Source organism: Pyxicephalus adspersus, chromosome 5 (assembly GCF_032062135.1).
Source record: "Pyxicephalus adspersus chromosome 5, UCB_Pads_2.0, whole genome shotgun sequence".
NCBI classification, from domain to species: Eukaryota; Metazoa; Chordata; class Amphibia; order Anura; family Pyxicephalidae; genus Pyxicephalus; species Pyxicephalus adspersus.
This window is the reverse complement of record NC_092862.1, coordinates 53,233,419-53,303,973: the sequence shown is the minus strand read 5'-3', so window position 1 is coordinate 53,303,973 and position 70,555 is coordinate 53,233,419. Positions and strand designations below refer to the sequence as shown.

At 36.5% G+C, this 70,555-nt stretch overlaps 1 protein-coding gene across 1 annotated transcript; it reads left to right on the top strand.

Moving 5' to 3' along the window:
• Positions 1 to 17,248: 17,248 nt before the first annotated feature.
• DIPK1C (divergent protein kinase domain 1C) lies at positions 17,249 to 58,435 on the top strand. The gene is made up of 4 exons (XM_072411516.1): positions 17,249 to 17,621; positions 34,602 to 35,279; positions 51,340 to 51,504; positions 58,048 to 58,435. The coding sequence occupies exons 1-4, from the start codon at positions 17,448 to 17,450 to the stop codon at positions 58,240 to 58,242; spliced, it is 1,212 nt and encodes a 403-aa protein (XP_072267617.1). The 5' UTR covers positions 17,249 to 17,447; the 3' UTR covers positions 58,243 to 58,435.
• The last annotated feature ends 12,120 nt before the right edge of the window (positions 58,436 to 70,555 follow it).

Here is a 70,555-nt window from a genome sequence, read left to right as displayed (position 1 = left end):
ACACACAAATAAAAAAGACATTTTATAGTTCAAGCAAACAGTTTAAAAAAGAAAACAACGTGATTAGGTGTTAATTCACAAATTATTTTTGTGAATATGTATAAATATGTATTCCTTAAAACACCCAGTGTAAGTGGTCTAGGACTAAAACCATTTGCCAACTAATAGCAAATGATTTTAAGAAATCCATTTCAGTTTTGCTGGATCACTCAGGTTCTCTCATGATAGTCTATCTTCCCTAGTGGATAACCTCAATAAATCATTTTCTTTTTACTAAACCATTAAAACACAAGGCAGACTGTGCACTTATGCAGCAAACCATACAACCAGCCAGGTGACCTGCCTTTTCTCTGTTATAATTAAGCATCACAACTAGGGATAAGCGGGTTTTATAAACTCAATCTCGTGGCAAATTCAGCCTTTCTCGCTTACCGAAATTGTAAGCGAGAATGGCCAGTGTGAAATTCGCAGATCGAGCTCGAATTTAAAAAAAAAAGATTGCAGGCTGTGCTGATTGATGAATGCAGCGCCGGCTGCATTCATAGATCAGCTCACTATGCGATCCCCGGCACTAGAGGTTAAATCAGGACAAGTCCCCCGATTCAAAACCTCTAGTGCTCCCTGATTGGCTGAGGAAAGCAGTGTACATACCATATGATATTTACATTTAAAAATTTGGTTAAAATGTTTTAACCTGCTTTTATAATAAATAGTGGTCCCAGAGTACTATACAGGTATTCCTCCTTCGACAACTGACCTGTTTACCAACCGCCCTCACTTACAAAACTGTACAGTGTACATCCACACAGCATCTCCTCTTCTGGGCTCCCTCTGTCTTCCTCCTTTGTGATGCTCCATGATCCCTGGTCTGCAGGCGGTTAGGGAGATGGTCGCCCTGCTGACTGGGTTATTCCTATGCTTCTTGCTTACTAACTAATTCACTTAGCGAGCAGGTTGCAGAAACTGAACCTGGTCATTAAGGAAGAACCATCTGTACCTGGCCTTTGATTTCACACAAAATTAATATGTTTTTGTATTTGTGCGATTACAGTTATCCTTTCTGTAACTTAGAAGGAGTTATCACTGAGCATAGAATGTATTTCACTTGCTGCTGGAAGGTTGGCATGAAGGAGAAGTTACCTAGTCAAAGTGCTACAGAATTGGTAAATATTTGAGACACTCCCTGTTCTACCTTTTACCTGATGTGCTTTTGCCCTGTGAGGATGTCGCTGTCAATTGTGTGTTCTCTTATCCAAGGGCCTTGGGCTTTTAGTTGGAAGGAAGCAGAGGATTCTGCCACTGGGAGCTATGTCTGTATATGCTGGCTGCTGGGGTCTAAAGTGCACTGGCCTAAAGGAAGTAACTGTCTCCAACAAAAGGTGTGATGAGTGACTGATAAAGTAAGGAGTATACCTAGCAATCCTTTCAGCTGTCCATTTACAAACCATGTTTAGAATACCACCAGAAATCCAATACTCAAGAAGCTAAAAGCCTGTGGGTATTCATGTTGTGGTTGTGTATAGTCCATGTTTAGATCGAGAGTCTTGGTAAGAAGTGAGAAACGTAGGATAGGATTACAGAGCAGAACCCCTCTGAAGCAATGTCCCAGATAGACCTGTAAAGGACAAAACTGCTATAAATACTTTTTTCTTCAGTATTTATAACCAACTCCTAAGTATGAATCAGGAACAAAAACTGTATATGCATGAACTACCTTCTGTTTCATGTGTAAGTCATTTTATGCACTGTTAGAGATAAGCACATATAAAACATACCTGCCTCTGACTCACAGTTGAAGTATTGGGAAGTACTTATTATCTCAGTTAGTTTTACTTGGTCTGTTTCAGTGGCTCAAACATTTTAGCCAGAAAATCAGCATGGGAGTCAGGCAACATTTGCAGAATTGGAAGTCAGCTATAGCAACCTTCTGTCCTTTTTTAAAATAAAGGTACTTTTGGAATATAATGTTCCATATGCCTCCTTCCCCCACCAGCTAACAAATCTCTTGGTCAAGGTATGAGCAGTATTGCAAATACTGGCACCCAGGATAAAAAAAGTCCTACCTAGCTGTGGGAAGGATGGGCACTATATATAAAAGTATTTATGTTTCAAATTTAGGAGTGCATGGAGTTTTACATCGTAGTAATTAGTTATCATTTATTATAACAATACTAGCCAAAGTCAGTCACACAGCACTGTACAGATCTTCTGCATAGAGCACTGGAAAGCAACTGGAGCTTGCAATTCCCTTTTGATGTACCACACCTTAACACTTTTTATGTTGGCATACGACATGTAATATCACTGTTGTTTGTAAACAGATTAAGACATTGCATACACATGTCAGAATATTCTAGTCCCAGATAAACAGCTGTGCTTGTCTATGGTGAAAATCTAGCATGTGTACAGCGGTACGTGATGTTGTTCTTTAATCTGCCAAGGCACAGTCAGGAATGAATGCTGTGCTTTCCTAAAGGGAACAACATAGCTTGTCCTCCTCCCTTCACTCTCCATAGAACAGAATGGTGCTTTGTGTACAATGCTTGTTAGTTTTTCTAAGATTGTTTCCTGCAATAGTAATCTGACGTTTATCTGACGTATGCATGGGGTTTAAACTTCCAATTCACAGTGCATTTGAATTATATTACAATTGTGGGATACAATGACCAATAGCACACAGCAACCCAGTAGACAGTTGTCAGCATCGGGTAGAGCAGCTGATAAAAATAAAGATTACCTCTCCTATGCATTGTAAACAACTTAATGTATTTGCAGTGGGTTAAACTACATTGGGCCTAATAATGGTGCTATGGTCTGATGTAGTCTTTATCAACATTTTTTAACAGAGAATCCTGGAAACTTTCAGATCTTTTGGAAGCCCTGCAGATACATGTTATATCTACAGGTACAGATTGATTTTTACATTGTTGGCCAGTAAAAGTATGCCACAATTAAAGATAGCTAAGTAGAACAGTTGGATAACTCATCTGAGAGTCATAAATTGGTAATTGTTAAGGAAACCTTATGAAGTTCCAGAGGAACCCCGATGCTCCATGGAACCCTTGTTAAGAAAGCTTAGTATATTGACTGCCAGGTTGGCTGGTATATTGACTTACCACTGCCAATCATTTTCTGTAATAGATCTCCCTTGATATGGCCACTCATAGTTTGTTGGACATAAAGGAGCAAGAAAGTTTTCTCTCTTTGGAGAAGAACTCAATCAATGTAAATTGTTTTATTTCATAAAATGGTTGTTTAATCACAGATTGCTTGTCATACATTCATTAGTTCTAATGATTAAACAATTTAATGGAATGGAACAATGCCCAGCCTATTGCTAATTGTACTTTTAAAAACTGGCACAATGGCTTTAAAGTAATCATTAAAAAAAGCTTTGCAAAGTTACAGTAACATATATTTTTAATTGCATCAACAAGGAGACAAACCTTCATGTCACAAATTATGAATTTAAATCTAACCTGTCATCTTTTATTTCACTTGCACAAAAAGTGTTTATTTTCTATGCTTGTCTTTTTCTTTGCTTGTTCCTAGAAAAGTCAGTCATGTGCAGACATGAAAACATTTTCTGGATTATACAACATTTGATCTGGTGTGCTTTAACAAGAGTAAGTAAGGAAAAAGCTATTTTTATTATGCCAAAACAATCCCCAAAAAAGAGCAAAACACAATCTGAATGAAGTTCAAATCATAAAAACAGACTACAACCTTTCTAATTAAACTTTCTAAGACTGAACAACAGAAGTGTATACATTGCTGGTATAACCATTCAGAAAGTTTTCCTGTTCTACTGCCAAACATATCGACTCACTAGGATTCATTTGATGGTCCAGCAACGCTGAAGTATGTCGTTTACTGGATTTCCTAAAAGATGCAATTATGTTATGAGTTCAAAACCAATTTGTCTTGTCTAGCAATCCCATTTCCAAGCTTGCATCTTATGGTCTTTTGGTCTTGTCTGTTAAAATAGTTTGATTGGTGGAAATAAATAATGTTTTAAAGTAATGTATTGTAGTTGTTTTTATATTGTTATGTTTTTGTATTTATTACAGGAAACTATATATTTAAAAAAAAACAGTTTTTTTTATACTGTACATGGATGCTGTACATTCATATTTATTTATTTTATAGTGTCCTCTTTTCCTTTTTTTTTCTGACAGATAACCTTTGCTGTATATATTTTATTTTAAAATATGTTACAGGTGGACATCTCAGGAGCCCTTCAATGTATTGACATATGTTGTACAAGCACTGCAATGTGTTGTAAAAAAATAAATTGTAGGGTTGCTTCCCTTCCCCTTTTCTTCTTTAAAAATATAAAATGTTCCTAATAAATGAATAGACAATGTATTTTTTCATTCTTCACTCACCCTCTTTCTAAGTGAAGTCTCCATTAGGTCCTGGGTCCACAGGATTTTGCTTGCATGGAAAGTTTATCCTTATGCACTGTAGCAACCTGCAATATGCTATAGCATGTCCAAGCTTGAAGCGCAACAATGCACATGTTTTTTTTTACCATAATCCACACAGCATATGGTGGTAAATGAAGCAATGGGACATAAGGCATTTTGTTTTGTTCTTCCATTAGAAATGTTCTAGGCAACACTACTGGTGTGACTTGGCCAAAAGAAATTGTCAATGCCAGTTTTTATTCCATTGCAGAGCTATTTTTAGAGCAGCATAGACAGAAAATGTAATTTAGCTGGCTATGTACAATGAATCTGCCTTAAATTTGCCTCACATCTTCATTAGAATTGCCTAGGTGTGTAACAAAATTGATAAATGTCCCCTTTTGGCAACGCAGTAACTGGGCCCAGATTACAGTTTGTTTAAAACCAGGTTTGCTTAACATTTTTTTTTTTAATTGAATCAACATTTCTTTGAGCCTTGAAATACTGTTTTAATAACTCTTTAATTGTATAGTTGTATTGCATAGTTGTATTAATGGTATTCATTTATTTTTGTAGATATTTTTTTCTATGTATATATTGAAGATGTGCATTATTGTCTTGTTCCTTCAAAATGGTACATAGGGACTAGAATATTATATACAGTAGATTCAAGGCACCAAAGGTGGAATGATGTAATGAGATTACCAGTAGGGAAATTTGCCAGAGCCCAGATCTAAAACCCACAATTTGCAGAGTGAAACCATGTGTATTGATCCATCATGTTAAACTAATTTTAAATATGCTCATTGCCTAGTAACTTGTGGTCCCCTTATCTAAACAATGAATTTAATGGTATCTCTACTGTTGGATATACTCATTTCAATATTACAATCTCTTCTATACAAGCTTAGCTATAGGCTGTTCTACTATAAAAGGAAGTGCCTTTGACATCCATAACAGCTGTCAGATTCCAGTTGACTTCAAAGACTTACAGTATTGTCTGTATTTGTATCATGGAATCTTTAAAATGAAACTGTGGGGGGAAAAAATACATATATAACGGAGTCTCACAATTACCACAGTTCCCCACGCAATACTGATTTATTGCCTGTTGATCTTAACAGCGGAAGCTTTTTTTTTTCCTCACTTCCTTAAAACCAAATTACATTTTGTTATACAAGAATAAAAACTTGGCACCTAACACATATTAGATAATATAGTTATCCCATAAAACATCTCAAAATAGAAAAATAATAGATAATGACAAATGATAAAGGAAGAGAAGATGACCCTGCCCAATAAAGCTTACAGTCTAAGGGGTGGGGAAAGTAGTATACAATAGGAGGGGGTATGGAATGATGGTTAATTAGTGATGGGTTAAGAAACAGATGAAGATGGGTTGGCAAGTTTGAAAAAGTGGGTTTTAAGGGCTTTTGCAAAAGTATGGAAGGTAGGAGCTAGCCTAATAGGACTAGAAAAGGAGTTCCTTAGAGTTGAGGCAGCTCTGGAGAAGTCTTGGAGTTATGCATATTAAGGAGTTATGAGTAGGGATGAGTGGGAATGCCTCTGACATTCTCACAAAAATTTCCTCGAACTTCCGATGGGTCCGCAAAATTTCAGCGAACCAATTTTGCGGGCCCATCGGAAGATTGAGGAAATCATTACAGTAATACTGTGTGGGAATCCTCCTGTGTGTGATCCCCGGGCACTAGAGTTTAAATGAGCTCCACTCCTGATTGCTCTTGCAGGTCCCAAAATTTCGACCCTGACGGCCGAATTTACACAGGCCGTTCATGCTTCCATGTTAAGTAAGAACCACGGTAAGTGAGAACCGCTCGATTTTCCACGAGATTGAATTTTAAAATTTCGCTTGCTCATTTCTAGGTATAAGCATGGTCAAGGGGGGAGCACTGAGAGCAGCAAGGGGTACATTTGTGCATCAGGTCAGAAATGCAGGTGAAACGGGAGCTGTGAAGTGATTTAAAAGCAAAGCATAGTAGCTTGAATTTGAAGCCAGTGTAGAAATCTGTAAGGAGAGATGCTAGATGAGGAGAAAAGAGAAGGATAGATGAATCTTACTGCAGTATTTGTGATGGAGTTAAGAGGTGAGCATCTAATTAGTCCAGGTGAGAGATGATGGGCCCTGTATCAGGAGTTTGGTGGTCTTTGGGGACAGGAAATTGTATATTTTGGAGATGTTGCACAAGTGGAACGAGTGCCCATGGAGGGGGAATACCCATTAAGAGTTTAGAATTGGTCAGGGGGAAATTGGAAGGTAAAGGGGGAAGATGATGAGTTTTATCCAGGTTGAGTTTCAAAAATCTGTCAGCCATCTTATCATGAATGGCAGCATGAAATTGTACCCAGGTCAAAGGGAGACCAGTTAGGGGTGGACAGATTTGTGTGTCAACTGCATACAGATGGTACTGTAAGCCAAAAGAGGATATGAGTTTGCCAAGTCAGGAGGTGTACTGAAAAAAAGAGAAAAGGTCCAAGGAAGAGACAGAGGGAAGAGTTACCATTGAATGAAACTGTTTTTTTTTGTTTGTTTTTTTTTTTTTTTAAACCTGGGATTATGCTCCTTTTTTCTGACTGATTTGATACAGGGATATCAGACATGTTCCTTGAGCCTACACCTACAACTAGTATTTTGCAGCCACTGGATGGGCTCTTTCTGTGCTGCAGTGAGTGCTGGGGGTGGGTTAAAAACCATTCCAGTTTTGTTGCTCCAAAGCCACATGGTTCAGGGGGAAGAACAAATGCCTACTCTTATAGTCATTTGTAGGTAGTATATTTTAATCACTTAACTACTTTCCCAATTTATTTTTATAAACAAAATTAAAATTTTCCTTAGGAATTGTACTTTAATGTTTACACAAGAACATGACAGTAAATAGATGTAGCAAGCTTGTTTTTACAGTAATAAAATAAAAAAATTTAAGAACCTTGGCATTACCTTTTGGCATACAGGGTTCATGCCCCCACTAAGATAAAGGTCAAGAGTCACAGGTTTTATAAAAGAAACTTGCTGAATCTGCACACTATACTCCCATGGAACAAGATTATTATAGCAGACCAAATACATTCATTTTATAAATGTCACTTCAGGGAATAGTAAGAAAAGTGGTATTCTTCCAACTAACATTCTTCTCTCATCCTCAAATAACCTATTGAAATAAATGAAATCATCATCAGCTTCATACAAATGATAGCTGATAGAATTTCCCAACATTATTTACACAAACATGTATTTTTGTTGGGATCAAAAGAATATGTACATAATATATCTAAGTTACTCCTAAAATGACCCATAACAGTGGTGTATTCTTTAATAAATACTTTTTACTGAGAATCGCATACATTTACTAACTTACTTTAAGCAGCTTTTTGGTATCCATCACACATTACACAAGCCAGTAAAACTGATGTATTTCCAGGTTTCTGTTATATGCTTCAGGGAATGAAAATAACGAAGTATGCAGAACATGCAGCCCAACATATTCCAAGATAATTAAGAACAGCATATGCTAACTGAAGATGTCCTTCTGAGGTCAATGGATGGCTTGTATTTTATGTCTAGTTCACACCTATACACATGGAAAGTGGTATTTTTTTTTTCAACACTCTAAAATTGTCAACAACTGTAAGCATTGCATCTACATATGGAACACAGACTCTCACTGCGGTGCAAATCAGTACATCATATATCATCTGGGTAGCTACTTACTGATTACATGGTATATAACAAGTAAGTTATCCACAGATTATAATTAAAATGGCCTATTATTGTCTAATTGTCTTGTGTATAGACATCTTAAAGCCTAACTCCACCTAAACCATATTATCGTTTTTATCGTATTATCGTTTTTACCGTATTATCGAGTTGAGAAAGGTTAAAATCTTTGATAGTTTTTTTTTAAATTGATGGTTGCATCCCCGCTAGGGAGAGGTCCTCTCCATTACTGTTAAAGTAGTCCTAAAAAGTTTTTCTAATGGGAAAATAGGTAAAAACAAAGGGGAATAATCTCACCAATGCAGTCACTGATAAAAAAAAAACTACAGAAATAAAAACTCCTTTACACTATTCACAAAAAAAAAAACAAAAAAAAAATGTGTGTGAAATCAGGTTTACAGGTTCTTTCAGTTCAAATCTCCTGTTTACACCCTTTTGTACTTTGTATGTTGTATAATGTAGATTCTGTCACCTTTCTCACGTAGAGCCACTTTAGTCGCTAGCATAACAGATTCTTCTTCAGAACAGGAGGTATGCTGAAGGTGGAGTCTGTAGACTAAGTGAACATGCTCTCTTGCAAATTTATTGGAATTTATTTCTTCACTATTACAAGGCTTTATTTCAGTATTGAGGTTTTTTATACGTTTCTAATGATTACATCCTATAGTTATGGATAACTTTTTCAAGTACGAGCAGTAGGCAATAGTAGGGTAAATTACAAGTGTCAGTGTGCTCTTAGGGATAAAGCCAACAACTCATCCTGAGGATAGTGATGGAATGTAATCCTTGCATTCATTTTGCTGTAAATGTAATAAAAAAAATTGTTATTTGAGTAATAACTGTTAGGGCCGGTTGCATGAGAAGTATTTATTTAACATTATCATGTTGGCTAATATAGAAGTTTTTTTTAAACATGTAAAGTGAGTCTTTATGTTCCCCAAATGTAAAATACATGCATTTATACTTGCAGTCAGGACTGCATTTATCCTTTTTTCCTTTTGGCTGGCTACCTTGCCATTTTCCTTGCCCAACAATAGTGACAATAAAGCATTATAGTTGCAGGCCAGTAAGCAATTCATTCTTTTATGCCCTGCAGAGCATATATGTTGGATCTGCATGGCTCTAGGGTATTGAAATGCCATTCAAAGTGACTGGCACTACAACACAGTAATGTACATGGTGGCACATGGGCTTCTGTATGCATTTTTATCCCCAATAATTACTTTTGTAATATATATATATATATATATATATATATATATATATATATATATAGAGTCACAACAGCAGTAAATGTAAATCTAAAAGCCCAAATTAACCAGCTTTACACTAACCCGTTGCCAGGCTAAACAGAATTATGCCCTGCCCCATCTAGTGGTGCAATGTACTTTTCTGATATTGTTTGCCTCTGCCAGGACACTGGAGTGTACAGGTAGTGCAGGCAGTATTAGTTGTGGTGCCCTAATACTGATGTAAAAGCTTTGATCTTGTTCAGGGAGTCTAGGTCACACTTTCAATACAGTACATAGAAACTATTAGTACATTTATTTCATACACTTTGGTGGATGTGTCAGGTTCACAGATAAAAAAAAAAGTATAAAGAAAATAGGGAAATTTTGTTAATGTATTACAGAAAAGATAGCTTACTAAGGAACGAAAAATAATGGGTTACTGTTCACTGCACTTCATCTTTCCTTCATTACTACAGAAGAGCAGCGCTTGGATTTTGAGTATAAATATGATGGTCTAATGGCTTAGATGAGGATGAAAGCTAAGTGCCTGTCTTTAGTGCTGCTCTTATAGTGCTCCTAAGTACATATAACTACTCTCTATGCACACTCTTCAAAAATTAGATGTTTTCAAATGCCAAGGTAAATTTTCCTATATACCTTTTAATTACAAGAGATGGATTCCTAACATTTACATTACATTAAAGCTTGGCATTCTACATTATTTCAAATTGTATTTTGTCTGTCTATGTATTAGATACAATTGCCTACAGCTTTTGTGTGTGTGTAATATTGATTATTACTTAATGTTACATAATGCAAAATATTTGTGTATATATTCTGCCATAAAAGTAATAGAAACATTGTAATTTATAAAAGGTTATTAGTTATCACTAATTTTAAAAATGAGCCTTTAAAGGAAAAGTATAGTATATTTTTACGAAGTGCAATTTTAAAGTTTTTAATAAATTTGTTATCAAATTATTTACTTTAATTTTTTCTGACTTGTATTTTACCATGTGTGATCTAGTTTTTTAAATGAAGATATTTGAAGATTAGACACTAAAGGGAGAAGATACTCAATTTGAATGTTAAATCACCCCCACAGGTAGGGCATTATCTTCAGCCCCTTGCAAGCACAAGAGAGGAAGTAAATCCTGTGTATGTAGGTATCAGGTATAACTGCACCTATTTGAGTGTATAATTTCTAACTTTGTTTAGAATGCAGGTTATAAAAATATTACCATGGATGCTGAAAAGATTAATTTTAAAATAATCTAATTTACATGCAATGCTAAGAAAACATTCAAAAGATTAAGTAGTCCATTTTTAACAATACAATTACATTTTCACTGAAACATTTTTGTCTAGCTAAGGTTATGTTGCACGTTGGCTATTTTTTGCTTTACATACACTTCTACATCACATTTACAACATGGCAAACATAAATCTGGTAAATGGCCTGCCAATGTCGTTCAGTTAGTAAACTGAAAAAGCTACTATAAAATACAATAGAAAATATGATGCAGGAACTCTCCAAAGTGCTGAAATAATAATTTTTCACAGTTTCTTGCAAACTGTTAGACCAGGGAGCACTAATTAAGTTCCCTATACACTAGGAAAATCCTGGCCCAAGGGTGGATAAAACAGTTAGGGAAAATCTGTTCTTGTAGGATCTTGTGACAGTGGTCCTTGGCATTTGTACTGTAGCATGCACCTTGTGAGTGGATAACTTTTTATATGAATTAGGAATACTGCACAGTGGCAGTGCACTTGGTTTGTCATTTAAGTATTGTAGTTCCATGAGTGCTCCATTAAGTTTTATGGCATCAATAATAATAAACTCTTCTGCTGGATATTGAAATTAGTTATGTAAATATGAGAATGGCACAATTTTAATGAATTTTATTTGTTAGTGATAAATATGATAATATTAATGAACGTTCATGACTTTTAGGTTGCTTTACTTTAAAACGCTCGGCCATGTCTTTCCATGCTGTCCCCTGCTATTTCCTCCTACCTCACTACTTATGTAACTAGCTGTATTGGAAGCCAAGCTCAGTGTACGATGCCGGATATCCCAGCATACCCCTGGCTGCTGAGAATGAATAAACTTCTGTGTGCATGCATGAGAGCTATGTCATTCCAGCCTGCCAATCAAGATAGCTGGGGATCCAGAACCTGGAAAAGAACAGGGTGAAGATGGCAGTGTCTGCAATGGAGCGAGGATAGGTGAGTGTAAATAAAAACTTGTGATCAGCCAGGTACATTTATTTTATTGCAGAAGGAACATTACCTGTTCTTTTGGCAAAAAAAACCCTGCTTATTTGCAATATTTACTAGTTTAGTTCTGTTGTAGGGTGTGACTATTATGGCTAAGAAAAAATAGATAGATAGATAGATAGATAGACCATAAATCATAACATATTATTGGTGGTATGTTGCCTAATTCCTGTCATTGAACCACTTGGGGTGGAAAAGGGTTCCTTCTGGTTTTCTTCAATATATATATGCAAGGCCAGATGTTTGTTTTCCCACATGTGTCTGTTAATGCCACCAGTGGAGTCTCTACCTGTGTTACATACCTTTACTAATCATACTACATAGCCATATCTGTACTGTACCTGTATCTGTACACATCTGTACTCTGTACCATATGCTGCACCATACATAGCTTTAATTTTTGTACATTACATACTTGTGGCAGCTGAACTCTGTACGTTGGGCTGTATGTAACATACTCCTAACCACTACTCCCTATATGTTGGACTGTATGGGACAAACTCCTGGCCTTTGCACTCTGATGGACTGTGTATGATACACTCCTAACTACTGAGCTGTGTATTCCATATATTCCTGCACTATTTCTGCTACTTAAATGCTAATAACAAAAGTGTTCATTCCCTCAACAGTTTTACATATTTGCCCCTATTTTAGTGTTCATATTTTGTGTTCAGAAACCATACAGAAACGTTTCGGTATTAAAAACTGATTGTGATAAAGTTATGTGTCTGTGGGACTAATTTGTGGCACAATAATTAAAACATATGTTGTGGGGTTTTAATTTAGGTATAAGGGCTGTGGTATAAGTGTGTTTTACATACAGCAAGTATGCTCAGGTCTTGTCAACCTCTGCTTCCTTAGGTCTAGCTGGTTGATGCATTGTTGCCACCTCCGCCATTTGCCCTTAGAGGGGTCACAATCCTGGCAACATCCTGGTTTTACATAGTAGAGCTAAACTAACAGTAAACTGGACCATCATCTGAAAAGGCTCAAAAATATGTTGCAAGTGATCCAAGTAACCATACTGGCACTCCTGGAAGTGTTGATTTTGCTGAAAAAATAAAATACAGATATTTCTGCTAATCAGAAAAAAAAACTGGCAGATACCCTGCCTACCTTTAGTTAAGAAATACTGGGCAGTGACAGGGTCTCTATAAAAAAGCTAATGTAGCTTTGTGAATAATCTCTATGGTGCAATAGAATTAGGCAAATACATCCCCTGCTAGCATGAGAAGATCTTTAGTTTCAGCTAAATTGTATTATCTCTGATAGCTCCATCACCAAACTCTAAATGGTCAATTTATAAAACAGTGAATCCAACACTCACTAAGACATTCCCTGGTGGAGAATCAATTACTGCCATTGAAACACATAAACCTGAAAGATTCTCAGTGAATGTTGGATTCACTGCTTTAAAAATAGAACCCTAACAGAGTAATGTGACACAAAGGCATAATTTTCTAAATCATACATAATATATATTCCTGGTGTGAGCAGTTTTTTTTGGCTATTTATTGGTATGGAACACCTTTCCTAATATACAGTATAGGCTCTCAAGCACGTCCTTCCTATTGAAGACATAAAGAAGAAGAAAATCAAAAGGCTGCAAAAATCCAAATAAACAGAGCTAAGGCAGAAGCACAGCCCTCAATTTTTAAAGTGATCTAAGTCAGCATGTATTGATATTGTGAATATAGATCACAAAGGGGCCCGCGTGTGTAATTGGAGCCAATTCCTACAAAGCAAATCTCTGCATGTGTGCTTCATTTTCCTAACACTCCGCATTGGCACTGTCAGGGTTAAACATATGATTTATTTATGCCCTTCACCAACTCCAATGAGCTATTTGGCTTTCTAGAATCTACTGGGGCGCAATATATAGGCAATTCTTGTACAAATATAGTTTTTACAAATTAAAAATTTTAGATGTTTCTTCTAGATTAATTGCTCTCCAGTTTGCACTAATGAGTGAAGTGAATAATCAAAGCTGTTCATTAGCATCCCTGCTAACTAATAATATTAAAAGGATTTGTTATGCAAAGGGAAATTAATTGAGCAATGTTTATTACAAAGATGGGTTTATTAACCCCTTCAGAGTCTCAAGGTTTCTTACATAGGACCAGTTTTTTTCTTATACGAAAAAATATTTCTTTTTCTAGAGCTCCTTTTGTAGTACGTTTTGTGTGTTTTACAATGTACCTGTGTCTAGAATATTGACATGAAATTATTTATATATTCTAAAATCTGATCTCTAGTCAAGAACAAAATCAATTAAATGCTGACATTAAAGAATCCTATTTAAATGCACTTTTTACTAATTGAAATTGCATTTCAATATTTTTATTTTTTTGAACATATTTACATTGAGAACAAAAAGTATAAAACGGTTGCACCATAGCTGCATACTTTAAAGTCACTGACTTCTTGTGTGGACATTTCCGATTGGCTGTCCAGCAGTGGGGTCCTGTAAGGATCCAGAAGAGAACATGGAAGAAGTGGGAGGAAGGAAAGCACAAGGGGTACATGTTCCAAGGAGATGAGCTTTATTAAGCATTAAACAAGCTTTAAACAAACTCCCACTGACCTCTCTAGCTGAGTATACTGTGAACTATTAAAAATGTATTATTCATCAGAAGCTCCTGAACTTTTTTTTATGACACTGTGTACTTTTGAATGTGATGGTTTTGTGTTTATTGAAGTTAATACTGTAAATTAATGTTAGGTGTTTCTGTTCTCTATAGAAAGCCACAGAAAAGAAATTAAGATTTTCCTTTGTAAACTTTGACCATGAATTTCTTCACAAAGCTATCACTACAGAGGTCAATGAGGGTTGTTTTAAAAGTTAATATATTGTCCTAAATATGATAGTATTTTAGTGCATAGTCTGGGCTCAGGCTCATGTGAATACATTAACTAACTTCTTTTTGAAAATGCATATTGCCTGGCTTTCTCTGATTTTGGTACTTTCTGAATCATTGGCTCAGAACACGTATCCAACCAAGAAATGAAAAGCTCCTTTGCTGCATACTTGTCAGTGACTTAGAGCTCATTGACACTGTGCGCAGTAAAGTGCGGTATACTTTTCCTCACACACTGCCTGATTTATAGGAACATCAAGCGCAGAAGGTCATGTCTGACATTCTCACTATATATGTTGCAGTGCAGTAAGTTGCTATTATGCACTGCTGTGCTCATTTCTCATTGTAATGAATAGGGTCAGCGTCCAACAGACAACAGCACAACTAGCTGTGAGTGGATGTGTGTTGCGGCATAACACACAGCAACCACAACCATTACAATCAGAACACTTTTAGGTAACATAACCCCCAGACAAGCAGAGTATTCACAAGAGGTGCAAAATGAATCAGTGGGCAGCCTACTTATTTCTCTGTGCAAGGTCCTCTTGCTTAGAAAGACATTTCAGTGCTTTATTTTTAATTAACAGGTTTTGATTCGGATGATAGGATTTTTTTTTCATTTCAAATGTATTCTTTCCCAACATATATATAGTTATTATTTTTGTTAATGTTATTATTTTTATAGGTTACAAATTACATGGCTATCCCTCCTATAGAGTAAGCTACCCAAGCTGCATGCAGTTACTTTTATCAGCAATTTCAGTGAATCAGTCCTGCAAGAAGAATCAACAATACATACTGTTACACAAGCGGTTAATTTTCTACCAGCAAAAGTTTAGTGGCCCCGAATATATCTTTGCAGTGTATTATTAGAATGGATGGGCTGTGCACACACCATAATATGTTCAGAATTGCACATGACCGTCTCTTTATAGCACAAAGCATGCAGCACAATACATTGCAATGCCTTAACCTGATGGTGCATTTAAAATAAATCACAATGCAAACAGCAAGGAATATAATGCATGTTACTACTCATTGTGCTGACACACAAGAGGCTGGATTCACACCGCGGCAGATTATGATGCATGAAAATAACATACATCAATACATATGATGGTGCAAATCAATGCATCACAATGTGTATTAGGATGCAAAAAGGTGTTAAAATGTCATCAGTCCCTATGCATCAGAAGGATTAACAACAGCCCATGTTCATCAGAAAGATGACCATCAGTCCCTATTCTTTAGAAGGATGACCATCAGTCCCTACATATCAGAAGGATGACCATTACCCCCTATATATGAGAAAGATGGTCATAAGTCCCTTATATATCAGGAGGATGACCACCAGTCCCTATATATCAGGAGGATGACTATCAGTCCCTATATATCAGTGGGGTGACCACCAGTCCCTATATATCAGGGGGATGACCATCAGTCCCTATATATCAGGAGGATGACCATCAGTCCCTACATATCAGAAGGATGACTATTAGCCCCTATATATGAGAAAGATGGTCATAAGTGCCTATATATCAGGAGGATGACTATCAGTCCCTATATATCAGTGGGGTGACCACCAGTCCCTATATATCAGGAGGATGACTATCAGTCCCCATATATCAGGAGAATGACCATCAGTCCCTTTATATCTGGGGTATGACCATCAGTCTCTATATAAGAGAAAGATGCCCATCAGTCCCTATATATCAGGAGGATGACCATCAGTCCCTATATATAAGAAGGATGGTCATAAGTCCCTATATATCAGGAGGATGACTATCAGTCCCTATATATCAGGAAGATGTCCATCAGTCCTTATATATCAGGAGGATGACCATCAGTCCCTATATATCAGGAGGATGCCCATCAGTCCCTATATATTAGGAGGATGACCATCAGTCCCTAAATATCAGGAGGATGCCCATCAGTTCCCTATATATTAGGAGGATGACCATCAGTCCCTAAATATCAGGAGGATGCCCATCAGTCCCTATATATCAGGAGGATGCCCATCAGTCCCTATAAATCAGAATGATGACCACCAGTCCCTATATATCAGGAGGATGCCTATCAGTCCCTATATATCAGAGGGATGACCACCAGTCCCTATATATTAGTGGGATGAGCATCAGCCCCTATATATCAGTGGGATGACCATCAGTCCCTATATTTCAGGAGGATGACCATCAGTCCTTATATATGAGGAGGATGACCATCAGTCCCTATATATCAGAATGATCACCACCAGTCCCTATATATCAGGGGATTACCACCTGTCCCTATAGATCAGAATGATGATCACCAGTCCTCATATATCAGGAGGTTGACCATCAGTCTCTATATATCAGGGGATTACCACCAGTCTCTATTTATCACTGTGATGACCACCAGTCTCTATAAATCAGTGTGATGACCACCAGTCCCTATATATCAGAATGATGACCACCAGTCTCTATAAATCAGGGGGTGACTATATCATATTAGATTGGTGACTATCACCCCTCTATGACGTAGATGTCTATGGTTGGTCAGCCCCTGTGTGTGCAGATGAAACCTCTCAGTGACCTGACTCTGTGCCATGTGACCGGTTGCCATGGGTTACTGTACACTGGCTGAGTGAACAAGTGATTGACATAAGACAATGGCAGCATTGTGCGCATGGTGCTGGGCACAGATTGGGTGAATGTACCCCGCACCCTGTGTACCCCCTGTGTGTATCCAGCCGGCTGCCTGTCATTGTGGTGAGTGTAAGACAACACGGGGCGGAACTACGTGGCTTGAATTGGAAGCAGAAGAAGCCGTGTCCCCGGTCCGTGCAGAGGCGGCCAGTAGCGCTCCATGTGTAGGAAGCTCCGCACCGCTCCCGGCGCCTCCTCCCCCCCAGCATCCCCCCAGCATCACAACATGGCCCGGGCTGCATGACTTTACCATGAGGCTATTCCCTGGCAAATGGCTGAGGATACAGATGTGGAAGAACACTCTGCTCATCTTACTTTTCTGGCTGTGCTGCGGGATCTTTGTCACTACTTTCCTGTTTGTTCACCGGACTGTGTTCTCTGATGGCTGCACCGATCAGGAGAGTAGAGGGCTCCTGGCAGGGCTGGTATGTACATCGGCCTGGATGGCTGTGTGTGTCATTGCTGCTTTGTATTGTGTACAGCACTGGTTGTGTAGTCGGGGTGCACAGATTGTGGTGTGATTGTGGCTCCAGCACAGATCTCAGCAGTCTGTATTATATATTGGACTTGTTGAAGATCTGGCATCATGTTCTGTAATATTACTATACGATATGTATTGCTCCAGATTGTATAAATCATCTTGTAATACTCAGTCCTTGTGTAGGAGTCCTGATCTGGTCATTGTGTGTAATCTGAGTACAACATACACTGCTACACAACATCACAACAACTTTATAGTCATATAGATTGTACAACATCAGCCCATGTACTTGTGTAATGTCTGCCATCCATATACATCATGTGGATTATTCCTCTGTACATTGCTCCATACATTATATTATGATACATGGATCATATGTAGAAGAATATCATCCTGATCTGGTTACTACAACATAGCATTACTTTATATTGGACTGTGACTGATACACACAATGTCACAACACCACAATCTACAACTTTATAGTCATATAGATTGTATAACATCAACCCATGTACTTGTAGAATATCTGACATCATGTTTTACAATGTGGATTATTACTTATATATATATTATTACTTATATGTATATAATATATTGTACAGAACTGGTGATTATTTTATGTCTATGTGCTGAGACTGATCTACACATCATACGTGACAATATGAAACATATAATATAAAACATCAGCTCATGTACATGTAGAAAATCTGTCATCCCCTTTATCGTCTGGATTATTAGTTTGTACATTTCTACAAATGTGGATTAATTAGATTGGTCATTGTGTATACCCTATACAGCATTATTTTATGTCCATGTACTGAGTCTGCACATCAGAAAAGATCTAAACTAGGCATCTTAATCTAAAGTTGATTGTAGAAAATATACTGGTATTCTTGTAGAATATCTGGCATTGTGTTTAAAGGATATCAAACCTGAAACATGTAGCATAGTGCAGTTTACCAATCCTTAGATGCGGTTGCATTTGTTTTTTCTTTTCTGCAAACTTTATATTTTATTACTGTAATGTTCAGGCTGTATTGTATAAATCATCATCATTTGATACACGGTGCCTTAGAAGAGTGACATTGTACATGGCTAATGTACTCTACTAGTCATTGTACAGAACCTGACTGCTGACAAAAAATGACAAACTAAAGTTTTTAATAAATTTTAAAGAATCATGTGTAATGAGTAAAATAAGCTCTGTACATGGGAACAGAACAGATTCTTACTAACATGGAAATGAGATTGATGTGAGTGGGCACTGATGCTTTGGAATGTTGAGTATTTGCAGAAAATCCGTGAACAAATATTTTATTATATGTTCTTCCTTTTCAAGAGAACAATAAACAATGTTCCTGTTTATGTATACAACATTTTTAAAGTGAAAATATTGGTAAATATCATTAAAGTGAAATTATTATGGTGGCTTCTATGCATATTCTAGGTAAGTGACTCGGGAAGTATTAAATGAAGGTCAATAATGGAAGATTCATCTTAAAGTGAACCTGTGTTGTATGCAATGCAAAGCAAGCAGCAGGATCACTTTAATACCGATCCCCTCAATATACTATATACCGATCCCCTCAATATATATACTGCCCTTGCTTTTGTTCCCCTACTGATCCATTCATCTGCCAGGAGTCACACAGGCTATGGGGGCCCCTATACCACTCAAAGCTGCTACACACTCCTCCTAGCCTGCGCGTACCAGCTCCTGGCACTGAGTAGAGAAGGGGGGGGGGGGGGTAAAGAAAAGGTAAGTGTATTCTACTCGGGATGGGGAGATTAAAGAGAACCTGTTTTGTCTGATGGAATAAAGTGCAGTAGGTAAGGATGCCCACTGACGATTTTGAGATCGGCTTACCAATCTGATTATTTTTCTGTATCATAATTGATTAATTGGAAGCCCCTGAAAAACATATATAATATTCGATCATTTGTACACATCACAACATATGTACTTTATATTGAGACGTACCAATCAAATTACCATTACATTTCGGACAACTGCATCACTTGGAAACACTGAACTTTGTATAAATATATGATAAGTATGAGGGCTGCTTACAATGATCACTGTAAAAAAATGTGTCGGCCCAATGATACTACCCAACACATCAAGAGGTTACTTTAGACATGTGCTAGGGGTTTTCTATACACTAAGATATATAAGTTATATTCTTGTTGAAGATATATATGTGTATTTATGACTCTGCTGGATGTACTCGTATCTCTCAGTATTCCCATACCACCAGATGACTGATCTTACATGAATCCCTCATCTTCCATCTATGCCTGCACTGTGAGATTTGTATAACACAAGGAATCTGCTGGAAGCTCTAAATCGGCTTTAATGGATTGTGAATATTTTATAATAGTAAAAACCTATTCATCATTGGTAATATGCCCAGGGTATGCTATGAATATTATTTTGTCAATAACATCCCTAAAGAGCTCTTTGGTAAAAAATAAAATGCATAAGAAAGGTCACAAAAGACATGCCTAGGATTGCCCTAATTATCTGAGATTGTGTTTGTCAAAATGTGTCAAGCATCCTGTGCTCAGGAAACTAAGGTTGCAACAATAATGGAAATTGTGTGAAGTTTACTAGGAACTCATTCAGGCATGGATGAGGCAATACATACATAAATGGTTCTAAAAATGTCCATCATAGTAAAATCGGAATGAGTGAACATGCCTTGTGTAAACATGTCAGAGGGTTTCTTAGTGGCAGAGGATAGTCACATCCTGACAACGCTAGATGGTGCTGAACAGATTTGGTTCTATTAAGGTTTTTATGGCATCTTATTTATATCTTAGAGATCTTATTTATATCTGCATGTTGTACATTTGTATCACAGAGCATTACATACACATCTGTCAGAAAACACTCATTTATAAACATGCAAATCTGCTGTTAATAACTAGGAAAAGATGACAAAGAAACCTATTACATGTGATATTGGTTGTGCGGATCTATATATATAAGCAGTCTATAGAGGCAGCAAGAACATTGCGTTGTAACAAATCCCTTGTCTCTTCCTATCTTCTGCAGGATATCTCCATCCTCTTGACTACATTTGTAGCATATCCATAGTCTTTTGGCATCATTCATTCAATATCTCTGCAGTGTCTAACAATCATCCTATTTACCACTACGTATTCTGAAAATTATATATAATTATTTATTAACAATACCTATACAAGAGTGCTCCTGATTTATTAAAGCTCTTAAAGGCTGGAGAGGATATATTTTCATCGGTGAAGCTGGGTGATCCACCAAACCTGGATTGTATTTCTTAAAAGATATTTGCTATTTGTTAGCAAATGTTTTCAATTCTGGACCTGATCCATTCCAGGTTTTCTGGATTGCTCAGCTTCACTGATGAAAGTGCATCCTCTCCTGCCTTGAATGGCTTTATTAAATCATAGCCCAAAAAAAAATTCTGGGTTGAGCACTGAATACATAAAATACAGAAAAAAACATACCGAAAATAACTCAGTTTTAAAGATTGGGGGCCTTATAAAGTCGAGGCCTTGTAAGTTGGCAACAACTGCCTAGAGCAGTGGTTGCCAACCTTTTCGGACTGGCAGACCACTAAATTTAGCGACTGTGGACCACGCATACGTGGGAAAACCGTGTGTCACTCAAAGGGGAAGAAACTTCTCCTTTAGTGACATCATGATACCAGAACCCAATCACTCTCCCATCGCAGATCTGAGCCTGAGATTGGAGATGTGAAGGTTCTGTCCAGAGACACAACCCCCCCCCACTTCCCTAAGCCTGGGATCTGTAGGGGGGACATGGACCGCAGCTCTGGCTGGTGCGTCCCCCCCAGCAGGGTCCTTCTCCTGACCCCGCTCAGGGGTGCATTGGTCAGAGCTGCGGCCCACCAGAACTTTCATGTGGACCACCAGTGGTCGTTGCTGAACGCTGACCTAGAGGATGAAAATAAATATATTTAGAACTTTGTGATCATCATCAAACACATAATGCGGTATATTATGCAGAATGAAGTGACAAGGGACCCTTCACAGATCTGCACCTTTTATTCCAACACACCACTACAATCTCATGGTTTTCATGTGTGTGTAGTGCTGCTCTAGGCTCAGGTGTCATTTATTGCAAATTACCAAAACACAAAGATGTGAATTCATCCTACATTTTGTAAGCTTTTGCGCATGGTCATGATATATATTATACATTTATTATTGTTATATATTTTACATTATATATCCAAGCATTTTAGCAAAAGACACACATTTTATCAACTAAAAGTTTTTTTAATGTTGTAAAAACGTGAACACGAATAATAATATTTTAGCTTATGTTGTTTATTTTTTACTTTTATAACATGTGTAAAATAGTTTTTTCAGTGCTAAAAAGTTATGTTTTCTCCTTGATGTTGTTTACCTAGGAAAAAGGTCTCCTGAACAAAAAATAGGAAAAACAAACAAAAAAAAAAAAGTCTCTTTTATTTCTGATGAAACCACGTCTCCCTCCTTGTTCACCAATTTTAATAGCTTGCCTCTAGCTCTGTAGTCATTCTCTGCAGTGTCTAGGTGACTCATGGCAGAACTCCATTAAACCTTTTGTCTTCAAAGCATTATAAACATTTTCTGAAACTCTCCTCCATTTATTTATTAACAAAAGCTGCAACACTTCACATTCTATTTTCACCAACATATATTTGTATTTCTCTGTGTTTAGCTTTAATGAAATATGTGAGAGTTGCCATGCAATGTCAAGCTTTGAACATATTTAGCAAACAAACTAACTTTCTATAAATCAGCTCTTTTAGGTTTTAAAATTTCATACATCTACAGAATTATCTGTTTCTGAAATGTATATTAATGCAGACTATACAAATACAGACTTCTCATAATAATATTACAAATGCTGAATGGTGAATTTGTGTGCCACCAATGTTTTCTGTTTGCACCGTACTATATGTATGATGTCTTGCTGATTTATAGTGCGTGTATTTTTAGTATTGTAATTAGCACTGAGCACTGAATTCAACCATACCAATGTACTAGGACTTGTAACATAAGTTGCTGTACTAGGAGAGTGATAGGAATCATTTGATCGCTGTGGCATCATGGCAGTGCCAACCAGGAGGGGCAGATGGCGTGATTGTTCATATTACTACAACAATGTGTAGGTAAAAGCCCACTTCCTCTAAACCAGCCTTTCTCCTCTGGGGTTCCTCCAGAGATCACTGGGGATTCCTTGTGAAATGAGCATTAAATGCCTTTCAGATAAGTAACCCACAAGAACAAGCAATCTGTAAACGAGCGTATCCTTCCCGCTTCTAGCATCCCATTGGGTATAGTGATTATTGGCAGGGGTTTCCTGAGACCTGGAAAATAGTTCTGAGGTTCCTCCATTTAAAACATGTGACTGTTCTAAAGTCTGTTCTGATGGACAGATGGAAAACCCTTAGGAAATAATCTGCTAGAGCTACATTGTCATATTCTCAGTGAGTCATACTAAATAGTTATGAGTTGATCAGGAACATTATCTACATACCTATATGTCTAACCTTGGAATAGATGGTATCTGCATGCCCAACGGCCCAATGCAATAAAATGCCCCCTCTCCACCAAATTTTTTTTTGGGGCTGAATTGGTTCAAAAAAGAACAGCAGTCCAAAATGATAAAACTGCTTAAAGTTACACATGTGTTCTCTATTACTTACTTATTACTATTATTGTGTGACAAATTTGTCACATTGATTTGGAGGGCTATAGGTAATTATATTATTTATTTTACATTTTTGCTATTCATCGCAATAAATAATACAATTTTTGCATCTTTAAAGGCCTTACTTCAGCTACACTTGTACTAAATAGCGAGTGAATGGTAAGAAATTAATTTATCATGTACATGAACTATGTAAATATCTATCATGAAACAAAGCGCAGAAACACCTATAAAGCGATGTACCGAGCAGAGTTTGGAGTGACTTCTGTGCCTGGAGCTTTCATTGAAAGTGTCAGGAAACAAAGTCAGCTTTATGTTTCATGGTGCTCAGCATGTTGCCTTACCTTCTACATTTTAAAGCTCATGTGAGTGACACATTGTTATTGCCTGGAGCGTTGTTTACCTTTTGTTGATGGTTTATAGTGTGTGATTTTGGGGTTTTCAGGTTATTAATGCAAAACAACCCTTCAAAACCAGCAGCTCATAAACTCTGAACAATTCTACCTGATTTCTGTTTAGCCTCCAGCAGTAACATTTATTGGAGTCATTTTTCCAATTTCATTGTCATAGGGGCCCAGAGATTGTCCTATTCCCATTCATACCTGTACCTTATTTTAATTGTGATATCACAACAAAATTCAACACGTAGGTGCAGCTTATCACTTGAACATTTTCAGCTTCTTCCTCATAGACATACATGCCACTTAAAGGTTAACACGGTGCCTGTTTCTCATTAACAAAACCTGAAAACAATAAATGTGGGCAGTGACTGTGACAAATTTGGTATAGATTTATATCTGACAAATATCAGAAGTGTTTGTCTATGAGACATGCTGTCATCTACACAGAAGGTATTACATGGCTAGAATTACCATAGTAACACAGCGCAGAAAAATTGGACAATCATTTCATATTGTTTAAATATATAAATACTGAATTGTTTTTAAAATGGAGTTGCCTTTGAATTTTATATTCTGTGCACATGCAACTTTACTTGTTTTGTTATAAAGGTTATGTTTTAGGTGAAAATTAATAAATTTAATAAAATATTACCTAGCAAATAAACTCATACCTAGCAAATAATCATTTCCGACTAACTATAAATCCAAACCTGTAAAATAACAAACACTGTTCATGTTTTATCAGTTACCCTCCACATTTTTACCCTTTTCCTTTTAAAAGGAATATATAATATTTTTTTTACATGGCCTTTCTTTCATTATATTGGATGGTGGGTAGGGCTGTTTGCTTCTTTTCCTACACTTTTTCTGGAGGTTGAACTAAGTCGTCACCCTTCATGTCGAAGTCGAGTCACAAATCATTGACACCAAGTCCCAAGTAAAGTCTCAAGTCACCAAGAATTCTTCAAAGTCAAGTCCCAAGTCAAGTCACTTAATTTATCCCAATTTTTCCCCATATAGAAACAGAGCTCTGATCCTGTTCTTGAGCACAGGATCGCATTCTAAGTCCATGGATTTCTCATTTGCCCCCCCCCCCACCTTCAGCCCTTCAGCTGTCAGTGGAGAAAACTTAGCATGCAAGAAAGGCGGGGAGGAAGGAAGTTGGTGTTACAGAAAACTCACTTATTTCCTCCCCACCTTTCTTGCTTTCTAAGTTTTCTCCTCTGACAGCTGAAGGGGGGGGGGGAGGAGGCCTCACTACCTTCCTTCCCATCCCCTTCTTTACTCCTTTAGCTGTCTACAGAGACAGCAAGTCATGAGTGGAGTTGCAAGTTGCTGGGGAAAACCCCCAAGTCGAGTTGCAAGACGTTAATTAGGCGACTTAAGTCAGAAGTCCAAGTCGCATGACTCGAGTTCCAACGTTTTCTGTAACTCCATTTAGATAAGTAGCCCAAGCTGACATTTATACACACAGTTAAGTAAATCATAGGAGTGACTTTTCTCTTACTGGATGGCTACATCCAGAGTTTTAATCGAACAAAGCCAAAAAAGCAACTATTTTTACTGTGCTGTGTCCTTTTATCTCTGGAAATCCTCTGTCATTTATTAAAATATTTAATTATTTAAAAAAAAGTATTAAAGCCTAAAATCTTAAAAAAAACTTAAACATAAACAATGTTGACCCCCAATCCATTATTGTTTTTATTAAAAACACAACATAACCCAAAACTGAACAAGGAAAATTCTGATAGCACTTTCTGAGTGACAGCACACTATGCATACAAGTGAGGTGGTGAACCGAGTACGTGTTTTATGGGCGAAATATTGCAGACCGCACTACAGCTCATTTACTCTCATCTCTGGATTCGACTGGTAGGCTAGTCAGCCAAAGTGAGAGAAACATTATATTCCAGTTACTAGTTTACAGGAAGTAGGTGGTGGACAATTGTAAGACCTTTGTTACCAGAAAACTAAAGATACGTGCACAGCTACAAGTAACCACAACTACAAAGTGGGTTTTTTAATTTGAAAAATTCTGCTCCGAAGGTAATGAATATTATTTTTGCCAATCATCATGATTGCTTTGAGAATTGTTCAGTTTTGCTTTTAGTATCCAATTGTGAAGAGTCTGGATAAGGTAGAGCCTCTGCAAGCATTTTATTATATTGCCTTTGCTGGAGAGATGGTTTATTTTTTTACCCTGGTGACCACTGTCATTAGAAGAGAAAGGTAAGGAAAATCCAAAAATGTTAGTATGGGTACTAGAACAGAGGCTGAAAAGAATCTTGCTATGGGAGACCTGATTCAGTGATACCTGTCACTTTAGATTCAGTATATAAAAACAAAATTGGGTTGTAAATTGTCTCCGCACTATCTACTAAAAAGTCTACCTAAACTAAATAAGAAAAGGCGAAAAACCTTTGGCATAACATACAATTTAAAGTTCTATACTATGCAGTGTTTATATTAATATGAATTTGTACCTGTGCAGTTGAACATTTAATGACACCTGGCAACTGCAAAAGTTAGAAAATATAACCCTATTCTTTTCAGTCTTTGAGGTATTGTAGACACAGGAAAAGGTATAGCCCGAAGTAATTATACCAAAGCATGTGTAATGGATATCAGCTCACCAAGGTCAATGTGTCACTGACTTCAGGTGCCAGACATTGCTTTGTACTTTAGTTTAAAATTACAGATCTGGGTAACACAAATACCACCTTGTCATTTTTTTTTTGTACAAAAGCATTTTAAAAATTACCTTTGCTTAGAAGTTTCTAACTGTAGCTACAAAAGAGTATGAAAGATTGAGAGGTAGTGACATGAACTGCAATGGTGTGCACAGACCCATAGTAACAGACAGAAAATCAGCTTTTATAAGCTTGAAAGCCTAAAAAGCTGATTTCAAATTGGTTTCAATGGATTACTGCAATCATAATGAAAGCTTTTTGAATTTTGTTCACTTAATGTGATCAGCAGCAGGAAATCTTGGAGTATCTGCAATGCTTACTACTATACTTTAATAAAAGAAAAGAAAGAAAAAAATCAACCTATTCCTCTAGCTTACCCCTTCTATATATTCACAATTTAAAAAAAACTCCTTTAACCTCTGAATCTACCATCACATGAGAATCTGTAGAGAATCTTGTGCTAGTGGTAATTCATGAAGTGAGACTCCTTTCCTTCAGATGTGTTACTACCCTTTACCATCATGTCAACAGCCCACCACTGGAGTTTTTAGCACACTGGAACGTGGAACGTGCCCTCATTACTAGGTAGATATTTGGACACCTGAGGAAGGAATTTCCCACTTCAGGGTTTTTTTTAACTAGGTTACGGTAAAGGGTCATGTGTTTGTGTGGTGGAGAGGGGTTCTCTGGATGGAATGATACTATACTATCAGGCGGACAGAAAAACCTATATAAAACATGGTCAAATGTATGATAAAAGGAAAGCAATAACTTTCCTGGTCCCTAAAGGTGGCTGAATCCTCCTCCCTGGTTCATTTTACAATGTCATTTCTAATAAATAATAGTAGCTGTTCATTGTGTATGCATTAGAAATACATCCATGAATTTGAAATACTCTGTTAAGCTAGTTATATCCAACACCTCTGTGGACTATGTTTTAGTTCTGTTTGTGTGTGGGGGGGGGGGGGGAGTTTATATTTAGTGCAATGCAATTTATTCTCATAAGCAGTGATTCAGATCTGCTGAATTTTTTTAGCATACATTTAACAAAAAAGTTGGAAACATTTTGGTCCATGTAGACAAAATAGCATCACACAGTTGCTGCATCTACTACATCCCAAAGGTGATGTAATTGATTCAGGTCTGGTGAGTGTGGAGGCCATTTGAGTACAGTGAACTGATTGACATGTTACAGAAAACACTTTGAGATAATTTGAGCTTTGTGACATGGCACGTTATCCTGCGGGAAGTAGCAATCAGAAGATGGGTACATTGTGGTTACAAAGGGATAAACATGGTCAGCAACAATACTAAGGTGGGCTGTGTCATTTCAATATTACTCATTTGAAACTAAGGGGCCCCAAGTATGACAAGAAAATATCTCCCACACCATTAGACCACCACTACCAGCCCAAACTATTGATACAAACAAGGATGTATCAATGCTTTCATGTTGATTCCAAATTCTCACCTTATCATCCAAATGTTCGAGATAGTAGACAATGACCATTGCATAATATCTGGGGAGGTAAACCACTCATTGCCAGCTATTTACTGTCTGGTGCCAATTACTTTGGCCAACAAACAGCTGATGCTTTGTTCTTTTCCTATTATATGAGTTTGAGGGTATCCTAAATACCAACTCATTGAGGGACGCTACCACTACATCTACTAAATACTCATTCTGATGCTTGGTTTGAATTTTAGCAGGCCCTCCTGTCTATGTCTACATGCCCAAATGCATTGGGTTGCTGCCATGTTATTGGCTGATAGATATTTTTGTTAACAAGCAGTTTAACAGGTGGTGGATACTATCTGCATTCCCTGCATATAAATAAACCCTGTTTGTTTTAGGTGACACTTCAATGCAGGTTTGGAGGTTGTCGTGATCTATTGTCTGGGAGCAGTAGTAGATACAATGAAGGCATATCAGTTTTCTGCTGGGGGTTGTAAGGTCCCCAAGCTATTACCAGTCCTGGAAGTTGGATGATGGTAGCATTTAGCACTTGATATGCACTTCAGCTGACACAGAGATAAAATTACCTGACAAGTTTCTTTAGGAAAGCCAAAACAAACCAAAGTTTGGGTTTTATGTTGTCCTGTTACACCTTTGCAGCCCTTAGTGCCCCAACGTGTATGTAAAGGAAATATTTTATTATATGTGTTGCCTACCTTGGTTTCTTCATTTACCTTTATTTTCCATTGTTTTTCATGAGGTCTAGCCTGTCTTCCAGAATTTCTTTAAGAGTTCACAGTTGTTGCCTGGGAGTTGCACATTTCCATTGCACACTGCAGTTAGAAATACCATTAGAAATACCAACTTACAGGGATCCTCACCACAATAGCAAACAGTGACATGAATAGGCTGAGCCTCCTGAGACTTGTCAATACCCACTGATTAAATTATACTGTGTGCCTCCTGATGATCCTCCCATATATAGAAGAAGATATATATATATGTTGATCATGTTCTTGTCACTTCCTGTGAGCTAAAAAAAAAAACAGAACAAATGTTTTTATCTTCAGGGGATATGAAATGTGTTATTTGCAGGATACGTGATTATAAAGGGGAATCAGCTTCAATTAGGAAAATGAATACACCCACCACATCTAAGGACTGGTAAGCTACAATATATGTTTTGTTTTGGGATGTAGGCATTTTATCTTTCAACTGAAAGGTCTACTTTAAGTACTTTTCCTATTAAATAGCAGAATAAACTGTCTGAGGATACTTGTACAATGGATTGATAACAACATGCTGAATGAGGTTTTAGCACACCGTACATGGATTGCAAATCTAAGTGAGAACAAAGTAGAATGGAACAAATGGTCAGAGAAGTAACAGTTTGTGATTTAATCTATGTGATGTATAGTGGCCTAGGCCACATGTAAAAAACCCCACTGAAGGATTTACTGTATAGGGTTTATATTTCTTTATAAAGCAGTGATTCTGACATTCACTGAAACATTTTATGGTAGAGAATCAATTACTGCCACACATGGACACAGAAGATTCTCCACCAGGGATTGTTTCAGTAAATGTCAGAGTTACTGCTTTATAAATACATCCCATGAGTAAATTATACATATATCTTGCATAATCATGCATACATCATTTATTATTAAATATCATAAAATTTTTGCAAGTGGTTATAAGCTTATAATAAAATGCAAAATAAAAATTCAAACCTTATTCTCTGTAATTTTTACATACCTTTGGCATATAGAATTATTTTTATTCTAAATAAATCAGGACAGATCAAACTATTTTGCCTCCAGCTTATTATCTCTGCTGAATATACAACTGTAGGGCAGATTAAATGATAAAGTATTATACATCTCTAATCAGTAAAAGTAAAAAGTAGATCTGTCCCATTTCTATATTTTTCAACCCAAACACTAACTAAAAAAACTTTCTTTGAAAAAGATCCCTCCCATAACTGACACCTCAGCACTCACATTCCTACAGGTGATTAGCTGAAGGTTATTTTGCCTGTTCAAAAGGATTTATTGTTTTTTAATGATATAATGGTATGTGAATGTGATTAGTTTTATGTCAGTTATCAGCTAAACCATTTTTCTAAATATAATTGAGTAAATATTAGTAAGTACAGATACCATTTTCTAATCATACTCAGTTTCCTGCTTTACAGTGCTGCAAAAGGTTGGGGGAGGAGGGGAGGAGAAGAGAGGTCTGTTTTTTGTACTTCATCAAACATATAACAGACAGGGCTAATACTACTTGCTTAATAATTCAGAGCCGTGTTGTCTTTGTCAAAGAGCATTCTATATTCAATGCTTATTAACAATTAGTTTTCAATACTTACAGCATGTTTAAAAGAAAATATATTTTTTTTACCTTAACATACACTTTTAGGAGTCAGTTAATATAATGAGTGTCTGATAATAAATTGTGTGAATATTCACTTTATTTTTTCATTCATATGAAAAACAACTTGCATTTCACTTTAAATACCCAGTCATGTGCACATCAAATAGGTGCATGGGAAATTGCTTTTTAGTTACTGAATGATTACAGTGCATGGGAAAACTCATACATTTTATTGAGAAAAGATTCTGAATACCTTTATTAAATCAACCAATTATCTCAATAATTACTTTTCATTTTCATAGTTTTTCTACCCTGCCTATAATCTACAAAACTCTACCTTTATTTAGCTACAATGGCTGTAAAAAGGGAAAAGCCACATAAAAATTATTTCAAAGATACTTAAAAATACACTTTCTCTTTGAGAATCTGTTAAACCAGGTTTTTAGCTGCTCTTGACTGTGAATAGCAGATACATTGTACTAAGTTCCTGTACAGATCCTTTAATCATATAACCACATGACCTGCTACATAGGAATCAAATCCTAATCCTGAATTTTCTCTAGCTTTCTGGTTAATCATACTTCAGTGAAATCAAGCTATGTACAGACCTCTGATGATGGTCGCTGGAAAGAATCTCTCATTCCCAGTGACAGATAAATGAATGAGCATTGTACATACAGCGGTGATCTGTTTTATGAAGAGGGGAAGGGGGAGGAAAAGTGAACTGCACTCAGCTGTGCTCACCTCCATAGCATTCGTTCCTGAGCATAGTGTTTATTCCTGATCAGTCATTAAATAATTAACTATGACTAATATATGGTTGTAGGTGTCTCTAAATATAATTATATTGATTCTTGCCAGCCCCTAAAAATACTTACTATAGAGAAGAAATAGGGAAGAAAAGAAGACAGTAGGGGTTTTGTGAGCAACAGTGTAGAAATCTGTATTTTTAAATATTACATTCAGTGAACTAATCATTTTAGAAGTAACAAAATTATTATAATTCCCAAATCCACTGGTACCGTGGAGTTTTCTGGGATATCTAGACATACGAATAACTGGTAGTTGGATTCAAGTAATTAGTCCATATGCAGTTATTTTTCAGAATCCTGATGCGTTTCTTCCTCAGGGTATTAGAAGAATCATGGAAAGCACTAACATAAAGACATAAAATGGCACCTAATAAAGTATAGGTGCTAATCAGTCAACATTCACAAACTAAAACATTCACAATCGCAAACCAAAATATTCAAATAGTAGATACAGTGGAATAACATATAAGCTTCACTTAATTCATGAATGATCTTGAAAGGTCAAAAGGTTTGAGAGCTTGGCTTGATCCTAATTAGAAAAATAGAGAGAGAGGCACAGAGTATTACACCCTAGTATTTACATCTTTTGGAGAAGAACTTGTTGTAGGGTCTTGTAATTCTCTGTAGCTATATATAATGCATATGTGGAAGCAGCTATCGGACCCAAAGCCCCAAGGCCGTGAGTTTAACTCAAAGTTTTGACTGTTTCTCCCTATATGCTTGAATGGAAGTTACTGTTACAATGTGTTCATTAGCTCCTTTGCCCCTAAAACAGTAAAAAGTACACTTGTGGCTCTGCATGCTTAATATTATTAAAAACAAAAATAATACAAAAAAAATTATACATTACGCATCTTTTTCAAAATTGTGTTATTTAGGTAAACTCACATTCATATTTACTGCCTCTCTACCCCTCTCCCAGCATTGGTGATGTAGCCAGTGCCTCCCAGTGGCCTCCTGCAAGCTTCATCATGACTGCCTTCAAGTTAATTCCTAGACCCAAAATATGACATCTTATAAGATCTCAGGATCTTGTTTAGTTATTTCTTTATTAGTTTCACATCTTTTAAGACACATGCACAAGATCCAGTATTAACAACATCTGTGGGCCACCTCCAATATGAAGGGAGAGGAAACTGGCTACCAGTGGTGGAAAACAAACTGATGAGCCTTTACATGCGAAGGGACAGGGGCATTAAAGCTTGAACCCCATACAACTAAAGGAAAAGTAAAATGTGAATATTTTGCTAGTTTATCAAAGGTCAGTTTATTATTGTTTTAGTTCAAATCCAAGCTGGAATGGGGATGGGAAGGGAGTCTTCTTTTGCTTTAAAGGGTATTAGGCAAATTTTTTTTCTGGGTTCAGATTACGTAATATTAGAGCCTCCGACACATTTCTAATTGCTCTATAATCATCATCCAGCCAGCACACCAATGTCAGTTAAATGTCAGTTAAAGTCCCATAACCCAAACACAGAGTTTGGAGAATTATTCCATTAAGGACATCCATGCAGACAGAGATCTCAGAATGAGTTTCTAACCCATGTTCTAAAATAATTTTTAGTTACATTTATGAACTGGAGCTCATCATCCCCAGTTCTGACACCTTACAGTGAACATACAAGCCCTTCTTGTATTATTGTGATTTTTAACTGGCTCTCAAACAGTGTATTATAACTAACTGCCTATACACATACCAGATTACAGATATCTTCCCTATCAAGGGGACAAACAGGCAAGTTCTAATTATTATATGAGACAGAATGAAGAGTTTAATAATAAGCTCTGCTGCATTAGAACAAACATGTCCCTAAATACCTTGGGACATTACATCTGGGTATGTCTAGCAATGGCTTTTTTGCTATGCATTAAATGAATACACATATCAGGGGCAGTGCAAGCAGATAAAACATTTTGTAGAACATTTTGCTAAAACTAATTAAGATATTATTGATCTGAGCCATTAGTGTTCAATATTGTATAAGATGTACAAATGAAATATGCAAAACCACTTTGCTGTAGTTAATTTCCAGACGATATCTGATTCTTAAAGCATTTTGTTATATTTAAATGTTGTTAAGACAGCAACCTCTATTGACAACTTTAAAGCAGATATTGAATCTCAAAATAAAATGCCCTTATAATGTGATTGCCAGCATAATCAGTGGCAGGACTTTATTTTGTAATAAATAAATGTCTGGATTACATTTTGTTCATCTTTTTATAATGTTGTTCTATGCTTATCAAACATTTTTATCTTCTCTAAATTGATTTAGAGAAAGAGAAATGATTAAAATTGGCATAAAAAATACTATTTTCAACTGTATTTTCCTACTGCTGAAGCCAATGCATGTAGAAAGTACTATAATACTGGTTAAATGATATCAAGGTACAAACATAAAATAAATGACTGATGCATACAATGTCCATATATGATCACATAAATCCAGGCTATCTTCTTTCTCTTCATTATCACCAGAGTATAAATCCTAAATGCACCCCAGAGGGCTTGTGAATAATTCTGCATCCTTGTGATAAAATGCATTGATTAGGAATTGGTGAAGACATGATGCATGTGGATACTTCAACTTTCAGATACCATACATATGAGAAATGTATGAGGTTGAAGGTGATATTTTGGGAATTGGGATAAATGAAAGTTACTTTCAATAGTGGTTTGTAATGTTAGATCTTGACATACTGTTTATTTCAAGTTCATTTTTTGCAGTGGCCTCCCAAATAAACAGATCATATATGTTGCTTAGGTCATTCAACTTAAATAACACACATGATAAAAAGAGTTGATAATAACAATTTACTTAACAGATAACCAATGATGGGTACAGAAATAGCAGTCTTAGGCTCCATCCATGTCAGTGAAAGGACATCTCCAGACATGTACTGAGGGCAGCAGTTTGATAATCTAGACTTTCTGCCCTTCAGACCCTCCTCCCAGCACACATCTGAGCCCTGATTTTACAGTATTATAACTGTTGTCATCAACTGTTCCAGCACCTAGATTTGGATACATTACTAACTTTATTTGACACTAGTTAGATAGCTAGTTAATTTTGTACTTTTTAAAAACAAGGCTTTTTGTTTGTTTAACAAAAAAAAGTTTTTGAACCCTCAAATTCCCACTGCAAGTCTTAGTGCCAATTAAGAATAAAAAGATTTTTTATTAATATAGCGATACATGAGCAGAAGGCAAAGTGTAAAAAGCTTTTGACTTGCCTGGTGTTTGTTTTTCCATGTGAATTCTCCTGCTGTTTTCTTTGTTTCAATAAAGTGAAATTACACTATTGGGTATTTTCGTTTTCTTCTTAATCCTATATTCCCAATACATGAAATATCTCCTATAATAAGTAATAATTATATATTATAAAAATAATACGTTTTTATGTATTTTTTGGAGGTTTAATTTTGTTTAACATATAAATTACATATGCTTAATAACACTTTTTATTTTTCTTCTTCAGTGTTATGATTACATGGATGGAGCTGTGACTGGGGACCTCTGTGAAGATCTGTGTGTGACAAAAAAGTTGACTTATAAACACTGTCTATACTACCACCGGGGTAAAAAGGTTATACATGCTGACTGGCAGGGCAATTCTGTCATTTTAAAGTCTAAAAAGGATTCCTTTTCTGAATTCCAGCCTCCTGAATTGTTAAATGAGCCAGATCCTCAAAGTCTATCAGACACTGAACTTCTTGTGATGATCGCTGTAGAAATTAAAAATACTCTGGGATTGGACCTTCCAAACAATACTATAATGCCAATTTGGACTGAAAGGAAAAAACATAAGAACTGGAAAGTGGAGCTTGCCAGTATGTGGTCTTTATTTCAACAAGAAGAGTACCTTCTCTTTAACTTATTACAAGACTTTAGTAGACATGTCTTACAGGTTATCGGAACCTGTGGCCACTTCTACGCAGTTGAATTTCTGAGTGCTGGACACTCTTGGAAACAAAATCTCTTCTCTTTAGAAGAGGTAGTTGGTCAATGCAAAACAGGTGAGGAAAAGATGAACGCTCTCCTTGATATTGCCATCAGTTTCTTAGATATGGTCCATCAGTTTGACACCGAGTTTTCTCATCGGCTCCACCTTTGTGATGTTAAACCGGAGAACTTTGCCATTAGAAGTGATCTTACTGTAAGTTTACTTTGTTGTTATAACAAAACTCAAATATGGTTACTTCATGTACACATCAGTAACACTGCACAAAAACATACATAACCCTTGTTATGTCATAACAAAGTAACATGTTAAAGTATATATATATATATATATATATATATATATATATATATACAGGTCTTCACATTTTCTGTAACTTTGTCTGAACAAGAAATACATTTACTTGCTAATGTGTTCCATATATTTCCCTAAATCCCGTGAAACTAAAATGTGTAAAGTTCATTAAAAAATATTATGGGTCATGGGTCAGACCAGTGTTTCTCAAACTTTTTAACATTGGGGAATATTTAAAATAACTTTCAGAACTTCAGGGAACCCCTCCTTTATTTACTATATCTACAACTCACAGTACAACTGTGGTAGCGGAAATAATTCCTCTTACATTGTTTGCCAGTGGCAAAAAAGTCACCCTTACATATAGCCACAAAGATGACCTGAGAAGTTCAAATTACTTGTTGCTCAAGGAACCCTTAGCAAACTCTGGAAAAACCCTAGAGTTCCATGTAACCCTGGTTGAGGAACACAGGGTTAAAGAGACACGTGGCCCAATACTGGGTCAGAGTAGGGAAATGGTGTTTTTGTGGTTGTACATTAAACAAACTTATTTCAAAAACAAATAAATTATAAAGTGAACACATTTATTGAACATAAAGTTCTAAATACAATCTTCACAATATCTCAATTGAGCTTTTAGGTACATCAATCTAGTATCAATTTTGTCCATACAGACAGATAACCAAAGGATATCATTAATGTGGTTAAATTCTTCAGATAAATCCTAGTTTCCCTGCGCATTTCGTACACAGCTTCCTCAGGGGAAATTTAGAAATTCAAGCCAGCTAGGTGAACAGTATGTATATATAAAATTGTAGGTCAATTTACAGAATTAATAACGTTTGTATGAGAATGGTGATATGGCAACAAGGCATATGAAGGCAAGAATGCAGCAGCACAAAGGTTAAGGCTGGACTTAATCCATATATAGAATACTACAAAACTGTTTTTGTACTTTGGTGTCATATTAATGGTATATGATAATTATTCATTTAATTGGCTGTAGACCAGTATTAATAACACATCAGTTGCAAAACAATACCCAAGATGAAATTATCAATAAATACCTTTAATGTTTAATTACATATTTCTCTTATTTTGAGTTTCACTCATTTGGCCAATCAAAATAATATTTCTCAATGAATGTGAATGCCAATGTAATGATGCCCAATGCATATACTTTGTTTGTTGAAGTTTAAATATGGATGTCTTCATGCTTGTTACCTGGTTTAGTGTATTTTACCAGATGATAATGCGTCAGCATTAGGAGGTAGTTTTGTGGTCTCACAATTTCCTTGATTTGAATGATTCAAGTGCAATGATGTAATGTAACAATATTCCCAGTACACAGGGAACTCCACACAGATGGCACTGACAGTTTATTCTTTGCAGCTACACATCTGTGGCACATAGGGGGCAGAATCATGCCAGTGCCTAAATTAACACTTAAAGTGGTAGTTATACCACCAAATAGCATTCTACCAGCAAACCTAATAATTGTTTTTTAGTGGGCAAAGGCTATGGTCGTAGAGCCAATGTCAAAAGATTTACAGATTACATTTCATATAGGTATATAATATATATGTATATATTACCTCTCTAGTGGTACATTTCTCTCCTAAAAGGGGTACATTGTTTTTCATGAAAATTTATTTTACAGTATAATATAATAGTATGAGTATATTAAAGTTTGAAACACAAAATCATGTAAAAATAATAATTTAAATACATTAACAAAATTAATAGATTTTTTTTATTTTTTTTTTTTTAATTTAAAAAAAAAACATATTTTACTTTTATATTACACTGTAAAATAAATGTTCATGAAAACAATGTACTGCTTTTACACATATAAATCCAATGTATTTCATTCAATACAGTTATTTTGTATTGAATGCAAAACAAATAGATTTTGAATTTTCCGCCCCGCCCCACCAGCAACGTACACATGCACCGACGTCACCGGGAACTTCCCCGGTGACTCATCGTGTGCAGAAGATGCCGGAGGAAGAGGAAAGAAGACAGGGATCGCGGCGATGGACGACACAGGATGCCGGCGGATCAGGTAAGGCTGTATTTACTATTACTTCCCATAGGTTTACCTACCCTGAGTGTGACTCGGGGTAACCGCTTTCAGCAACTTTTCTACCCTGAGTCACACTCGGGGTTACCGCTAGGGAGGTTAAAGTGGATGTAAACCATAACTGGTTTACATTTATTTTGCTAATCCACTGTATATCATAAACTGAAATGTCAAAAAGATGCACCAAAAATTGTTTATGGGGCATTTTTTGCAGTAAACCATATCTCAGTGTACTACAGTGCTAGGGAGGTGCCATTGCCATCACATCAAAGCACATCTCTATTTCTCTTTTGTCCTACAAAGCTAAAGTATTTTACTTTCAAAACAAACTGTTTTAGTTTCAAAATTGATGTCCTATTTAAGATTTGGAATTTTAATATTAGCTAAATGTACCATAAGGATCCCATTTTTTCAGCTCTTTTTTGGGGGTTGTTGATGCTTGAACAGCAACATGTGACAATGTACACTCAAATATACAACAAAGTTATTTTAAAACTATTCCAAATATGTGGATAAATGTAAAGCAGTATATAAATGTTACCTTTCAAGAAAACCACAGTTCTTTAAACTTTTTTTTTGTCCTGGAAATATATTTGGGCTATGATCACCTGGATTCCCCATGCTTGCCTATGTTGTATATAAACCTAAAGTACAGACGGCTTGCCCTAACCCATTAGGATAATACTGCAATATTGTGATCCAGGAAATGATCCAACTCCCTTTGTGTGCTTGAAAAAGAAATTTTGTTTTTCCCTGTAAGGCAGAACTGGGCACAGCTGCTGAGTTGCTTTTTGTTCTGCCATCTTTCAGACCAAAACTGCAGTAGTTGGGAGAAATTAAACTAGATGAATTTGTCTATTTTCTACTTTATTATCCATGTAACTGTTTAAAGTGGAGTCAGTGATTTGGCCTCTTTTATTGGTACTGCTAGTTTTAGTTTTCTACTGGGAACAGTTAAAAATTGACATAACAAAATACCTTCTTATCCAGAAGTAAGGAGGAGCAAATAAATTTGAGACCAAAAAATAGATGATTTATGGCCGGTGGGTATCTGTACTATATCCATGATATATAATAAATATATATGTAATATAATAAACCACACCCATCTCCTGGGCTTGTCACAATGTGTACTAAATTCATTAATTTTAATGACTAAGTGAGAGCTAGACTATGGGTGTCTCTAAAGTTCAGGTTATACAGAAATTTTGGTGTAAACACATAAGGAATCCTTGCAAGCATTCATATTTTTATCAATTAAAAGGAAATATTTCCTTTTTTTTCTTTTTAATGAAGTGATAAATTAATCAAATTAACTACAATTTTATTATAATTTTTTTTTTATAAAAGTTAATGTATGTTTTAAAGGGCAAGGGCTAGCAACTTCCCATGGGATTCCCACGAGCTCCCACCACTGGATAGCCAATAGGAAGTGTCCACATGCTGTAGGAAGTAACATGATGAAAGACCCTACTGGTTGTACACCCAGGAAGCCCATGGTTTTATGTAAGTAAAAGGGACATTTTGCTTCTGTTGGATTGGTATTAAGGGAGAGGCAGGAGAGGGAATTTATTTTAGTCTGGAGATCAGTTATGATATCTACATTGATCTACCAGAGTAATGGTATTTATTATAAACACATAAATGCAGCTACTGGGCATTTTCCCATTTTAAAATGAATACAAGTCTTCATTTAAACTAAACTGTTCTGTTGGCTTTGTTAATACAAATCTAGCTAATGTAGTTGGATCAATTGAACAATGTTCTTAACTTTTCAGAAGTTGTGCCAGTGTCAAAGTCTTGCTGGCTCACACATTAATGACTACATAAGTTTTTCTGGTAGAACTGCAAAAGATCAAAACATATCTGTTTCATTTCATGGATTTATCCACACCCTACAACTGTATTCCCCTAGAGCTTTGTTATTAACAGTGATTGTGAGCTCAGTTTTGTTTTAATGCCACGAAGAGAGAAGGGAATATGTTAGTGTCTGCTGGCATGGTCTAGGTATTTAGAACCACCAGTATTATAGGCAGAATGTAGCCAAGAATGTTCTCAGTTTATTAGTCACCCACATTAGTGGAAGATTTTACTGGCAGCACTGTTGCTGATGTGCTGGTGGTTCTGTGAATACTTGTTTTGTATAAAGGAGGTTTTTTCACTGTGCCAGCTGTAGTAGTGTAAGCTGTCCAATTGTGAGAAATTGAGGTGCAAGATTCAAATGTAGTTTATATCTTCCAATATTCTAACATCTCCTGTTAGTTTTCCAGTGCTAGTTACCAAAACCCACAAAAAAGAGGATGGTAATATTTCAAAACAATGTCTTATGCTGCAAAAAAAAAAAATATTTTGGTATTGTCACATTTACCTCTTCCTCACTAAAGCTGCCCCCCTCCCCCCGACAATCAGGAAATAGCCTCTTAATCATCCCTGGCTATTTAGATGGCTCAGACCCGGCACTGTGCATTCATGCAACATGTCTCCACTAGTGCCGAGCCCCTTAGCTCTGCTGAGGATTTCCTCTACACCTGTTAATTAATTCAGAGCTTTCCTAGTCCAGCTCCCATGGGAACCCCTTGTTGCCCAGTCAGTTGTTTTCCTCCCTGTTCCCTTGTGGTGTTCCAGTGTTCCTCTGTGTCTGCCCTGACCCCCGTGTCTCCCGAGCATTCTCCTGCTTCCTGTGTCTGTGGTGACCCCTGTGGCATTAGTGTCTATTTCCTAGATTTCTGGTTCTTGACCCCTGGCTTTATCTCTGACCTCTCCTACCTGAAGCCTGACTTGACTTCAGATTTTCTTGACTATTCTTCTGCCAAGTGATTTGGTACAGTGCATTATTCTGCCCACCCTGCTGCCCAAGGACCACAACCTGGCAGTAACCAGCAGCGCAACATCCTTACCACAAGAGTTTCTGAAGAAGACCTGGCTGCTGCTTAGATTTTGCACCTTGGCCCTTTTCAGGGCTCACACCACTATTGTGAAGACATAGTGCCCCCTAGAGGCTCCAGCTCCCCAAGCGTTACAGGTATGATAAACTTATTTCAGCTGGCAGAAGTACCTGTTGAACCTGTATAACATACTCAAAGGTTTGCCAGTGAGAATCTGTAATCCAAAATCCAAAAGCTGTTATTCATATCATTACACCTTGAGAAAGGTCCTAGTCAGTAAACATGATGAGTTTGCTTATTGGTATACTAAGCTATTACTGATTTTGTATGGCAATGCTTCACTCTATAGTCAGGTGTTCCAAAGCTTAGTTGACACTTGCTGTATTGGAAAATTCATTGAGAAGTATAGAAGTATAGGGGCTGTATGCAGATTTCCAAACATTTCTCTGGATATTGCACTGGACCATTCATTTGGTGATTGGGGGCAGTAAACTGCTTCTGTTAACTAAGCCTTAGTTAAACAAATCATTATTTGTTCAATAATAGTAAATGAAATATCATGGTATCACTGACAACCCCAACATTTATAGGTATAAGCATATGTGCTTTTGAGCGCCACCATCTTTTTTTTCTCTCTTTTGGGTGTCTTCTTCATCCATCCAGGACAGAATGAAGTACTTGCCATGCATGTGATGTTCCTGGTAGCCCTGGATAGGAGCATCACATATCTCTTTCTGCAACAACCTGTCTGCTCACATATTTTCAACAGCCTAACTATAGTACCCCTTTAAGGCCATCTATCACATCTGTAATTCTGAGCTGATATTTGCACATAGCCTAACATGTATGTGTGTGACTAAGCAGCATATACCGTATGAGTAGAAAGGTTCATAACAGCATTTCTTTTTCCATCTTTTTTGATTAGGTTAATAGTTCTACAACTCACTGTCCAGGCCTCTTCAGTGTGCACTCATCTGCAAAATATTTGGCTTACCTTGTCAAGAATGCAATATGTTATTGTGTTGAGCGTTTTTTAATCAATTATTGCAGAACACATTTTTTCTTGACCTCTATGTCTGCAAAGTGTTTTGTCCTTTTCATTATCTCTATGCAGTACGTGAATGAATATTATCATTACATTATATATTTGGAGGAAAACATTCTTTGCGGTTCTGCCTCCAAGCAAATAGCTAACTGTGTAACTTTTGGCAGAGATAAATGGCTTTATTTTTTAGTCAGCTTAAGCCTCCCTGCAAGGTGTCTTATGGCTTAACAGAACAGCCTGATTTGACCTTATTTGCATATAGCTGTGATTAAAACAGATAGTTACCCCATTTTATTTTCCTCACAAGATGCAGTACACCTTATCCTTAGATTGCCTCTTCAAAGAAAATTTTTTATCAGATCTATACAAGAGAGTGCTGAAAAGTTCTCTGACTGACCCACTTCCCAAACTCTGAGCACACTTTTCTTTTTTTTATTAAATTATTTTCATGTTATTTTATATTGTGAAATGTTAGTTTGGAGGATTAGTTTTTGATTTTTTTTTTTTAGATCATTGACAGAACAAGAAGGATTGACTAATTACCTGTTGCCTGTTTATCAACTCCAACTAGTCTGGCCATTCTTTTCCTTTGACCCCTGGCATCAACAAGGTATTTTAATGCAGAAAACTGATGCCCATGGGATATTTTTCCCTTTCTAGACTATTCTTTGTAAACCCTAGAGATGGTTGTCCCTAAAAACCCCAGCAGATTTACCTGCTTTCTGGGCTCCCCTTGAACATGGGTGTTTCTGTCTTCTTCCAAGTCTTCAGCCATGTTAATTGGCTTTGAAAAAAAAGGGGATCCCCCTATTTTTAACAGGATGGTGAGGATGAAAAATAAGGTGCTGTTGTAAATGCATAGATGATGTTGATATGCTTTGAACCCTAAAATTCTGATTAGCCCAAGATTAAAGGGCTATGTACAGTCACACCCACTGGTGGTACTTGGGAGTGCTGTTGTCCTAAAGCATCACTATGTAGAATGTAAGAAGTATTGGGGAAACACCTTCTATTGTTTTATGTCCTGGTGTTTCTTTTATGCTGGACTAGAGTATAAGTTGGTAGATCAATGCCTTCCTTTCCTAATTTCTTTTAAGGCTTAAATGCATTCTGCAGAAGCCACAAACATCCAAAAAATGTATATTAATTTTAGGTCAAACACAGCCATCAACAGAAATTTTACAGATATTCTACTTTTTTTTAATATCTGTATGCCAATGTGTAGATTCTTACTGTACCAGTTGTGTGTGTACATACCTCCCAAACAAATTCCAATTTGAAGAACCTATTGTTTTTAGTCATACTAACTGGATTAATAGAATGAGGTGAAATAACAGGTAACATAAAATCACTCATCAACAATATTAGAAGAATCCGTAATTTGAATGACTGATCCAGTATTCTTTGACCAGGGTTCCATGGAACCTTAGAGTTACTCCATGATTAATGAGCAGTTTGTGCTTCTCAGGTCAGTTTAACCTCCCTGGTGGTAACCCCCAGTGTGGTAAAAAAAAAAAAACCTTACTTAAAGCGGTAGTTGAAAATAACAAAAAAAAAATCCTGTCCTGGCATCCTGTTCATTGTATCCCATCCTTGGGCCGTGTCCTCTTCCTCCGATCTTCCCCCGGCGAGTGCGCTGACGTTCCCCTGGAGTTCCCATTTAGGGTGCATATGTCGGTGCATGCATTTGTATTGGATTCAATACAAAATAACTGTATTGAATCTAATACAATGTAATCATTATATATATATATATATATATATATATATATATATATATATATATGCTACTTTATATATACTATGTTACTGTACAGTTATATTACAGGTTTCAGTATTTTTATGCACCCTTGTTTTAACAGATTTGTGTTTTTTTATTTAAAGTTAATAATACATTTATTAAATATTGGACATAATTTCCGTGAGGTATGCCTATAAATTACAGGTCTACAATGTAAATAAATTTTCATGAAAGACAATGTACCGTTTTTATACATATAAATCTAGACAGAAATGAACCACCCAGGAGGTTAATAGGTAGCAATGATCTTTTTGGATATCTGTAATAGTGACAATCCACCCAATGGACAGAACTTTACGCCTTTCTTCCAATTAACTACCACACTAATGAGCTGTGGATATAGTATTTATAGCAGGTCACAACATCCTTCTGGGTGTGTTGGATACCTGGTCTCCTTCTGCATTCTGTGGTTTCTTTCTCCAATCCCTAGATGACCAATTCATGTAGTGGTGCAAGCTAAAAAAATAAATCATAGCAAACAGAGTTGAACCAAGCATCCCACGCTTCTTTAAATTACAGATAATAAGGATAAAAACATCTTTGGCTCACAATATTTCTGGAGCTGCATGATCCATGACATTCTCTGTGTACTGGTGCAAAGAATGGTGCCGACATCATCATATCAGAACTGCTTTCTTCTTATGGGCTGTCCAGGCAAAGAAAATCCTGTGATGTCAGGTGATGGGTCTTAAGTCTTTAGAAAAGTTAAGTATAAAAAAATGTAAAAAAAAACATAAAATACAGTCAGTGGGAGTCCATTAACTGGGGGATAGTCATGTTGTTGCGCTTAAGGGATAGCCTGCATAATTATTAAGGACATATGGCAGCCTTCACAATATATAATTAAAAAAAACTATATACAAACATGCTTTAAAAGTCTACTCTGTAAGGCTGGCAGAGTGAGTGACCCACTAAAAATGTTTTACTATATTTAAGTATAACATATACCTCTCTTTTTTTTTTACAGTAGTCATTCTTTGTCTTTGTACAGAACTAACCAAAGGCTTACCACCCAAACATCATTATGATAGGACGCATTCCAGTATTTCAAATGTTAAGAAGGATAAAAACTTTATAAAGATATTTAGTCCCGATAACAGCCTGTAAAAACCTGTAAAATGTGTGGATCACTCCAAGCTTAATTTTATATGATGAAACTACCATAGGACTAAGCAATTCCAGCTGGGGATCAGATGTTTGGTTTGGGTTTAGTCCAAGTTTTAACTTGTTCTTTATAACCAGCTGTAAAAAGCTTGATATGCAGGAATGGCTCCTTTGTGAATTAAAGTATGTATTTCCCTAAGCCCATCTACTTTATTTAGAAGTATTTTAGTGTATAAAAAGAACAAGGCTATTCTATTCCTTTCATTTCATTCATCACAGCTAATATATAAAGATCTGAAACATTAAAAGGAAATGCTCAATTTAAAAGCTTTATTAAATTTATAAGGAAACTACATTAAACTATGCATGTGATATGTATACAATGTAAAAAAACAAAAAACAATTTTGTATATTTATCATTATTATATATAAATGTATTATTATATTTATTTATATGACCAAGGTACAGGTTTGTGCTTACCTAAATCATTGCTGTAGAATCAACCTCTGTAACTGTTACTGGCTAGTGCAGTATTATAACTGGACCTAAATTTAAGTCCCATACAGACGTCAGATAGGCGATAGATTTCTTTCTCTGGAAACTATCTTTTGTGATCATCAGGGGATCACCATACATATGCTAAAATTTTTACACCAAACAACCAGGACTGTTCCTCCTCAGGGATAGTGTGCAATACGTAACAACATCAGACATTTTGTAGAAAGCAATGTCTGATGTTCCAACCTTTGCATTTTTGCAACGCACTACTGCATGCATTTCCGTCCGTTTTTGTGCGCAGTCCCATTTGGTGTAATGATTGAGGTCACCTTCACAATGAACAGCCAGGCAGATGCTATGCATTGTAGTATAATACATGTCAAAACCAGGGGTGTAGTGGGGCAGACATGGGTGGGAACACTGAGCCCTCACTTTTTTCGAGAATGGGCACGTGTGCCCTGTCTTATTTTGCAAAGAATTCTTTGGTGGTCTGCAGCTCTGGGGGGGGGGGGGTCCACCGGCCAAAGTCGCAGACCCCATGACTCCCATATGGAATTGCAGGCTCAGAACAGTGGGCAGGTTGTCTCTCTAAACACAACCTGGTCACTCTCCCATTGCAGGCTCAAAATTTAGTGGAAACATAACAACTATCCTATAGGTAATATATCTAAATGGTTAATTTTTTTCATAGTATGCTAAAAAAAAAAAACCTACCATTAACCTTTAATTTCTCCTGAACAAAAAGGGCCTAGACATGTCAGTATGTCAGTATGTATATCTGCAGTGAGAAGACACTGTTGTCCCTGACTGCTAGTGTTACAAGCTTTGGAGTAAGATTTAGTGATAATATTACTGTTCTGTGTTCTCCAGGGTGCTGGAGAGGAAACTGTACCTGAGAACCTGCATGCACATCCCTGCTTAACCTTCATGAATTCTTTCTATTCATGTACTTTACACTAATAATATTTTGTATGTGAAATCAAAAAGAGGTTGACATTTTTTTTCTAATAAAGGTAATAAAAAAACATGGTGCCTAAAGGTTCCACATGTGAGATCCTTGGACCTGAGTCCCAGAAAGATATTGGAAGTTAGCTGGCAAATTGTCCCACCAATATCCATCCACACCTGTAATATTTTTAAGTGGAATTAACCATAGGCTCATTTGTAAAACTCATATCTTTTTTCTTTGGCTTTGCTCTGAGAATTGGCTCAGTTTTACTATTACTGTAAAAGAAGAAAACCTATTACATCTCATTTTAATAATTAGCATATAGGTCTCCATACATTAAAGATGTTAAATGATTTTGCCTTCAGATCTCACTTCAGGTCTAATCAAAATACTTCAATACAAAGTGCTAGAATTCCCAATTACTTAATGGACACATTTTTTATTGTGATTCACTACAGCAGGAATATCATTCCTCTCCAGTATTATTGTGATCAATGTGTTGTCACTTATTCAGGTCCAAGTAAAAAGATGGTTCTGTGATTCTTAGCTATATGTATATTTTATATTTTTAAAAAAAATTAAAGTATATTAATTTAAGGCCCCATATTGTAAGTATAAAGATCCATATACAGTATAGTTACATGTCTTTTTTATAGGAATACGGGACATTACATGCTAACAGCAGTTTAGTAAATCCAGGTTATCCTGCTGTAAAGAGATTCCAGGCAACACTTATTTTGGTAACAGCCTTGTGCTGTAAATGGTTGTAATCCTCATTATGCAGCTTCAGTATTCAAACTGATGTTTTAGTAGGTGGAAACCCACCTGTTTGAAATGAGGGAGAAGTGCTGTAATCCACCAAAACACAGGTTGGAATAATCCTGTTTTGATGTGATTTTCTTTTGCCAAGTTCTTTGTATGTCATACTGCATACATTTTCAAAAGGACGAGAGAAGTTATTAACAGATGTGATCCAGAGAGCTTTTACTAAATAATACATATTATTCTTCTACTAAATACTTGTTTATATAAAGCACACAAAAGGTGTTTTCTTGTCAAATAGCCAAGGTTGATGAACTGTACGCATAAAGCCATTATTGAGTGATGTTACATTGGTTGTACAAGATGATCAATGTCAGGAAGCACATTCTACAAATTCTATGAAATGCTTTGATACTGAGGGTACTAACAAAAGTGCATAACATATTCATGGTTTAACTCTTGAGTACAATGGGCCTGATTTATTAAAGCTCTCCAAGGCAGGAAAAGATACACTTATTTCAGGTTTGCTGAATCACCCAGGTTCACTGTTCAAAGTGTACCTTCTCCAGCCTTGGAGAGCTTTAATAAATCAGGCCCAATGAACCAAACCTATTCATTGACATAACTTACCAGCTTTTGAGTATATTCATGCTATTGCCAACCCACTTTGGCTTAGGAATATGGCACCAGAATTCCCAATTCAAAATTACCTTTGTGACCAGGCATCATCAAAGAGGGAAGAGAAAGCACCAAGCCCTATTTTTTTAAAAAAACAATGAGAACTTGTACAGTATATACTTAATATATGTATTTAGTTTATTTGTCCTTGTCTATCTGTAGACATCTAGGTTAACATCAGCAAAAAAACTATAGAAAAAAAAGGGATGAAGGGGGTGTTAAGAACAATCAGTAGACTTTATAATAAGGGTCCTATTTTTTGTGGCCTGCACAGTTCAAAGTAGCCATGTGTATTTAGATGGGTTGCATTTTCCAAAAGCACATTTTAACATTAGTCTTTACCCAAACAATTACATAACACCAGGGGATGAGCTTGTACAAATGTTTGTTTCATTCATGTATGCCTAGGGGAGAAGGATTCCTAAATCCAGCCCTGTATTTCTGTGTGCGGAGATTCTTTTTCATACCACAACAGCATATGTTATCAATGTACAGTGTATATATCAGTAACAAGTAACAACTTGTAACAGTACTGTTATATGACACAAAACGTTAACAGAGGGCTGTAGTATTCAACATATGTAATCAATCTGCTGTATACTTACATCACAAGACAACACGTGTTATCAATGAGCTGTGTACATATTTCATCATAACTACAGCAAGTAAAATTAGAGAATAGTATAAATAAAGCAAAGAACCCGAATAAACATTTGTTCTTTCTTTAAAAAAAATAACAATAAAATAACTTTGTAAACAATCCACCCTAAAAACACTGAACGCATTTTATATATATATCTTGGCTTGTATGCTGCACCCATTGCACCACATACCACTATGCACAAGTAATTTATATATCTCCAAGTGATGAGCCTTTTAAATCTAGGTGGGTAAACAGTCAAGCCATATACTTGTTTAACATGTGGGATCATTTAACAGCTTCTTTCGCTTGCTCTGGAGCACCAACCTTCTGAAATTATATAATTTTAGATCATATATGAGCACAACGTCATTAGGAAGTGCAGTTTCTGGATTGGTGACTCGTTGAATTGTAGTGTCATGTGGCAGACAGTTTACTCCCTTAGAGGTGGAATGTTCTTTTTTGCCAGCATTCTGTATTCCAGCTGAAAAAGTCACATGGGCTGTGTTGGTAATTTAAAAGCAATGTAACAGCTTATAATAATAGAATTAAAAAGCAAAAAAAAGGAATGAAAAGGTATCAAATAACATAAAGTAAAAACAATTAAAATCTGCTGTTGGTTACAGTCCTAAATTATGTTGTTCTAATGTGCAAAGCTTTGGCATTTCCTGGTAGTGCTGGAGCTTGTCCACATCAGAGAAATTCCTAATAGCTATTGAGAGTTGAGGGATATATGGGATATAAAGGAATGGGACAAATAAAATATGTGGGTGTATAGGAGTCATAAACTTGAGATAAGTATGTGGGTTTGGCATTTAACCTTTCCTATTATGTGCACTAACTGCACACTTGTTTCATGTTAACAACAAAGAAAGTATTGATGGCAGGCAACCTTTCCAGAGAGATATCAGCAAAGACAGTTTTATATTTTATCCTTACAAGGTTTCCTTTTTATACATTATTTCAAGCAATAGCAAGGAACAATGTCTGTCTAGCATTGTACAGAATGTACATTATTTGCAGGATATATATATATATATATATATTCATGTATAAATATATTGTGGACAATACTTTTTTCCTCTTCCTATACAGTTTAAATGTTTTTAATGTTTGTGCCTACCTCAGCACCAGGCACAATAAATGGTTTGCAATTTTATCTTGGGTTCAGCGTGCAGATTACATGCATTCGTTGTCCTGAATTTCAGTGTGAGAATAGTTCTTCACACTTCTCATACATGTAAAAAATTGTTGGAATCACTATGTTCTTGATAACTGGAAATGAAGCCAATTTGGCTTACATCTTGAGGAAAATCTATTGACTTCACATGGTGTCAGCATTATGGAATTTCAGCTGCTCATCCTGAATACTGTAACCCAGCCCCGTTTTCAGTTCTAAATTAACACTCACAGAATAGTACTAGTATGGGTGTCCCTACATATAAATCAGTTATAAAGAAAACCTGACACAAGATGGAAAAATTTAAATTAGGAATATGACAACTAAATGCCTCAAAGCTGAATTTTAATATGCTAATATTTTGCCTTCGTTGATTGTTCCTTTCTCCATTAATTGACATGGTAATGAAATGTTTAAATAAAACTTTATCTCAGTTCTAGAGACATCATCACTAGGTCTTTGCAATGTAGGAAGATAATGGCTGTTGAGAGAGGGGTCAAGGTTGGAGGTGTACCTCCCTGTCAGAAAACACCCATGTTGAGCCTTTATGATCGAAATTACTGAAATTCAAAGACTAAACGGCAAAAGACAGATTAGTTGGGGTGGATCAGTTAGATGATGGTGAATGTCCATCAGCCTGGAAATAAGATTCTATCTGGCTTGCTAAAGCTTCTTATGCACGTTGGGCCTTCCAGTCTTGTAGAGCCTCAGGCTCACTGTGGGAAGCAGCTCACAGTGAAATTGTATTAAAAAAGTTGTTAGAAGAGTCTGTGCAACTGTGGTAAGATCAAAGAAGGCTGGAGTTCTGCTTCAGAGGTTCCATTCAGTGACAGCAGCATGCAAAGAAAAAATATGTAACTAAAGCTTTACATGTGTTGCAACCTCATATCAGTCTTATTTTTGCTTAAACTTTTTGTTTTATATATTTAAGCTTGGCAAACAATATTGCACTGGAAACAGTGTATTTTCCCTATTAGCTGGTATTCTGAATCATGCCTTGCTGCATCTTAGCCATTATCAGTCTGCCCCATGAGTCTGCATTTTGGCTGCCTGTGTAAATCAACTAAACTGGGCAATGCGTGTTGGCCATGAACCAAGTTATAGTAGTTGTGGGCAACTTTTACTGCTGTAATGTCAAAGGTTTTGTATAAAGTTCTAAAGGTTTGCAAAAAGTGCTTGGAACAAATGGCATCCCTACCTTGTTCATTGTTAGAGTTATGTGGTAGGCTGGGATCCCTGGTATGCCCAATTTGTTCAATATTGGTAATATAAAAGGCTATATAAGACCTCTTTTATATTTTAGGAACAAAGTTATTTAAAGGTAGCTTAGATTTGTTTCATTGATGAATTAGACTAAGCTCTTCATCAATGTTGTCAGAAACTTGCATTTGAGTAATAAATCTACTTGCGTTTTTACCTTGCAGCCAAGGAATTTGTTTAAAAGATTTAATAGGATAGAGGCAAAGAACTTGAGGTCTATATTTAGGCTAATCTCGTGGTAAAAAGAAAAGCTATCCTGGCACTACAGTAAAAGGACTAAATTCTCACATTCTTTCTAGAGGGAACATTAAAGGCAGTCTGTTTTCTTTTGCCCTCTCTGAAACTTTGGGTTGTAGATAGGCCCTTGGCTTCCCCTCTTACAGTGCAGGACTGCTGCTCCTGTTTCGTATGTGAAGGTATTAGCAAACTGACAGGTAAGGAGATGCGGCTTCTAGGGAACAGTCATTCAAGCCCTAGTGGTGATCTGAGGGAGACAGGTAAGCTAGAAAATCCATTAAGTAAAGCTATAGAGAAAAGCACTGATGCACTGGGTGGAAGCCCATGAGCATATATGTATATATTATATATATATTTTGGTAGTCTATAATCATGCTATTTTAGCTAACAATATAGGGGTGAACATTCTGCCTGCAACTGTAAGAAACGTTTCTCCCAATAACCCACAAATAATTGGTTTTGCAGAGGGGTTCCCAGAGACCCCCAATAAATTGAATTTAGTAGGGGTTCCTTGACCTAAAAACTAAACCAAGGGTTTCTTGGGCTGCCTTAACCTGTAAATAGGAGAAACATTAAAAGAAAAAAGAAAATTTACAACACAAATGTTTGTATTTTTCTTCTTTTGTATTTTCACTATTGAATGAAATGGCACACTTTAGCTAAGCATTTGTAACACCAAAATTTATAAAAAACATTTAAGACACAACAATCCTTTTATATTGTGCAGCAGATGTTTCTGAAGAAAAAATGCCTGGAGCCTGGTAACAGTATGTGACATCTAATGTATAAATTGATTTAACTATGCTTTTCCTGTTTATTTTATTATTATTGGTTGCAGGTAGTCGCCATTGATATGGATATGGCATTTTTTGAACCCAAAATGCGTAACATACTGGAGCAAAAATGTCAATCTGATAAGGACTGCAATTTCTTTGACTGTTTTTCAACTTGTGACCTTAAGACATCCATGTGTGGAGCACAAAGAGAGAATAACAATTTGCAAGTAAGTTACAGCCAAGCACAATAAATACAATAATTATTGTAAAAAAAACAATTGTAATACTAATTATTAATTTAAAGTTACAAAGATATATATATATATATATATATACACACATATATATAGATATAGATAAACACACAATTCCAGTAAGCAATCATTTGCCAAAAAACAAACATTTGCCCAAATAAAATGATCCAGTTTCCTATTTTATCTTTAAAGTGCCTTGAGCTTTTTGTACATTCAATTAAAGTGTACAAGTATGTATAGTATGTTTTCATGAGAGATTGTGCGTGTTAATGCGTGTTGTGTTATGTCAGCCCATTATTTTAAACCCACCAAAAATAGACATTAATTTTGTTTTCTAACGCACACAGGTCCGTATGCATATTCCGTGGTACTGTGCAAAGCATCTTTTCTAGGTGCTTTATGGGTTTTTTTTAAAACAAATGACAGCACTGTTGATCATACATTGGTAATGGTAAGCTTTGCACCACAATGCACACATGTAAACTAATGGATAATATGGAAATCATCATCTACCATCAAAAAATCACTAACCCATCAGTTGTTGTTAGAGGTATGGTATAGGTTTTATCTGATATATCTGACACGTCTCTTTTCCCAGTTACTTCAGCAAACAGGTTCTTTATAACTGCAGAGACAAATTACTGCTGAAACTGGTGTTAGCTGTAGGCAGCAAACAATTTTGATGAATTACAAGAATTGCAAAAAGCAATGAGCAGCATCACTTTGTTCCATATAAACCAGTGCACAAAGATAATAGGAAAACTGCAGATCATACGTCATACTTCTTTTATTCAGCTAACATGGTGAGATTTATTTCTTGACATGGTTCATTTCTTTAGCCAATCGGTCACAGTCCATCAGTGCAGTCAGAGCAGACCCTGGTAAATTACATCATTTTACTCCCACATGGCCCACTCAAGGCTTTGCACTCTCACATGGGGTAGGACATATATGTTCTAAAACCCAGAAGCCCTGCCTAAGTAGATCAATTAGGTAATTCAGCCAGAGCATTAAGCTGGCGGGGGAAAGTGAATAGGTGGGCATAACTTGCTGTCACATTGGATAAACAGAAGACAGATAAGGGCTTTGTGACAAACAAACATCTGTATTCAAATTATTTACAAGTAATCCAAAATAACCATAGAGAGGTTGAAGTGAAGTATGGTACATATAGGGTATTTTTTGCTGGGTTTTGGCAATATAGTGATATCACTAAAAGAATATTAACAATATATTAGTAATATCCCATTAAAGAGAAATATTTTCAGAGTGCGGTAGACTATTGCTGTTGTTGTTTAAAGTTGTCCGATGCATTTCGCCTTATGTAGGCTTCTTCAGGGGTGAGAACAGCATGCAAACAATACCTGAACGATACAGAATGGCATTGAAGTACTTCCGAGGTTCCTTAAAAGTTCACAAGGTTCAGGTATTTTTAAAAAAATAGGAGTACCTAGCTGAAAGTAGATAGAATAAGTATTGAAGGATTATTAGCTAAATATCAGCTGTTGTGCTGCTGTTAAGATGAGTTGTAGGTAGAAGCCTATATACAGGTAGTCCCCGAGTTAGGGACATTGGACATACAGACAACCCCTAGATACGAATGGGCTTTCCTGCTAGTTCGTTTGCAGGAAAGAGGCTTGATGGGGGGGGGGGGTTTACATGACATGCAGAAAATGTCTTTTGTTGTTCTGCAGCCTCTTGTAACTCTTTAATGACCAATACAAACTCTGTGTAATGCGCCTGGGCACACAAACCACTACCGACTCCAGATATCCTTGAATAAGGTTTATTCAGAATGGTACAGCACAGCAAGGGTTAAGTCCAATCAAGCAAGGTACAGAAGGATAAGGCAAAAGCAGGTCAGTAACAATCCGAGGTCAGGGCAGGCAGCAGGCAGAATGGTCAATAACAATCCGAGGTCAGGGCTGGCCGAGTTCAATCAGAGTTAGGTTCAGACCAGGTCACTGAGGAGATGACAAGCAGAAGTTTTAAACACACAAAGACACACCCAAACACACTGTGGTAACAGAGGCTATAGCGGGCAATGGGGTGATGGACAGGCTCTCCTTAAATAGCCAGGATGACCAATCATCTTGCGCCACCTGGCACTGTCTGATGGGAGACTGAGTAAATCCCCTGCAGCTGATTGGCCGCAGGGAATTCAAACTAACTATGTCCCGCCCTGGGGCGAAGCAGCCGAGTGCCACGCCCTCGGGGGGTACAAGAGGGACGCATGGTAACACGCGCACCTCTTCCCACAGTACCCCTAGGACGTGCACTACTTTGCATTTGCACAGTGCTGGGAGCAGGAACCACATTCAAAGGGATACAAGGGCTGCTGCCTGGCTGATCAGTAATTAGTCCAGGGCGGATCCCTCCGCCTGCAGAGACAGACAAGCTGTGAGCAGAGGAGCAGCCTTGGTTATGCTGCTTGCTACTGAGGGGTCTCCCTCTGTGGCTGGGAACCCCAGGGACACCGCAGGCTCGCAGGGCGGGTAAGTTCCTTACACTCTGCAGTTGTTTCTTTTTGCATGTGAAAGCACAGCTTGCTGCAGAAGTTAATTAATGCCTAGGTTCCATAAAGCCTAATATTATGTTGAGAAAAACATCTGTTCTAAATGTGTTTATTAAAATAAAGTACCTGTTTTGGCTTACATACAAATTCAACTTAAGAACAAACTTACAGGCCCTATCTCTTATGTAACCCGGGTACTACCTGTACTCATCACGATTGCTGTCACATTGGGCCTGATTTAACAAAGTTCTCCAAGACTGAAGAGGATACACTTTTATCAGTGAATCTAGATGATCCAAAAAATGTATTGGAATGGATCTGGTCTACAATTGAAAACATTTGCTAACAATAAGCAAATTACAAAGAAATATATTTCAGGTTTGCTGGATCGCCTAGGTTCACTAATGAAATTGTATCCTTTCCAGCCTTGAAAAGCTTTAATAAATCAGGGCCATTGATCATTTAAAATTGTACCTTAATGGTAACAACATATTTTCATATTTCTAATAAACTATTGTTAAGCCTTAATACTTTTCCTATTAAATAATTTATTGCACTGGCAGAAAAAAATTACCAATAAAAAACAGGGGTATGTAGGAGTGTCATCCTAAAATGAAATCATACACCCAACTCTTTCTTGAAAGTCAGAATTAGGTAGTAATGATTGAATTACTACCATTCCAAAAGATAAAAAGTTCAATTTCAAAAGATCTGAGTGTCCTCATTTTAAGCCTCTATGACTATAGTTATACTTGCCTCTCTACCATTAAGGTGACATTGAATAAAACCAGGTCAATTTGCACAGTTCTATAGACTGTGATTGTTGTTATAGTGGTATAAAATGCATATACACCCAAACTATCACTGTAAACACCTTTCAAAAGTAAAAGCAGATATTCTGCAAATGAATAGATACAGTAGTGTGACATGGCAAAAGGGGTAATATTGGAGGGAAGATATATTTCTCCTCTTTCCTCCCCTATGGGAGAGATTAACCAGCAACAGGTCTGCTGGGATTCCAGACCTGGGTTTTGCATGTCACTCAGAGGTGTTCTGATCCAGGTCAGAGTTTGGTTTTGTTTGGCCATTAATTACTGCACAGCTGTGAGCAGCAGGTAAAAACATGTGAGTAAAGGTTGCTGGAACATTTGTGTTGGGTTGGCTTGGTTAGCCACCAACTGGTAGAGAGGAATCTGCCTTATGTTTAGTTAGTGCCTGACTGGCTAGGATTTATTTTTGTTTTATGCAACCTTTTAATAAAACTGACTGCGGGTCAGTTTCAACCTGATCTACTGTCTCCAGTGTGCTCCATACACCTCTCCTGCAGTCTAAGAGTACCTTTTACCCAGAAAAGGTGATCCCACAAGGGTGGTATACCACAGTAGATACATCAGTGTAATTATCCAGGCACAACACTCCCAACTTTAATTATAAAATCCTTTTAAGACTGGGCATTGAATGCACATCTATTTCTAGATTCTGCAAATGGCTTTCCATGGCTAGTAAAGCACCAGACACTTCTTAATCCTTTCAACAATTTGCTGGCAGAAATCTTTGAAATATATAACACGTGGAGTGAAGTCCATTGATCTGCACATGGAAAGAGCGAGAGAGAGAAAATTTATATATATATATATATATATATATATATACACATAGAGAGAGAGGGAGAGACAGATTTTACTTCACTTTGGCTACTTAGGTAGATATAACTGAGCAGAGTATCTGTCCATTTTACATGGTCCACTCATCAAGTACTTTTAGTGCTATGTTATTTAAAGTTATTTATAGATCATTTTCTTCTGCATACAGTCAGTGCACTTTTGGCCTACAGGCTCTGTTTAAGATCATATTAAAATCTGTTTTTCTCCAAAGAGACCTGAAATTGTTTGGCAAGCATCCCAGATATACAGAAATGTTTCTGTTATTAGGCATTATTAATTGCCCGGGGTAATATTTTATACAATATTTTTTTTAAACTTTCTGGAAATAGATTTTCTTCCCTTATGTATCTTGTAATATATAGTCAATACTTTGGAAAATCAAAAAGAAGTTCAACAAAAGAGAATTATGAAGCTATGGCTGACCTCTTTCTGAATTTTTTGTTGCTTGGCTTTTTAAGAGGGTGTACTATTTTTAGCCTTGCTAAAAGTCAAGTTGACCCTGTTGCCAATACAGAATTCTGAATAAAATTTCTTTGAAAAGAAGATTGTAAATACCTGATTCTTGTTGCCTATGCTCTTACATGCCGCTCTGTTGATAAGGAATCATCCCCCATAATGTGCTGGAAAACGAACACTTTTAGGAGTTGCAATCTTCTATATCCACTTAAGTTCCTAAAGATTCAGTGTCATTTTAGGACAGCATAGCTACATAGGGGTCAGAGTAAGGAACAGGGATCACAGAGGGCAAAAAAAGAAAGAGAAATACAGTCCAGAAAAAGCAATGGTTACCCAGCAGGGGAACACGCCCTTGTATGCATGTATCATATATTTTAAATGAGTTTAACAAACCACCTTATGACAAAATTGCACTTTAAAATGTATCGACATCTTGAATATACCTAGGTCAGGGTTCTGCAACCTGTGGCTCCGGAGCCGCATGCGGCTCTTCAGCCTCCTTGTTGTGGCTCCCTTCGGTTGCCGCTGGGAGATCTCTGATGGGGGATCCCCTTCCTCCCAAGACACTGCGGAGGAGGGGGATTCCCTATCCGGTGTTCTAATGAAAAAAATCTACGAGTGAAATAAATCTACCACGGGGCGTGTACAAATAGGTGTGTACAATGACATCCCCCTCCTTTGAACCCCAATTCCTCTGGAATAGGGAGATGTACAAAACCAAAAATGTAGGTGCAAGTTGGGGACACCTGTGACTAACACCCCCTAAAATTTAATTGTTAGGCTATCATCAGAACATAAAGAACTCTGCCCATCAAAAAAAATCTACCGTTACACATTGCTGGAGGCACCTGAACCCCTATTTCTCTGGAACAGGAAGGGGGTACAGGTGAACAAAATTAGAGGTGCAAGTGGGGGACACCTGTCCCTAACACCTAAAAAACTCCACCCATCAAAAAACCCCTACCCTGTTACACATTGTTGGAGGCTTCTAGCACCTAAACCCCAATTTATCTGGAAACGGGGGAACAGGGAACAGGTGAACAAAATTAAAGCTGCAATTGAGGGACACCTGTGGCTAACACCCCTTAAAATTTCATCGCTAAGGCATTGTCAGAACATAAAGAACTCTGCCCATCAAAAAAATCTACCCTGTTACGTTAGAAGCCTCCAGCTTCTAGGGGCATAGTTCAGTGTTTAATTTATTTCAAAGTAGGCCTACACATGCACACTTGTTGTAACAGGTAAAATTAAAAAAATACTAAAACTTTTAAAAGTTTATAAACTGTGTTATGTTTTGCGGCTCCAGACTATTTTTCTTTAGTGGAAGAGGAGGCAAAATGGCTCTTTTGATAGTAAAGGTTGCTGACCCCTGACCTAGGTGATCAGCATTAGCCAATCCAACAACCATCAAGCAATCATCTGTGATGACTTTACCCTTATCCTCTTGGGGGGCAATAGCTTTCAGTTTTTTCATTTACTTTCTGCTAGCCCTCTTTATGCACTTGTTTCACAAGGTACTGCACCTCCTTCCCAAAAACATTTTCAAGTTACATTAGGGGTATTATATGAATAGCTATGAGCGCTATTGTGTGTGGTTCTTTACATCAGCTAATATGGGTGATCAATAAACATACAGATAAGAAATTAAGTTCAATAGGAGGTGAATGTGTGCTTTGTTTATTAAGTGCAAAGCAAAAGGTCCACTTTAACCAACCCCTGCAGCTGTTTATATCTGTTTTCCCATTTATTACCATTCTACCATTTTACTTTTCTATCTGAATCTATTAATGCTTCTGAACTATTTTCACAATAATGAACCAAGTAAAATATTATTTAAAAATATGATAGAGTTAAATACATATTTCTTGTGTTCTCTCACAGGTTATCTGTGACAAAATATTCCGTCGCTGGTTCAGTCTAAGCATCATGGAGTCTACTGGACCCTATCCCCTTCAAGCTGAACTGCACAGAACTGTGCAGCAATGCGCTCAGTCTGCAAATGAGGAAAACCTTTTTACCCAGTTATATCATTTACTGCGATCAAGTCAAAAACAACTACAGAGAAGAAATATGTGATTTCAATTTTCTGGAAGTATTTGATGGAACTGTAAGATAAAGGCCATTTGATGTATTGCATCTGTGGTTTAGTGGCACAAGCTTCTAAAAGAAGTTCTGCAACCCATTTTGTTACATTGATGATAATTTAAATTGTAACAATTGGTAATCATTGCTCTGGGTACAAAAGGAATAAAGCAAAGCTTTAGATGTATTGTATTTACACATCAAAGACTCTGCAGTACGAGGGAGACCATTGCATATAAGATAATTGTGGGTTTGTTTAAAGTAAACTTGTACCACATCAGGGCTTTTCAAACTGAGCATATATTGAAAACTCCATAAGCAAAGGTTATCCTGAAGAAAAAAACACATCAAAACGATCAGCAGATCAAAAGGTTTAGGCAGCTGAATTTATATATATAGTTTTATGTTATCATTCTCACTTTCCCTGCAAAGCTTAGCTTGGCCTTTCTCTATCCCACCTCCAATGCCTTCAGTCAGGCTCAAACATTACTGAAAAAGATGGGATTTTCATCAGCTATCCCTGGATCCACTTATTATTTTGACATGTGGTTTTCACCATTTGATTCATCTAGAATGTTGGTAACTGTGTATGTGTATTTAGTGAATCTTCAATGGTGTAACCTGAATGTGAATGGCAGACATATAAAAAGTAATATTTTGTGGTAATTAGTGAATTCTTACCAAATTCAAATGTTTAATGTAATAAGCTATTGTAAACTTGTTTGCCACTCAGTTTATTTAATACAAGGCTAGACATTATTTTATAACATTCAGGTTTGGCTTGTGAAGGGACATAAGAACAAGATAAAAGATTCTTTTATTTACATTATATAGCAGACATTCATTTGCTGATAAGCTAGGACAATGTGGAAACTATATTGTAGAAGAAGTTCTCAACCATACTTTGCATCCATACTGTCAACAACCCCTCTAAATATAGACTTCTGTAACTACTAAACTGTATAAAAGTATAAATCAGCCTTCCTCAAACTTTAAAACATAGGGGAACCCTTCAAAAAAAATTCAGGTCTTCGGGGAACTCCTGACAATAACAATTTCCACAGTTCACAGTACATTAGTGTGGTAGTCAATAGGAGGAATGTCACCTCTACAGATAAACACAAAATTATCATTGGTGCCAGTGGTAAATGACTAGAGAGACCCAAGTTGCTCCTTGTCCAAAGAATTCCCTAGCAATCTCTGGAAAAACAAAACTGACAAACACTGGTTTAATGCTTTCTTAAAGATTTACAGAAATAAATAAAAGGAAATATATGTAAAGGTGGAATAGAGCTGCAGCCCATAAAGTCTAAATGTAGTTTCAATTTTCAGACCTGAATAAGAAACATGGCAGTTGATATAGTTTATAGGTTGACTGGTTACTGGGATGAAAGCCAACATATTTCTTTACTTTTTCATGCATTGCCCCCTGTGGTTTCAAGTAGTCTTAGTACGTCTGCTCTTTATCCAGCTGCTTTACATCTGAATTAAATATTTTCTATTCCACACATGATCTGGTATGGTAAACTGAATATTTTGGGAGCAAAGATTCAGACTGTAGTAATTACAATTACTGTATTTGCAATATACAGTAATAGGAATTACATTGCTACCTCAAGATATACTGTACACACAGTACTTCACTTGTAAATATACAAAGTCCTGCCAAACCATAAAGCCAGGTTGATGGCCAGACATTTCTCTGATGTGGTTAACCAATGAAGCTAGGTCAACCACCCTGCTCCCATCATGTGAATTTATAGCAAATGAACAGCAACAATTTACTGTATGCTCGCATTATTTTCTGTCCGGTGAGCACACACACTTTCAATATATTGGAATGTTATGCAAATGATATTGCTGCCGCTTCTAGTCTGCACTACTGCATATTACAAGTACTTGCATAATATCTGTCACTAAACTGAGAAATAGCTGTTCCTGCAAAGAAGCGTATGTATACTTACCTCTTCTGATGTCTGCACCACAGAATGCCACTCCATTAAAAAAATCTGAGGTCTGAGAAAATTATTTCTTTTTTTTTTGTCCTGGAAGACTTACAACATTATCTAGCCATTTTCTCCCCAACCTTATTGTTCCTAACACTCCTCTTTAATTTATTGAATTTAAGTTCTTTAAATCCTAGAGGTTCGGCATTATATTGCTGGTGGGATAGGCGCTGTATGAAACTAAGAACAGCTTCTCATTTTTAGTATGCAGAATACCCCTCCTATTATCATAATGTGCCTGCATTGCACAGAGAGGCACAATGGCCTGGTGATGTTTTCATTGGATCTCATGATGAGGTTGATAAGGGATAGAGGAAGAACTTAGGTAGGCAACGTATAAATTAAATTTTAGCTTTAGGCAACATAATTGCTTTACACACAATTGGATTTTTATTACGTAGCTACAATAATTGGTGTTTTTTTATGTCTGCCTAGAGTTCAGCTTTACATCCACATATATTACTTTAAAACTAGTGCTGGCGGAATCATCCTACTTTTTTAATATCACATCTAAACCTTTATTAAACACAATATCAAAATTCCACTAGTCCTGCATAATAAAAATATTAACATTTATTTAAAGTTGAAGTTATACACATTATATTCTATGGCATTTTAGAATGGAAACCCTTTAACAAGTATTTTTATTATGATGTCTACAAGCAAACACTGCTGCTAATAATAGAGTACAGAAATAAACAATTACATTTAATTAAATTGGTGTATGCTGGAGTCTCTTTTACCCAGAATTTAATAACCTGTATGTGAAATAACCAACTTAGTAGTGAATTTGGGACAGTAAAAGTAAAGTCTTGTTCTTTCTATGGAGATATTAGAATTTAAAAAGGAAAAGCAAAAGTTTTGTTAAAGTATTTCTTAAAAAATGGTTTCCTCTAAGAAATTCTCAAATGACATGATTACTGATAAAAATGTTATTTTCTATAGTTTGCACTGCATTATAAAATATAAATACCTGGTAATTCTAACACTGCTTTGTATTGGGTTCCATTCCTGTCTATGCAAACTTTGGTCCCATCCCAGCCTGTGTCCAAAGATCAGGAACCTGGAAAGGACCAGATGAAGATGTTGCGCCCACAATGGAAAAGGTGAGGCAGGTGAGTGTATTTTTTTTAAAAAAATGCAACGAGACTTTGAAGGTTATTTTTTGCAGAAGAAACACTCAAAAGATTCCTGTTCTGTCACACTTTTGAATTTAATTTAAATAATTTAATTTAATTCTTTTTGCTAGGGTTTGTTTCTGCTTTAATAACCACATATACCTGCAATCATCCCCAACACTTTTGCCTCAGTGGTTGACAATCAGCTGTTTTTTAGGCGATTAGTTGAAAGATTGCCAGATACTTAAAATGTTCTAGTTCTTTAGTTACTATATGCACAATAAACATTTATTGGTAAATGATCTAATACCATTTGTTTATTGAACATCTATTTTGGGTGCGTAATAATAAAAAGAGATCGTTATCATATGTACAATCCTTTGCTGAGCTTGCAGAAAACACAACCTAGAAAAAAAAAAGTCAAAAGCCTGAAAATGTTTAATCGTCGGTCAATTACATTTAGCTCTTTTAACATATCAGTGTCATCAATTTATTCTGTTAAGTAAATGGATTGCACTTACTCTGTAATTAAGAGTGCCTTATGGTACTTCTCAATGTGCTTTGGCTCTAAAAACTAAGCGATCCACAAAACATTTAAGTAGGTTTTATTGATTTGATCATTTACCATTTTGGAAGCAATATGGACATTTAATTCTTTATAAAAGAAAACACACTGTTTTAGAATGCTTCATAAAAAAATTTCCAACTCATTAAAAGTTGTACTACTTTGACTTATTTCTGGATCTCTCTTTAGATTAGAGGGTCTAATATTAAAGCATAAGTGAAAAAAAAATGGGAACGCAAGCATCCTATGGGTAGCACGGTGACTCCAGGTTAGCACCAGCACCAGGTCCTAGGTTCAAATCTCAGCCAGAGCACTAATCTGCATGGAGTTTGCAGGTTCTCCCTTTGTTTGCAGGGGTTTCCTCAAACATTTCAAAAACATGCAGTTAGGTTAATTGGCTTCCCCCCAAAATTGACCTTAGACTGTATTAAAACATGACTACGGTACAGACATTAGATTGTGAGCCCCTTTAAGGGACAGCTAGTGACATGGACTTTGCTGGAGCTATATAAATACTGTGTAATAATAACAATCCTTTTGTGCCTTTTGCATCACTAACTAAGCCTGACAAGTGCAGTGTGCCTATTGTAAGTGCTTAGGCACAGACAGGGACGCTTAATATTCTATACGGCTGTTACCTCTACTCATACTGCTCCATGCACCAGCAATAACTAGAATATGGTGCCGCAACCTGGCAAACTTGAAAGATAAAACTGAAGATCACTTGCAAAAACTACTGCTCTAAACATACCTTACTCCAGCCTTATTCCAAGCCAGCCCTAACATATATAGGAACTTCTAAGGATTGGTGTTTTCTGTCTACTCAGAAACTTACACAGCTCTTCCACTTATTCAATTTTCTGGTTCATTTTTTTAACACATGTCCTTTTCTCAGTTTGTAACTGGACAGTGAATAAGAAGCAGCAGATGAATTAGCTCATTTCTTTGTCACTTTTTGCTCCCACCAGCTTTTTCCAGGTCCTGCAGCACACGTGATTGACTTCATATGCTCCTTTATGTGTGTCAGTAAGAGGATAATACCACACCATACTTACACTGTCTGGGGTGATGATTAATTATTGTGTAATTAGTTTGTGTAATTATTTATTAATGGGTGCAGTACTAAATTCTAACAACTGGCCTATAACTTCCCCATACAAATTCATACTTTTCTTGTCATCACCAATAGTAATTCACCATCCTTCCCTTTGATCCCTTCCCATTAGCAATGTCAATTTTTCCTCAATGAAAGTAATTTTGTCCTAAAGGGGAAGGGTGGGAGGTCAGGAGAAGGAGGGAATGCACAGGCTTGGTCAGGCTTGACATCACCAATCAACAACACAACACTTTGCTCTGTACCAACAGCAGGCAGAATAATGTGGATGTGTTTTTCAAAATCATTATTACTGCAGTGCATGAAATTGTGTTGTTTTTCACACACCAAGCCTTCTTTTTGTTGACTGCCAAGATGACGGAGCAAATACAGTAATTGTAGCAATATAAACCAACAAATTGTAATTCAAATGTGCCATGCTATGTATTATTCCCAAAGAGATCTGGCCTCTGTGCTATTGATGTATGCCTTGTATTAAAATGACTGAAATAATCACCATCGTGCTGCTCTGTTCTTGCAGCAAGTTAACCTACAAGAAGCCAAGCGTGTCTCAATCAATAATTTATGCAATCAGTTTTAATTTAAAAATAATTCTAACCAATGTAAAAATGTTCATAAAGTGTTGTGCCAAGGTTATTTAATTTGTGACTGTATCTGGCAGTGAGTGTGATAGAGTTCAGAGGCGCAATGGTAGAAAAAGAAAATCAATTCTGCTTACTTTTAGATATTCGGTTTTAAACAAATCTGTACAAAATAGCTGCTTTATAGAGAACAGGAGCTCAACTACACAGAAGATTGTTAGCATAGTTTATGTGATGTCTAACCATGAATGCCTGTTATTTGTTTAAATGTGTTTATTTAGGAAAAGAAAGATTTTGCATCACAATAATAAAGTATCAAACATGGAACGACAAGAAAAAGAGAAAAAACAAAACCAGAGCAGCACAGGTACAAAGTTATCACAATAACAGCCCAACATTTAGCAATATGAACAAAATGGGATCAGCATCAATCTCTTGAACATCAGGCTCCAGTGGGCATAACGTTCACAACCCCCAAATATGGGCAGAAAGAAAAAAAAGGGGTAAGGAAGAGGACAGGAGAACAAAAAGACAGAGAGAAGCAGGGGAATAGAAAGGGGGGAAGGGAAGGGAAAGAGGGATGAAGAGAACATTGTCTGATCCCATAAACAGAAATAACAGCCACAAGAGAAATATTATTATAAACAGGATTTATATGGTGCCAACATATTAGGCAGCGCTGTACAATTAAATAGGGGTTGCAAATGACAGACAGAGACAGGAGGAGGTGAGGACCCTGCCTCGTAGAGCTTACAACCTAAGAGGTGTGGGAAATGGTCTTATAGTGGTTACACCAAAGATTGCCTATTATTTGCCCCATTTCTATCTGGTAAAAATACTAAAAAATAATAATAAATATACTAGTAAAATAATAAAAACTATTTTGTTATATCACATCATATCATCTGGTAAGCTGCAATATATGCATTGTATTTTTGCTTTTAGATACATTTACATTTTTGTTTTTGGGTTTCATTACACTGTTCTGTATTGTAAAGGCTGTTACAGGATTGTGCCCTCCTAGGTTCTTGCCCTAAAGTCAGTGGCTTTTTTGTGACAGTGTCACTTTAACCTCAATATTAGGCATGTGCTGGTTTTGCTGCAATCATTTGGTCAGGTTATGCAATGGACCGGATTAATTACAAAGACACCGTCATTATACAACTGTCAATGTAAAACAAAGCCATCTGTAAAGCTAGATTTATAGGTATTTTCTCTACAAAATGTAAAGTAAAATCTAAAAACAATGATAAATATACCAAGATGGAAAAAATATTTGCATATATAAAGCAATATTTGGTAAATTGTTCACATTTCTTAGAAAATGCCTACAGGGTTTTCTACCTACACTTATATCCCTAAAGAAATGTTTCCAGTGCTCAAATCAGTCAACGGATTTATGAATGATGAGGAAACTAAAAAAACATTTTTGTGATAATGTTTTGTCAAATGAATCATTTCAAGCATTCAAAGCAAAATGATCATGAATAATAGAAATGTGCAAACAATTTATATCCACAGAAATGAAGTAACACATTGTGCATTTTACATTTTCAAGAAAAAGAATTCATATTATTTTTTAAAAATAAAAATACTTTTATGTGTTTTTCTTAACAAATGTAAAGTATAACTATGTAAAATGAGTTGTGTATATTGACAGGGGTCATTGTGTTTGCAACTATACACAGAAAATGAGATCATGTATATGTCACTAATACTACTACAGCTGTCTCTGGTCTTTAATTCTGCAAACGTCTCCTAGAGACTGACACCTGCATGGAAAGCTGAGGAAATAACTATATTGAAGGGATAACAGATAGCAATGTGACTGGGAAAAGTTGTACTCTGTTCTGTATTTAAATTAAATATAACCACATTTTTTACTTTACATAAAAGGGTAGACAAGTCTGTGGCACAGTCAAGGAAAACTGGCTCTAAACATCCAACTATAAGGAAAACAATGCTGAGCCAAAACTCAACTGATCTTTTCCATGACTGTTTTACTAACCCAGTTCACTCCATAGTGGTAATTATGTCCAGAGAACATTTCTTGGTGGCACTGGGCATTTCATTTAAAGTTTGTATCACTCCTAAGCAGTGCTGCCTATGGGCACACCTCTGCAGCCATAGTTCTTGTATTCCTCCATGGGACCATAAGTGTGCTAGAACATGAATCTAAAAGTATAGATTTCAGAGGCATGGAGCCGCACAAAATGTACATATCATCTTCCATTACACTGGTCACGCCCATAGAAAAGTGTTTTAGTCTGCACTTGATATTGGCCTGTGCAGCTACAAATAAAAGTCAAGAAAACATAATTTTTTAGGTGGGCAGAATTAGGAATCTCTGGCAAGGCTGTCTGTCACGATAGAGGAGATCATATCAATATAAACTAATCACACACCACACAGCAGTAGGACCAATGTCATAATGTATCTCATATTACTATGTTTACACAGGAGTTATATAGTGCCAACAAACATTATTACACAACGCTTTACACAGCTCATAGTTATGTCGTTAGCTGTCCCTCAAAGGTTCTAATGTTCCTACCATAGTCATATGTTATTACCACAGTCCAAGGTCAATTTTTTGAGGAAGCCAGTTAACATAACTGCATGTTTTTGGAATGGAGAAGAATCCAAAGTACCCGGAGAAAACCCATGAAAACATGGGAAGAATCTACAACTCTATGCAGATAGTGTCCTGGCCAAGATTCAAACCTGGGATCTAGTGCTGCAAAGGCCAGAGTGCTATCCTCTGATCCACCGTGCAACCAGCTAAATGTCACTGTTAGTGTTAGTGTTAGTGTCAGTGTCAGTGAGACATAAAACAATATTTGTCACCAGCATACCAAGCAGGGTTCTTTTTAAAGCAATGGTATCCTCTTTGGTTATGGAAAACCCATGGTGGCCCTAAAGCATTGTGTTGAGTCCTATCAAACCACTGACTATGATTATAAAAAAGCTGTTGTGAACAGTGGAATGCAGATCATAATCTGAACAATACAACTGGAAAAATAAAGTCCTTCAGTCTATCGGTACCTTGACAAAGAAATACATCAGGCAGGCAAAATCAACAAACATACATTTTATACTATACATCCTGCCATTAATAGACATTTATTATGTACCTAACATATTAGACCATCGGTATACTGAATTTTATGGCATAACTAGTCTTCCAGATTATGCAGGGTATAAATAATACAGAATTTTGTTTGTGAATTTGAGACATTAAAAACAATTCCCACACAGATGTATTTAGTACTGCTTTTTTAATGGCAAAGATTTCCAGTAACAATTAAAATTAAATGCACTTCCATTCACAGGTTCCTATGTAGCTAGTATAAATATCATTAAACACAATTAATTTTGGATATCCCAGACACAACATGTCAATGAAGGTTTATACTACATTGTCGGGAAAATGTACTATCAGCAAGTGGAGCAAATTAAAATAAAGATTTTCTGTCTGTAGGGAGGGATTGGGGAGAAAGGAGAAAGAAGATAAAAATGCAGAAATGTCTATAATGATAATAAAACTGTCAGATGTCTGCATTATGGTTCCCAATGTAATGGAATTATGTCTTCATATTGTTGTTTCTTCATTACCTGTTTTGCTGACTGAGGAATCCAACGGACAGAAAAAAATTTTTAATACGTTTAAGCAGAATGTAAAACCACTTTCCGATGCTTATAATTAACAAACATTGTTCATTAGAGAAATACATTGCACTACCTAAATAAGCAATATATGCCGCCTTTACATCAGCAGATATGGACACCAAGGATAGCTTCATGGTCACATTTGACCACAATCCCCTATCCATTCTTTAAATTAATATATCAATGTGATCCTAAGTATTGGCTCAATGGTCCAAATGAGATCTTACATTTGTCTAGACTTCTTTTTATTCACCCTTATTCAATTAAAGATGCTTAAAATGTCTACAAAAGTTTACAACAATGTTTGTAATTCTACATGGCCCGTGTTAGGGTCTCAGTAAATTCTAAGCATTGATAGGCATTCAATAATATAGTAGGGAAGTACCCCTATAAATTCTAAAATCTAAAGCAGTGTTTCTTAACCTCTTGAGTTTGCTGGGGATTCCTTGAGCCATATAAGCTGTGGATATATTTATTACAACAGGGGTTCTCCAAGAACTGAAAGGTTTTTCATGAGTTCCCCCATGTTAAAAAACGTCTAGAAAGGCGGATCTAGGAGAATCCAGTGGAAAATGAAGGGAGTGGTTGAAGTTAGAAAATTAGGTATACCATTCCATAACTATAATTCATCAAAAACCTAAAATAGGCCAATTTAATTGCAAATACAACAACATTCCACCTAAAAGGGCTAAAGTGTATAGTAAAGTAAAAATGTCTGTAAAGTGCTTTGGAAAGCTTAAAATAAACGACTAAGGTAAAGTAATCAAATGGCAGACTAAAGGTGAGAATTGGTAATTATGCAATGGCAGGAGTATAATAAACAGATTATTAACTTATTAGGGGATACAAAGAAATACCTAAACTTAAAGACTCCTTCGACAAGGTAAGAAAAACATCAACAGGGTCTGCTAAAAGCTTATCAGAAAGATAATAATCATTAGGACAGAAACATTTATTGACAATTAATAACCACAAAACTCAACCCTTTAGAGTTATACATTTACAGCTGCTTCTGTATTAAATTCTGATAGGCACATGCTAACTGTGCGAATAACCACTCCCAGGCACTTGCTATCAACTGTTAGGCATCTTAGAGCATTCACTAGCAGTTTGGACAGACATTTGCAAGCAGTTGCTGTATGCATTTGTTTGCAGTTGCTGTTTCGGCAGTTGCTTGCACTAGTTGCAGTACATCATGGGAAATCTGTTCCTCTGCAGTTGTACCACAAATTGCTTTGAAACGCATTTCAACCACTCACAAAGCAGTCTCATTTAAATCTATGGAAGCTGTTGATTTGCAAACTGCCCTGACATGCTGCATACATCTTCTGCAAAACCTGGACTGCATATTACTTAACAAAAAAGACAAATGCAAAGTGTGAATAGACCCAAAGCATGAATAGAAGTCAAAGCATTTAAGAAAGTTGCAAATAGTGTCCTTCTATGTATTTTCCCATAAAGGCTGTGTGATCAAAATTGTAGAGAAGAATTGCCACTTCTAAAATAACAGGTAAGTTCCATACAGAATCCAAAAGTATTCTTATACTCGCCTATTTAGTGTCAGATGCACAGAGGACACATATATCTGACATTTCAGACGTTGAGGCTGTCAGAAACTAGAGTGTTGAAATGTACCGTAGCAAAGGTAGGAGACATGACCCACTGAAGAGGTGAACATAACACATGTTAGCACTCATGCAACAGAATTCAAATTACTTATGGTCTTGATCTGACAGACATAATCTGAAATAAAACTGAGTATATGAGATCAGCATAAGAGCACCACCACACAAGCACAAAGTCTGCAATAACTTGTAAGTATGCTAAAACTATACTAATAATAAGAGGGTTACATGGTCTAGTAAAATTAAACGGAAATGAATTGTGCATCATTCTTCATTCAGTGCTGCAATATTCATAAACAGCTGCACCTCCAAGTTGCATGCATTGTTCTTTAATATAAAGCCTTTAATAGGAGACACATGGAAAATACCTCTGAAATCTAGGTCACTGATTTAAAACAATTTCACATTGACTCAGAAACCAAACCAGCCACTGAATCAACATAATAGCCACACAATTGAAACTTGATAAAAGAGGAAGGCAATGACAACTTACCGGTATTTCTCCTCATTTATGTTTCCTATACAGTAAGTATATTTGTTCTGCAGAAATGTAACTGAGATTATTCCCATAGCGTTTAATATTACTGCTAGTAATACCTACATTTCAACATTCTTTCCGTACTCGTCAATGACATTTTAACAAATTACAAAATTGACTTAATTCTGGTAGGAAGTATTATTATTGTATATATTGCCTTACTGTTTACCAGCACAGCAAATGGACCTGAGAATCAACATTAAAATGTAAAACCTATCCTCATTTATTTTAATGTGAATGTAGTTTAGGCTCTGCAAAATCTGTTAGCTTGGAGATCCATTTATATTCTATTTGACATACTTTAAACTTTTAAAGATACTTATCCCTTTCTTCAACTTATTTAGCTGTTGCTAAGTTGCTGACAATGGTTGTACTAAGAAGCCGCAGTTGTTGCATACTAATGAGCTGTTCTGTATCTTTGCTCATTAAAACAGGGCTGCATTCATTAAACACTCCTGAACAGAAAGTTTAGCCAAACTTTTATGGCCAAAAGTTTAGCAGAATCATGGCAGACAATAGTTTTTTTTATGTATGTGTATCTAAACAGTAAACCATTGTCACTGGTAAAGAAAGTGATGGGAAATCGAAAATTTCACCAATGCAATAAGGATACCTGTTAAGGTGAGAAATTGGTTGAGAGGGATTTTTTTCCCTGGGATAATTCCTGGAACAAGAATTATTCTACCTTTTCAGTACTCTGTAACAAAACATTTTGGCTTAAGGTTTTACTTTAGGACTGTCATTTTAAAGTTGGCATGCCTGGCATGTCCGCCTGCCAGGTATGCATTTTCTCCCATATGCATGCGCAGAAGTTATATTAATTTAGCCTCACCAGTCATGGTGGCCGTAGATCCCAAACTTGGAAGAAGACCGGATGAAGATGCTTGCATCCACAACAGAACAAGGGGAGGCAAGTTTAATAACAACTAACAAGGTTCAGCAGTCAAGAGTATATACCGTATTTTTCGCCGTATAAGAGGCTCCGGCATATAAGACGCACCCAATTTTAAAGGAGGAAAATCTAGAAAAAAAAGATTCTGAACCAAATACTGTACTATTCCCCTTCTGATCACTCATGTGCCATTCATACC

Bases quoted from the DNA above. Each gene is read 5' to 3' on its own strand.
- DIPK1C (XM_072411516.1), top strand. From the start codon at position 17,448: ATGAGGCTATTCCCTGGCAAATGGCTGAGGATACAGATGTGGAAGAAC. The intron at 17,622-34,601 runs GTATGTACATCG...TTTCTTCTTCAG, and splicing joins GAGGGCTCCTGGCAGGGCTG to TGTTATGATTACATGGATGG. The intron at 35,280-51,339 runs GTAAGTTTACTT...TATTGGTTGCAG, and splicing joins CCATTAGAAGTGATCTTACT to GTAGTCGCCATTGATATGGA.